The sequence below is a fragment of the Parasteatoda tepidariorum genome, chromosome 10, assembly GCF_043381705.1.
Source record: "Parasteatoda tepidariorum isolate YZ-2023 chromosome 10, CAS_Ptep_4.0, whole genome shotgun sequence".
NCBI lineage: Eukaryota > Metazoa > Arthropoda > Arachnida > Araneae > Theridiidae > Parasteatoda > Parasteatoda tepidariorum.
The window spans coordinates 8,568,512-8,640,600 of record NC_092213.1 but is presented as its reverse complement, the minus strand read 5'-3'; the positions used below and the strand labels follow the sequence as shown (position 1 = coordinate 8,640,600).

General features: G+C 29.3%; 2 protein-coding genes across 4 annotated transcripts; one reads left to right on the top strand and one right to left on the bottom strand.

Moving 5' to 3' along the window:
- The first annotated feature begins 13,762 nt into the window (after window positions 1–13,762).
- On the top strand, window positions 13,763–38,893 carry LOC107455216 (bestrophin-4). Of its 2 annotated transcripts, none has more exons than XM_043050077.2 (10): window positions 13,763–13,983; window positions 21,468–22,007; window positions 23,712–23,846; window positions 24,793–24,959; window positions 26,413–26,567; window positions 27,953–28,030; window positions 29,908–30,060; window positions 31,923–32,003; window positions 33,251–33,402; window positions 35,024–38,893. In XM_043050077.2, the coding sequence occupies exons 2-10, from the start codon at window positions 21,829–21,831 to the stop codon at window positions 35,922–35,924; spliced, it is 2,001 nt and encodes a 666-aa protein (XP_042906011.1). In that variant the 5' UTR covers window positions 13,763–13,983; window positions 21,468–21,828; the 3' UTR covers window positions 35,925–38,893. The 2 variants fall into 2 exon arrangements, with proteins under 2 accessions (XP_042906011.1, XP_042906012.1); XM_043050078.2 differs by lacking the exon at window positions 13,763–13,983 and adding an exon at window positions 20,042–20,242.
- A 5,490-nt stretch (window positions 38,894–44,383) lies between these two features.
- On the bottom strand, window positions 44,384–70,103 carry LOC122270890 (venom nerve growth factor 1-like). 2 transcript variants are annotated; one of them, XM_043050080.2, is made up of 5 exons: window positions 69,987–70,103; window positions 60,349–60,445; window positions 57,806–57,855; window positions 54,724–54,901; window positions 44,384–46,940 (listed from the first exon to the last, which is right to left on the bottom strand). In XM_043050080.2, the coding sequence occupies exons 2-5, from the start codon at window positions 60,434–60,436 to the stop codon at window positions 46,756–46,758; spliced, it is 501 nt and encodes a 166-aa protein (XP_042906014.1). In that variant the 5' UTR covers window positions 60,437–60,445; window positions 69,987–70,103; the 3' UTR covers window positions 44,384–46,755. The 2 variants fall into 2 exon arrangements, with proteins under 2 accessions (XP_042906014.1, XP_042906013.1); XM_043050079.2 differs by having other exon boundaries at window positions 69,975–70,097.
- Between the last annotated feature and the right edge of the window lie 1,986 nt (window positions 70,104–72,089).

Sequence of the window (72,089 nt, the reverse complement as noted above, 5' to 3'; positions counted from 1 at the left end):
TAATTATATGATATGCATCGTAAAAGATAGCACGAATTAAACTTCTGTCCAAAGAACTTCTGTCCCACTTTTAAAAGCTTTTACATTGTTTTGAAAGCATATTTATATAATTTGATAACTAAATAAAATGGAACTATATGCAGTCGCGTATGATTACTTAAATTCTAAACCTCAATGTTCTTTTCTTAACTTGTAACTAAGTTCTCGGTCTTGTCTCGTTAAGCATTTCAGATTTCAGTCGTCAATCCATACAGATTTTTTACTCACTTATTCATTAACCCTCTAGTTGGAAAACAGCTAATGAGTTGCAATCCCTCCCTTTTAAAGAAATGACCAAATCTAGAATAAGTAGTGAGTCGAAATATTTTAAGTTGCAATACACATTTGACAAATACTTTCCTCGAATAAAAATCAGTTTTTGTCTAATTAAAAAAATGTTATTCTTAGTATACTTTTTCCCAGTATTTATTTAATACTTATTTAAAAAGATAAATAATCAAAATCTAGTTACGCTTTATTACGTGTTATTAAATATTTTTTGGAACAGCAGAAACGTTACGCTAGTACCTAAATATCTTCCTATATCAATAATTTTTATTGGAACATTAAATAACAAAATATTCTTCAAACATTCAACAAAACATTATTAAACGGAATTGATGTTACCCTATAATAAATTTTTCAGACGATTATCTTTCCGATTTTTTAAAATTTTAGAATTTTAAATTGTAAATCTTTTTGATTTTTGTTATTTTTTGAACTTTTCAGACATTTTACTTCATTTTAAAGAATATTTCAGTTGTTCATCTTTCCAGCTTCCATCATTTTTGACATTTTTTCAGACGGTTATTTATTCGATTTACATTATTCGATTGTCATCGATTCGATTCGATCCATTTATTCGAATTGTCAGACATTTCTCTCTCCGATTTTCCTCATTGTTCTAATTTTTAGACGTTTATCTTTTATCCTTTGTCTTTTTCATTGTTTAGGAAATACGAGAGCTGAAATCTCTGTACAACCAATTTGTTTACACATATGTGTCAGTTTCTGGAACTACTCGCATTATTCATTCGAGCTATATTGCTTAACAATAGAATTTTATGTGAAGGGAAATTATTAATTTCAAATACTCCTTTATGATATGCATTACTTTATTCTTAATTAAAAGCTATAATTAAAACTCTTGAACTTATATCACCTAAAATTGTTCTTTAAAATTTACTTCCATAACAAAAATTCCTTATTTCTGTAAAATAAATTTTTTTTCTCTATAATAGATCTGTACTATAAAAATATCAATGTCGAATTAAATATCAATTATAGAACTATCAATTTCGTTACAGTGAAACTCCACAGAAGAAATAACCCCTGCCGGTCAGGACTGCGATACATCATGAAGCGATTTTTCCTTCACGTCTAGCGATATCATATTGAAACTAGCACTTCTGACTCCAGCTGCCCAGGATCAAACAGATGTGATCTTAATTAAGTACTCTCGAATAATTTGTATAAGTACTCTTTAGTGCATATGTTACTGTGAATGACCGAAATCAAGAGAATGTAGACTTTCACCGGTGAATGTCAACAATCACATAGTCGCTTCGGTGAATGTCTGAAATATAAGTTATATCCAATTTGATATTAATTTATTCGCTGATATTATTAAATTTAATCGATATTTCAATATCTGCTGAGGATAGATTAAGCGAAGCATTAGTGTTTGGAGTACAGGTTAAATGCCTACTGGGCAATGGCACTTGACCTTAAAAAAAAACATTGATGTAGGGCATACCGGGCAGTGGCACTTAACTAGATCTGGTATATATTTCGGACATTTACCAAAGCGACTATGTGATGGTCAACATTCACCGGTGAAAGTCAACAATCATCAATTTCTGTCTTTCACAGTAACACATATATACTCTCAGAGCGTGCAGCCCTTGGGAAGTACTGTGCTTTTTTTCGTGTTTCAGAATCCTGAACTGGTTAGAAATGTACGCTTCTTAAAAACTTAGCCCTCCCGAAAAGTCCTCTTAAAATCAATTTAAATTTTTTTAAAATAAATTAACTTTAAAACTTGTCAACTTTGTGTTTCGACCAGGGTTTAAGCTGAGTCTAAAAATTCATTAGCAAAAAAGCTAAAATCTGAAAAAAAGTTTTAGCAAAATGCTAAAATGCCATTAGGCTTATAAAATTACTTTATATCAAACAAGTACTGTAAGTTATCTGACAAAGAATAGCTTAATGTACAAGAATATCAAAAAGAATACCTATAACAAAAATCATTGTGCNTGAAAACATGCTTTAGAGCGATGGAAACGAAACTCCTCACTTTAACGCCACACAACAACTACCCTTCTAAGCTAATCGACTTTTTTTTGCACTCTACACATCGACAGCAGCCCCACCTCACAGCTCCCATATCTAATTTGCGCATGCCCGTCCTTCTGTGAGTTTAAAGGTTAAGTTGCCACTAATTAATTTACAACCCTCGTATAAGTTATATCCGATTTGATATTATTTTATTCGTTGATATTATTATATTTAATCGATATTTCAATATCTGCTGAGGATAGATTAAGAGAAGCATTAGTGTTTGGAGTACAGGTTAAATGCCTACTGGGCAGTGGCACTTGACCTTAAAAAAAACATTGATGTAGGGCATACCGGGCAGTGGCACTTAACTAGATCTGGTATATATTTCGGACATTTACCAAAGCGACTATGTGATTGTCAACATTCACCGGTGGAAGTCAACAACCACCTATTTCTGTCTTTCACATTAACACATATATACTCTCAGAGCGTGCAGTCCTTGGGAAGCACTGTGCTTTTTTTTTCTCGTTTCACCGTCCTGAACTGGTTAGAAATGTACACTTCTTAGAAACTTAGCCCTCCCGAAAAGTCCTCTTAAAATCAATTTTTTAAAAATAAATTAACTTTAAAACTTGTTAACTTCATGTTGAAAAAGTTGTTTGTTTATAGAACCATGTTTATTTTTGTGCCTTTATTTTTGCTTTATTCACACTCTATAATTATTGGTGAAAAAGTATTTTATCTTTAAAATGAAAGTGGTAGAAAAGAGAAGTGTTAGCAAAATTTTTTAAATAGCTGAAAATATTGTAGCGAGGAAATAAGTTCTCCGTAAAATGATTGTATCGGTGAGAATAAAATGACTGTATTTTTTAATTGAACGTTCCGACGTTCAATTAAGAAACAACGTAAGTTTTTCACGATGGTTTTCGGGATGAGAGCACGGTCTTAAAGGAGTTCAGTCCTTGTCAGCCAAAAATAATAAAAAATAATCAAAACACAACGATAAGGGAAGGCTTACTCCTCCCCCTTCCTTGTCATGGAATCGTAAGCCCTCCTGCTTTTAAGTGCTTACGCAATATTTGAATGATAAGTGGCAGTCTCATTTATTTATCTTTTAGATTAATTTTTAATGATAAAAAGTATATGTATAATTTCTCTCCAAAAATCCCCTTTACTAATGAACTGACAGAAATAATTACCAAGAAAAAAAAAATTTTTGCGGTGAAAGAAATTCAATCTAAAATATCTCCAATTACGAAGATTGCGCTAGAGCATATAAATAATCGTCTTGTAAAAAAAATATTAACGAATTTAATGCAAATTACCACCACGTGTTCGAACCGTGAAAACAATTCTGAAAATGTTCTATCGTCTTGTGTACATTTTAAGGCACAAAAAAATAGCGTTTTAAAAGGGTGACTCAATTCTGAGAAAATATTTTGTGTTTTGTAACCACGTGTCATGAACGTAGAAAAGCTGCCAAATCTGAAGACAGGGGAGGCTTTTTTCCTCCTTGGCTGATATTTGTTACTAAGTGCTTTAATTTCTGGCACATAATCAGCCATCTAAATGAATTAAAAGCGACTTAATTAGTTTATACGAAGATAAAAGTCCATTAAGGAGTTGATTTATAACGTTGAGACTCAAGAAGAAATAGTCAATTTCATTATCATATAGGCTAAATATCCGTTCGTTAAAAGGAGTGAAAAAAATTAAATATTAAATAAATAAGTACTAATTAAATAACACTACGTTCGTATCCATTCGTTAAAAGGAGTGAAAAAAATTAAATATTAAATAAATAAGTACTAATTAAATAACACTACGAAATCATACACAAAACTGAAAACAGGCACAATAAATAAAGCTAAAATCATCCCAATTTTTTTTTTATTTATTACTATTTGTTGCCCTTATCGGTGACTTTACGTTATTAGATTATGCAAAATACGATTTTGTTTGTTCGTCCAGTAAAAATAAAGTTTGACTGTATTCAGTATCATTTAGCATGATTCTGTTCTTCAAGATATCAAATCGGTCGAAAAGTTCCTGCGAAATTGAGCTTTAAACATTTGATTTTTTAAAATTCGATTTCTCAGGCAACAATTTGACCGATTACGCTCTAATTTTGTTTTTTGCCATATGAAACTACCTTATTGAAAATGATGTAAAAATCTGTACACCTCGCTTTTCAAATTTTTTCCCGACTATTATTAAAAAAATTGTAAATAATTATTAAAAATAATTTTTTGCAGTGAATTATTTTTGGATTAATGATTTTTACAATTGTGTGCAAAAAATTTCCAATTAGCTTAAATTGCGAAATGCACGAAAAGTAAAATTGACCGTTCTCCTGACCTAACTATTGGGACCATAATTCCCAGATTTTGCTACTTATTTTTACTGAGATAAACTTCGTTTTTGTGTTTGAATTTTTAGCTTAAAATACCGTTTGCAAATATAACTAGTATAATTGAAGTTAGGCCCACGAATCATTAAGAATAAATCTTAGTACTTGAAAATCTGATCGGAAAAATCATGAAAATCGGATCAAAAGGTATTCAGAATTTTTTTTATTCAGATTTTTTTTTTTTTTTTTTCAATGCTTATTTAGATACCTTTTGTACAATACGCAGAAGTTCTGCGTATTGTACAAAAGGTATCTAAATAAGCATTAAAAAAAAAGCGAATTTTCTTAAATGTTTCCTTCAGTTGTATGAAGTAATTTTTAATTCAGGAGTGTAGTCGAATTCGAAGAAAATTTTGTTCGATTCGCACCCCTTAAAAGTTATGTCCATTAAGTTAAAAGAAGTGTCCAGTCTCAAGAAATAATTTAGAAAAAAGTATTTATAGTTAGAATGTGAACAAAATCTTACTCAAATGAATATTGTGCCAAATATTTAAATTAAAACTTGCTCTAAATTTAATTTAGCCCATTTTATTGGATTTTTAATCTTATGTTTTTTAAAACTATTAAAAAAGTACATAAATTAAAAAAAAAACTTTATCTCAAGTGAAAAGTTAATTCAAAAGACTTGCAAATGAATTCTACGTATCACATTTGTAAAATTTTCTAAGTTCCAGAATATTCTTTTAAGAATCTTCATGTCATAAGTTATTTATAAAAGGGCGGATGCGATTGATTGATATCTAACTCTTTTTTTTTTCTTTGCGATGATTTTACAAAATATCAATATTTGTCCAATATTATTTTTTACGCTATTATTTTTTAATATAAAATGTATTTTTAAATAAAATATCTTTAACTCCAATCTTACAAAAAATAGAAATACATAATTTGATACTAATATTTATTTAATAACAATATTAATATTTTCAGACGATTCGATGAAAATTTTAATCCAAGATAAATCGGAATTGGAGTTGAGCTCTCACAAAAGTTATAAATCAACGATATTCTGCAATCCTGACTTTTGTTCTTTCAGCAAAATTGGCGCCATTAAGTCATCAAAATTTTGCATGACGACGCATCGTTTTAACCAATGTTGCGTAAACTGAACATTTTACCTGCGAATTCCAAACGTCACACAAATAAATTTCTAGTCATAATTCGAAACCTTTTTTTCTTTCATACTTGTATTATTGGGTCAATAACGTTGTCACGTCATTTGAATCAGTCATTCGTGATGTTTTTTTTCTTCCGATTCATGATATGATCACGTGATTAACATATTCCTCTATACTATTAATGAACTCAAAATTCGAATGTTACTTTGTTTTCAATCTAGTTTGAATAAAAAGGTAATAAATCTTCAAATTATTCGAGCATGTTTTTTATTCAAGGGAAACTTTTGGGGATATTTTTCTTTTTTCGAAGATTATTACACGAAACAAATGTAATGCAGCACTGGAGTAAGCTTTTAAATATTAAAAAGTCAGACCACAAACGTTTTACATTTTCACAAAACTGTGGCTTTTCTGCATATTGACGTTTTGCGCCATTTTCAAAATAAGCATTGACAGCACTGGCTTCACATAGGTTAAACTTGACCTAACAATCATGAGTAACAGCAAACTCACAGCAGTTTTAAAAATAGTATATTTTTCGCAAGAAAAGCATACTTTATTATTACAACGGAATCTTCGAAAAACAGCCTTAAATAATTAAGTGCTTATAGACTGTTTCATGCAAGTTGTATTCAACGTAATAAGCCTCTTTAGTAAGCGAACTTATGAAATTTCATTTTTGAAGTCAGGAAGTACATTATGAACATTTTGCAAGGAACAGAAGCTCTGCCTCTTATTCGGTTTAATTTTTACTCATTAAAATCTGAAATTAAATAAGAGAAACTAAATTTAAGGGTGAAGAGATACTTGCCCCAAAATTTTGGTGTCAACCGAGCCAGAAACTAAGAAAAAAAGATCGCAGGTGAGAGAACAGCTTGAAGGGTATATGCAAGAAACTTATACCAATTCTTTTTAGATTTTTAACTGGTACAAAAACCTTTTTGTGTCTTGACAATTGTAGTTGGCGCGAACATATACCAAAATCGAAATATTCCCATTTAATGCAATAAAAAGAAGAGGAAAAAAAATTTTTTTGATGTTTTTTATTTGGAAAATTTTTAATTTTCACGTAATGGTCTGTTTAAAGAAAAATTGATTGGGAGAAATCTTGGGGGTTAGAGACAGAAGCGTTTAGGGGGTTGCACTTCCAATTACTTGATAAGAATTGAAATAAATGTTTTAAATAAATTAATTTAATTTTAATAATAAATTGTATAGTAAGTTTTTTTTATGAAAAAAAAGAGAAAGAAATACTGTGATTTCTTATCAAAGCTTTGCTTTATTTTTTTCCTTTCCATTTTTATCCCAATTTAAAATAATAATATGACGCCGATATTGATATTAAACTCTTCACATATTACGTCAGCCCTATTCAGAATTGAAAACATTTCCTGTAAAAGGGAGTAGAGCTTTCGTCACAAATTTGACACCCACTTATTTTCCGGATCGGGCGTTACGTTAGAAATCTCCATTTACTATTACTTGACGTCATCATCGGTTCCTGATTAAATACAAGACAGCAAAGAACAACAAATACTCACTGCACGGCGACATTTAATTGACGTCAATTCATTACAGGTTTCAATGGAATTAAAATTAATTAATTTGTGTTTTTGGCAACAAATTTTAAAAAGAACTTTTGACTTTAATTCCTTTATAAAGACCTGAAATGAGAAAAGCACAGTGACATTTATCGTTAGACATTTCACTAAATATAAACTGTAAAAATTTTTCTTGTATTACAACGCTACTAATACTAACAGCTACTTTATTCCAACTATTAATTTTAGTTACAGAAAGATATGATACACAATTATTTTTACGAGACAATCTAAAGTAAGAATCATTTATTTAGAATGCATATGTATACACTAATTCTTAAAATGGATCTTAAAATGGACAAAATCTGAATCTGAAGCAGTTTTAAAATTGTTCGAAATTTGATCAATAACATGCATTTTACAGTGATATAATAACAATACACAAATAATACTTTTTCAACTAGTTATTTTTTTTCAACTTGCTGTATTAAATTAAACTTTATCCTTTTTGTTAATATTTTTAATTTATCTAATGATTAAGAGATTTTGTGATATTATTGTAAATTTATTTAATTTATACAATATCTATAATACTATTAAATTATAATAATACAATTAAATTAAACTTTATCATCTTTGTTAATTTTTTCAAATTTATATAAAGATTAAAATCCCGAGATATTATTGTTAATTGATTTAATTTATACAAAATTTATAATAATACTACTATGTATTACATCATTGTATTAAAAATATGAAGTATTAAAAATTCTTCAAATTAATATTCAACTTCAAATCATATTAATTAACCTTTTAAAAATATCTAATAACGTTCGAATAATTGTTAAGGGACATTAAATTCGGGTTTAATTACTGTGTGATTTAAATAGTAGCTAACGAGGGGCTTTTTTTCTGCGGTTCTTTCGAACACTCTTCCCTTTTCAGTTGAGTTTTGAGGGAAGAGGGTCTTTTAATGGAATGAGGATGAAGGAATAAGTTTTTGTCTGGTAACCCAAAAATTTTATCGGATATGGTACAAAGAGAAGCTTTTCGAAAGTATTCCCTCCAACGAAGAATTCATCTATAAATGTCAATACGCTATTGGTTGAAATAAAGGATTCGGCAGATGGAATGGGTAAAAGATGCAGAATTCAGCCGGTTTACTCCGGTTCGTTCTGGTTCCTACGTCCAAATTGATGGAATGTGTGCTGTTGGATTACTTCGGGGAGGTCAGGAAGTGACCAATACGAATAAATAAAAATTATTTGATGTGGAGTGAGTGTTTAATCCTAAGATTCGGAAGTTAGATGGAATATTTTCAATATTATAGTTCCAAAAATCCGACAAAATACGTATATTTTATGCATTTGAAATGAAAAAAAAAAATAAATAAACAAATGAAATATATAAAAAATCGGGAAGGGGTAAAAAGCAACTATTTAAAAATTGGGATTGTTTGTTTAATTTTCGTGTATTTATTTATTTGGCGAGTGGAATTTTGCTCCTTGATTTAGATGCTATTAAAAAAATAATTTTGGCTCTGTTAACATCATGAATAGAATAACTTAAAAAAAAAAAATTAGTTTGCAAATATCTTTTACTTTTTTTAAAGGTATTTATCGAAATTTTCTTCAATAATTTAGTTTAATTCCTATAAGTAGTCAGTTTTATTAATTTACTGAAATGTTTATACAGTGTATTAAATTTAATCTTAATTGTTGAAAAAGCGTAAAGTTTAAATCTATTATTCTCCCATCATTTGAGAACTGCTCATACCGGATAGATCAATACATCAGAAAATACTAATTTGATTACTTATTGATGTTTATTTATTATTTTTTTTTACATAAAATATTTTAAAATATCTAAAAATGTTTAATTCAAATGAAAAGCTCTTTTAGTTGGATATTGCTTGTGTTATACCGCATAAAATTTTTCCTTTTTTGGTTGTTTGTTTATCAAGATTTTATTGAATAGCTGAAATTTTGATTGAGAGTTTTCAAGATTTTGTTTTTGTTGAGTAAGGCTTTCCTTAAACAAATAATCCCAAGAAACTAAAGTGGTAAGACACTACTCGATTAAAAACTTCATTCTCTTAAAAAAAAAGCAGTCGAGCGATTAAAAACAAGCTCTCATTTTCAGAGCTCTCCAGAAGTGAATGAGATGAAGCAAATGTGATTTGAGAAAAAGGAAAATTTGGAAGCTGTTTGGCATAACAATATCCAACTAATCCGTGGTGGATAAGGGGATAGAGTGCTCGCATCCCAATGAGGTGAACCAGATTCGAATCCCAGTCATGACTGGGCGAAACGAATTCCGCACCCGGCTCGCACCGACCACTGTAGTCTTGCTGACTAAAAATAACTTCAGTGGTAGACGGATCATGGATTAGAGTCCTCTTGCCGTTAAGCTAACTGTGGGAGGTTTTCCTCTCGATTGCGTTCAAAATTACAAGGCTACGGAGTTGAAAATTGGGAGTCGTGAACCCTAAACTGGGTCGGCTCTTCAATGACGTTTATAATAAATAAATAAAACAATATCTAACTAAAAGAGCTTTTGAATTAAAATTTTTCCAGTACTTTAAAATATTTTATATCAAAAGCGTCAATAAATAATCAAATCAGTATTTTCTGAGGTATAGTTCTAAAAAGATGGAAGTATAACACAGATTTAAACTTTAATCGTCTTTGTTTCTTCTGATTCTCGTTTGATAAGTCTTGAAAACGGGCTCCTGTTTTAAAACGCTTGTAAGGCTTTTCTTTGTCTTTTTTTTTTTAATTTAATGTTTTTAATGTTCAATAAGGTAATCCAATACCAATTATCTTAATAACCAAAAATGTTTTTCAGAGCTGCTTTATAGGAATGAAAAATTAGATCCGTCCAATTTTCCCGGAACGCACAGGAAACAACAACTACAAGGAAATTATTTTCATTACGTAACTTCACAACGAAAATGCTCATTACTATTATGATTTGTTCATTCCATAATTAATTTTTGACATTTTTAATTTCCCACATAGCTGAAAAAAAAAGAACGTGTTATTGGTTAATTGATATTTATTGAAGGACGATGCAACATTAGTATAATGAAAGAAGAAGATTGTTACGTTAATGCAACAAAATACGTAAGCTGATATTAGTAGAAATAATTAAATTGAATGCAACAAAAATTTTGTAAAATACATTGTTAGAGAGGGGATGAAAAAGTTGTTGCGAATTGGAACACAAACTCCGAAATAAACTATTTAACCCTTTAACGAAGATGGGATACCGGTGTATCTTTCATATATATTTTTTTCTAACGTTCCAATTACATGCAAAAATATATTTTGGAATTTTTTAATTATAAAAAATAACAGTCTTATAGTTACCAAAAAAAAAAAAAAAACTGTTAGATTATCGGAATTATGTTTGTACTAAAAATATAAGATCCAAAAAAAGAAGTTTGAATTTTTTTAAATTCATATTCAAAAATTTAAGTCACAAAAATGTTAAAATCATTTAATTTTCTACATTAAAGAAATTTCAATGATGAATTGCTTTTAGATCTATATAACTGCAAATTTGATAAGTTATTGTTTGGAAGTAAGCCCTATTTAGAAGATTTTACCCTTAACACAGAAAAACTTGTTTCATGCTATATTTCATAACGTTAAATTATCAAAATGCTAAATATAATTTTTTTCTACTTATTTTGACTAAAAGTATTAAAAAAATGAAAAAAAAATATGAAAAGTATGCTTAGTGAAAATTCTGTGTCAAAGGGTAAAAGAGCCAGACATCATTACATTTACTGTACAAAGGAAGGGAAAGCGGAAGATCAAAACTTACTTTTATTCACTGTATGAAAAAGGACCTTAAAACAAGTAAAATAAAAAAATGGACCAACGACTAAACGGCGTGGAATGGGGTTCAGCGGAAGGCCAGGGCCCATCAGTGGCTGTCGTGCCAGTAAATAAATAAAGCAGAAAAAAATTGTTTTTAGCAGACTACACCATTCAGTAAACAATCTAGCACCATTCAGTAAACAATCATAATATGCCGGGAACATTCACAATATTTCAATTAGCGTACTACATATAAACTGAATTTTTAAAAATGTTTACAGTTAAAATTTCGCTGCTGAATTAATAGAAAAATTTAATTTATAACTCGAAACGAAAAATCGCTTAATAATGATTTCAATGGTATATTCATATACCCATATTTCGTTCGAATGCAAATTTGAAAAAAAATTTATTTATTTATAATTCGGAACAGTTGATTAAAGGGTAAATTTTTTTCTGTAACACTTATGTTCGTTTCTATTTAAAGGGAAAAAAATTGTGCAAAATTTTTCCAGAGGACTGATCATGATTCATAACCTCAATATAATTTTTTTTTGTGCGTTCTTAAAGTCAATTTTCTTCAATTTATAATACCTGACTTAAAAAAACCCACGTCAAGGCGGTTTCTTTCATTATTGTTCGAAAAGTCATTACTTTCAGTCTATCTGTTTCGGAGAGTAAGCGTGCGTTAGGATTCAGCATTTTATGAGTCTACAGAACGAAGCATTTGAGAATAAATTTCGAAAGTTGACAGCTCTTTTGGTTAAAATTACAATCATCATAAAAATATTTTTTTTAAAAAGAACAATCTAGAAGCACGTGAAATGACATGCTTCAAACCACGTTCGGGTAAAGAATGGAGAAAATGGAGGGGAGATACTTTATTCTTTGACTTAATATTGATTATAATTTATACGTTTGATTAATTCGTCAGAAAATTAATTTTCCAACATTTAAGGGTTTACAATTATCCAAAAGACTGCGTCATGAAAAAAACCTGCTAAATAAGCGGCAGACTACATACAAAGGAAAAATAATTGATTTTGTGAATTTTTATTTAAAACTTTTACTGACTTATCTAAATTATTTTATCCCTAACTTATTTTTAACTTATTTTATCTCTTGGTTAAGTGTATTATTCTAATGAATATTCTAAGGTATAATAATTGATGAGTGCTTCACGCCTTGGTAATTACTATTTTCTTAAAAGACAAAACAAAAATCATAATTTCTTTTACTTATGTTTTAAAAAATGTTACGTTTCTTAGAAAAAAAAAACGAAATATTCTTCTGCTATGACACTTAGCGAGTGGGAAACAAAAACATCACAATAAATCACTGCCGAGGAAGCCGAGACTAGAAACATCAAAACCAGTTTGCTAGCTGAAGCAAGCAAAAAGGTGTTAAAGTACGATAATTATAAAAATCTCTAGGTTACATCAAACAATCAAACTGGTTTTGGCATTTTTCGTCCTCGTCCTCGCGAGTGATTCGACATATTTATATAGCGTTTTCGTTACTCCTTATCTTAAATTTAAATTTACGATCTATAATGCTCATTTTTTTATTTTATTTTTAACGAGGATTCTTAAAATATGTATTAATATCCTTGATTAACGGAACACTCTGTATATAATGAATAAAATCCACTGATAACTACTAAAAATGAAAACGACAATGAATATCTTTGTTTTTACCGTGTTCAAGTTATTCCCTATTCAGTGGATTAATAAAATCTTTTAACTCTTAAATGCAGGAAAATTTTCTAAAAAATATTACGTAAAACATATCAACGTCATCAAAGGGGCAAAATATCCCGAAATTAAAACTTTTCTCAATAAATATTAACATTGATTTGTTAATAACTTTTAGAAAATTTTCTGTAGAACGTGTGTGCTAACGTGTATGGAATGTAAAACTACTCTAATTAAGAAATAATAATTGATGAGCGTCTTCAATACTGCGCATTAAATACCTATTTCTGAACGTTATCAGAAATAAATGCTTCGAACATTTTCAGAAAAAAATATTAAAATAATATATATATGAATATTTCTGAGTATTCTTTTTATTAAAAATTCACCGAGACAAATAAATTAGCTCTTAAGAATTTTCTGCTTGTCACCTTGATATCAATATTATTCTACTCTTGTCTATTTTTTATTCCTAGTTCCCCCCCCCCCTCTTCTTCTTAGGAAACTGTTTTGAGTTATAAAGTAGAAATCTTTCACGCATTTACATTTCATACAAAAAAAATAAATAAATAAATAAATAAAATACGATTAGTCTTGTGAAGTCGTCTAAAAAGCTTTGAATCCTTTGATTTAAACAGTTATTGGAATTAAATTGTTCTAAGAAATCGTTATATTATATTATATTACTTTTAACGTTTAGAAAGAGTAAAAATAAATGGGAGATGTTATGCATTTATTTATTTAAACTTTTGCTTTTCTTTTTTCACGTTACAACACAAAAGCATTTTAAGCAAACGACATTTAAAAAGTAAAAAAAAAGGGGGAAAAGAACATTTTGGGGTCTAGATTTGCCAGACACTTGGCGACAAGCTAGCTGGCTGCTGCAGATATTCAAATGCGCATGCGTGTCTCAATGGTGTTGCTGGGAATGCATCTGAATAATCTTTGATTCACAAAACCACAGACATTCTATTGCTACCTGCTGAGTCGGAAGTATCTTTCCGTGTTCTTGCTTTCTTCATATCCTCATCTGATTACTAACTTATCTCGATTCCTTTGCATAAAGTGATCTAAGTAAGTCATATTCTTTTGTAATGATATATTTTTAATTTTTTTATTTGTGCCAGTGATCGTTTGAAATTCATCATTATTAAGTATACGTGCTCTATGTAATTTAGAAGACATTTTATCATTCTTAGAATAAAAAAATTGTGATATTTAGTGTCAAAATTAAATTGACTGACTTAATATTAAAATTAATATTTTTAAGTATTTGTTATTATTTCAGTATAACGAGATAGAAGAAAATTTTTTTCAAAGTGATTTTCTTTATTCTAGGTTTTTAACTTGTCTTCGGATTTATTTTTTGCTTTATAACTATGGTTTTTTGGAAATATGTTTTGTATTCGCTATTTGAATTTTGAACACTTCTGTTGTCGTTTCATATATTGATATTGCCTGCTGTGAATATTTCATATTATATATTACACAATTTTAAGATTGAAGTGAAAAACTTAAGATTGACATTTTTTAAAAGCTGTTTTAAAATTATACTTAATTTGATTGGAATGACTATTTGATTCTACATTCTCAGTTTTTAATTCACTTGTGAAGATGCATTTTAAATTTTTTTTTGTTTCATTTTATTAATATATATATATATATGTATATTTTTTTAATTAGGCCTCGTGACCTTTTTAAATTTTTCTGAAAAACCAGTGTAATAGTTTCTTCTGGTACCCTGAGTAATTTTATTCAAATATTTAGTAATTTTATTCAAATGTTTAGTAATTTTACCTTTAGTTTGCTATTATGTTTTTCTCTCCCTTCATTTGAATGTAAAATAAGAATTTATAAACTCTTGTGGAAAATATATAAATATTTAGATTGTGTGTGTTTCTAATTTATATTTTTATAATATGGTGTCTTGTAGAAAAATGATATATTTAAAAAAATGCTACGAAAATAATCAGTGTTTAAGGCGACGTATTTTAATTATTATAAAATATGTGGCGTAAGTATTGCTCAAGAATTGTAGAACAGAAAAAATGGGAGTATTCACATAACCAATAGGAAGTTGAATAAATTGATATTATTCGCCGGCATAATTTTTTGACGTAAACTCATACACTATTCGCCATTTTGCAGTTAGTGATTTACGATGTTAAAAATTTAAAATACTAGCATTAAAATTATTTGACTTGTAAAAAAAATCTCGTGTTCCTCTTTTCTTTCATGCTGTGCATATGTAACACTGTAGATATGCCCTGATGTATTTGATTGTATGATTTTTTTTAAAAGTAAGTTAAAATATTAAGTAACGCATTTTTGTAATATAATTTCCAATTTTTTTCCTAAATTAGTAATAAAAATTTTTGTAATTAAATTTCCTGACTGCAACATTCCATCATTTTTATTTTCTTTATTAAAACTCTTTTATTTTAAATTTATAATTTTAGGCTTATTTTAGAAAGATCTTAATTCTCAGATCGGGTTTCTCTAACAGAAATGATATTTTATTTATTTATTAATTTATTTTTTAATCTGAGAGATAAAGCAGTGAGTTTTCGAATATCTTTTTTAGAAACTTTTCTAGGAGTTATTTTAGTTTTTCAGAAATTGCTAAACCTAATTATAATGTAATTAAGACCTTCCTAAATATAATTTGTAAAACCATTTGACTTAATATTAAACCAGTTTAGTTTTATTCATTATTAGAAGTATTCTGCAATATCTCGTGTTATGGAATGATCATGTCCGGTTTTCGTTTTTTTGTTCATCATAATCCGTTCTAAACGGGAAGTAGCAGAAACAGGTTTCCCACCATCTTAATTTAATAGAACAATCTTTTCTTTACTCCGCTCCACATATTTTAATGACGATTATTTTCATTGCAGCTACGTAAACGTTTCTAGGAAAGAATTGAAATATTCAAATAATTTAAAGTTTTCAAAATTCAATCATAAATTTTTTATTATGTTACTTTATACTTTACTATACCACTTTTTTATTTTATATTACTTCCAGTCTGTTTTGGTAAAAGGTTAATAAAAATGGGTTTGGTAACTGTAGTAATGAGAGAAAGGCGACATTACAGTGGAATCCGTACCGTAGTAGTGCTAGCAAATTTTTTTAGCGGAATGCAAATCTCCCAAGTGTGAAATAAAAAAATAGAGAAAAGGAAAAAAGCGCAACAATTATGAAATTTTAAAGTTATTATAGTTTTATTTAAGTTTCCTCTTTTTATTATCGAACGGCTTACTGCTTAAAGCAGTGAACTATCATTGTAAAGGACTGGGGCTCGATTCCCAGTGGTAGCTTGAAGTCCACCCAGCTTCAGATCAATGGGTAACAGCTTGTATGGTCAGTAAAGCCACAAATATGCCGTTTATCACTAAATTGTGGAACCTTAATTTCCATGAGGTTCCGCAGTGGATTGATCGTAAATACACGGTTCCCAGTAGAACACCGAAGTCAAGCATCATTGGTTGCCATCAGTAAGCGTGTGGGTGACCACTATGATCAGCCTGCCGTAGGGACCGAGGGTGCGCGGAATCGGCCTTCGTTAAACCTGTTCTACCTTAAAGTACTAGACTGCACATGCAGGTTGTCGGGCTACCAAGCAGGGGAGCCATCCCCTCTACAGAGGATCAAAACTGCGATTTCATGTCTTTGGATCATCCTCAGGGATGTTTCCCAGACAGTCTCAAATAGACCATTGTGCAGCTCTAGTGCGACGTAAATAAAGTACCTATCTATACCTATTTTAACTTCCGTGACCCCGCTGGCCCACAATGGTCTGTTGCAGGGACTGCTTTATTTAATTCTCTGATATTTGTAGACTGTTTCCAGTTGCGAAAAAAAAGCACTTCTAAATATTCTTATTTACAAATTCAAGTTTAATTCTCTCAAAAACTAATAGAAGCTTGCAGATTGAAGGATTTATGAATTAATGAACAATAAAACTAATATTTTGAACTGCTTGAAAAATATAAAATTTTTCACTGAAATGTTATTTATTTTATCAAATATTTCTCGATACAATTATTAGTAAATAAAATATTATGATCACTGTTATAAAATCGAAATATAGGGTTATATTAAAGCTGATTTCGTAAATGTGCTAATTGTTTTCGTCAGACACAATTGAGCTCTAACTTAGTACATTTGTAAAACAATTAGATACTATTGTGTGTATTACTTGACGATTTATTTGCATTAAGAATTTATTTTATAAAAACTTGTTCTTTTTTCCTTTAGTTAAAAAAATTATTCCAAGGTGAAACTTAACATTCTTTATAGTGCCGGAACGGCGGACCAGTTCATTGCACCCCCGATTTTAATAACGTAATAAATAAAATGCGTAAAATATCTCAATTTGGCAGGCCAATCGTTCTGTTGTTACCTTAAATTAAGGAACATATTTGAGGAATTTTCATTGTTATTTTTGATAGGTTTATAAACCTATGTTAATCTGCTAAAAGAAAATCTTTAGTTTTGAATTCATTAAATAGTGCGAGTAAATATTTCCCATTGCTATGATGATCGTTCATTTTTATCTGGTTTTTTAGTTATAATGTTAAATTCTGTGTGCAGATTATTTTAAAACGTGTTTATTAAGATTCTGTTGAATTTTTTATTTTTAAAGTAATTTTTTTTATTTTGGCGTTGAATTCACATTCAAATCTGATTTTACCTGTTAACCACAAAATATAGCCGTTGTATTATATGAGGAAAAATAGCAATTGATAGTTTTAAGAACTTCAATGGATCTTTTCTCAAAAATTTAATGCATTTTAATTAGTAATTTCTGTACATCTTTTGCCTGTTTTTTGATTTTACTTTTGTTTTCAGTGATTTTCTTTTATCAGCATTTTTTCTTTGGTTATCAGTGATTTTTCTTTTGTTATCAGTGATCTTTCTTTTATTGTTATCAGTAATTATTTGGAGATTATGGGTGCTTAGGACCAGGACTAAGGGATATGGATAATGCTGATGAATTTTTCCACTGCACAGTGAGCCACAAGGAAATTATAATAATAAAATAAATAAATAAATAAAACGGATTGCCCCGAATAACTTTTGATCGTATGATCCGATCTTCATGTTCTAGAACTCATTCTTAATGGTTTAAGGGGGTGACCCCTAATATGCTCATTAATTACAGCTGACGATATTTTAAGTTACAAAATCAGCTACAAAAAAGCGTACTTTCTCTAAAGAAACATACCTTTTTTCCCGACGGATTCGGATTTCTGACTCTTTAAATTTAGGGGGTAGCCGTAATCTGAGAAATATGGTCCCTTTAGTTTGATCTGGAGAGCCACCCAAAGTTAGGACCCTTTAATGTGAATTTCACTTTTTGCTTATTTCGTCGCATCTCGAGAACTTCTTAAGTGAATTGAAAAATTTTTGCACACAATTATAAAATTCGTTTATTCAAAGACATTTCCATACGAAAAATTTTTTTTAATAAATATTTATTGTTATTATTATTTTTTTTAAAAATTTTATTATAATAGTCAAAGAAATTTTGAATTGTATGGTATAAAATTTTTTTACGTCATTTTAAAATATGCAATTTTGCATGGCGAAATATAAAATTTGAGTAAAGTTGGTTGTATAGTTCTCGAGAAATCGAATTTTAAAGAATTCGAATGTTTAAAATTCGATTTCTCTGGAACTATTTAACCGATTTCGTTCAAGTTTCGTATTTTGCCTTGTAAAATTACATACTTTAAAATGACCTTAAAAAGTTGTATACTTTAATATTCAAAAATTTTCGTCTATATAATAATGAAAAATAATAAATATTTAAAATTTTTTTTTCCACATGGACGTTTATTTGGATAAACAAATTTTATAACTGTGTGCAAAATTTTTCAATTCGCTTAAAAAGTTCTCGAGATATGACGAAATACGCAAAAAGTAAAATTAACATTAAGGGATCCAAACTTTGGATCACTCTCCTGACTAAACTATAGGGATCACATTTCCCAAATTGCAGCTACACACTATATTTTGGGAATCCGTTGAAAAAAGGGTATGTTTATTCAGAGAAGGTATATTTTTTGTGTCTCATTCAGTAACTTAGCATATTGATTGCATGAACTAATTAGCATATTTAAAGTAACCCACTCAAATCTTTAAGAATGAGTTCTAGAACGTGAAGATCCGATCATTAGATGAAAAGTTATTCGAATTTTTTTTTTTTTTTTTTTAAGTACTACGTTACGTAAGAACAAATTTATCAAAAATCCAAAAACAGTTGAATAAAATGCTGCTTTTCAAGTTGATTCGATTTAAATTTGTTAAAAAAATCTATCAAAATTCTAAAATAGCGAATTTTATCTAATTGGGTTAGATTTTGTGTTTTACATGTTTCGAAAGATTCTGTTAAATAGACTGAAAATCCAGCTTAAGTTTATTTGAAAAAAATTAAAGATAATTATGTTTCCTTCTTTTAGATTTTCCTGTTTTTTTTTCTTCCTCCGACTTAGTTTGGAGCTTCGTTTGATCAGATTTTTTCCGTTGTTACTCTACTCTTTATATCCTCATTCATTTCAGTAGCCTCAAAATTCGTCATTTGTATATTATAATAAATAATTGATTATCGAAATATGGCGACATACTGTAACTGACGACGCAAATATTGCCTACTGGTTATGCGTTAAGGTTTAGACATTATTATTTGTTAAAAAAAATTCATTTTATTACAAAATGTCTATATATATTTTAACGAAGTGTTTGTATTTTCTTTAAAAAGTAATGCAAACTGCTTTTTTCAAATTTTAAAATGGAATTGGGAACCACGTATAAAGGCAGCGTTTACGGGACAAAGCAAATTAATTAATGTTCCCGTTTAAACATTTTTGAAATATTTTACGTTTGCATATAACTACCATAGCTTTTCTGTTTTTAACATTAAAACTAAAAACCTATAATTTCCTTCCTGCCTTCAGTCATGAATTTTACCATCCTGAACCTGCGAGTCCTCTTATTACCAATAAGCGAATAAGAACAGAAAAGTTTGGGGAAGAAAAAAAGTGTACTCGTGCTGCCATCTTGTGAGCTTTATCATCATGAAGTATCGATAGGGAAATAGTTATATTATAATCGAAAAGACAAATCTGGAATCTGCTCCTTCATCTTGCGTCATCTTTTACCTTCATCCGATGCGGTTCTCTTGTTCTCCTCATAACGAGGCATTCATTGTAATTTTACTGTGATAATTTACTTTAAAACCTTCCATTTAATCACTAAGCCGTAATAAACTTTATTTGGCAATAGTGTGAGAAAATATTAGAGCTGAAAATACGATTATAAATAATTGGTAAGTTGAACTACACATACTCTTGAGTAAATGGAGATTTTATAGTGCCATTTTTAGTCAAATGCTTATAACGTATTTAAATCTTATTTGCTTGAGTATTAAAACAAAGTAAAATTAGCTGTGAATTTTATGTGTTTTAGAGATGTAAACCAGGATTTAAATCGCGAATTTTCTTCATTCAATCATTTATTTAAGTATGAAAGATGAATTAAGACTTGCTCTGCTGAGACTAATTTAGAATAATTTTTTTCCTGATCTAAATAATTTTTCATTTGATGTTATCTAAGTGTTCAGAAAATTACAAAAGACTTTGTATTTATTTAAAAGCATAAATATTTTGAAAAATATTCTAGAAAATTCTTCGAAGTGTTTTTATTTTATTATCTGAGCAAAGATTCATTCTTTATAAATCGTCAGACATTTTTGGAAGGAAAAAAAAGATTATAAAAGTGTATGTATGAGAAATAATATAGCTTCTTGATAAAATATGTATTTAAATTTTAAAGAATTTCTTTTACAGATTTTTTTTTCCAGTTAAATAAGTAGAAATCAAATTTTTCTTTGTTGAGGAATTGCAGAAAATTATTTTCAAATTCAAAAAATTTTAGTATTTTTTTTTAAATTTGGGGTAGTAGGGTAAAAAATTATTGACCTATGTTTGACTTTTATTTTTATAGCTGTGATTTTTTTTTCTTTAAAATTATATGGCCTTAAACAATTTTTTTATAGAAATTTAATTTATTTTTTCCAAAAAAATATTTTTAACTCTTATAATTTTTAATTCCAGTTTATAATATTTAATAATAATCAAAAATATTTAAGCAGTTTTAATTTTAAGATTTACTTATTTTTATTTGTTTTGCTTTAGAGGACCATGTTTTTCAAGAACATGGAGCTGGAGTTTTAGTTTAAAATCTATTTTAACATTATTTTATAGTATGTAAACAATCCTAATATTGCAATTTTTTATAATACATAAATAGCCCCAACAAAATATTTAAGTTTAAAAAAAAAATACTGCTATATAAGTGTGCATTTCAGTTTAAGCTTCTTAACATTTTTGAAAAAATAGTTTTTATTTTTTGTTTTAGCTCTAATAATCTATAAACATTTGATGTCTGTAACTGTTGGAAAAAATGAAAATAAAAATAAATAAGTTATTTTCTTAAGTGAGATAATTATGTCTGATGAATAAAGTGTTAAATATTTTTCTTTTCTTTTCTAGGAGTGACGATCTCCCTCTTTACTTGCAATTTTAATACCTATTCTTGGATTGAAGACTAACTTACTCATGGAAGAATTTAATCTTTATCCCATTGTTCCATGTAACGGGAATATGCTTTCTGCAACCCAGGAATGGTCCAACGTGGTTGCCAGATACATAATGAATCAGCTTGATACTTAAATGTTGAAAAGAACTCTGTTTCCTTTAGCGGAGACTTTTGCCATTATTCATCAAAAAATAGAAAAAACTGTTTGTTTATTGCTGTACTCCATTGCAGAAAATTCCAGTGTTAGGTGTTGTTGTGAACTTCTCCTTTTTCTCCTCATTGTTCAGTACTCAGTGTTTTCATTCATAAAAAAGTATGACTGTCACATATTCTTTAAACGTGAGTAAAGCTCGACTTTGCGGCTTTGCAAAGTTGCTGGTGAGATGGCGAGGAAGCATCTACAAGCTGCTGTATCGTGAAATGGTGATCTTCTGTGGGCTGTATTATAGCCTCAGTTTACTATATCGTTATGTTTTTACTGAAAATCAGAGAACGTAAGTATATTATATCATTGCTGTAATTACAGTCTAACTTGTATCCATCTTTCCCACATCTTATGTTTATCTGTATGTTGCTTTAATGGTCTCACCAGAAATGGTAGTCTTTTAATGTTAATGATACCCCTTTAGATTGTTTTGAAAATTAACGAATTCCTGCGTCTATCATTCAGAAATTTTACTGACATTTTTTAAAAAGTTTTTTTTTTTTTCATTTTGAGAAGAAAAAAGTAACTCCTAATGCTTATGATTAAGAAAATAAGAATTTTTTTATAGTTTGGGTAAAATAGTGAGTCTGATGTTATAGTGTATTAGTTGATGAAAATGTTGGAACTTGAGGTGTTTAAGTTCAGAAACTGTTGCCAAAAGCCAAAAAAAGTGCAAGAGACGACGGAATGGAACCACAATTTAGACTCATTTATCATTTTCTCGTATGTCTTGTTCGTAAGGAATGGTCCCACGAGGAACGATCGATTGAGGTTCTACTGTATAATATTTGATTATGCTCTATTCCGTTTCTGGCTACCATAAAAACACTCTGACCACAATACCTGTATTTGGTATATTTGGTACTTTTTACCACAATTGAGCATTACTGATACCAATAATAGTTTGGTAATTTTTTTAATGGTCGCCAGTTACGGAATAGTCCTAATATTTACTTATTTGTTTAAATATTGAAAGGATGTATTGAAAGAAAATATTTTTTCATCCTGTTATTTTTATTGTATTGGTATCTAACTTAATTTTAGAAATAAAACTTAGTTTTAAAAATTACCTGATATATTTATTCTAGCTCTAAGTAAGTAATACATAAACTAGCAATTTATCTTTTTTCTTTTCTGGAACTGGTAATTAGGTGTAAAATTTTATGATCTTTTTACTGATTTCAGTCTTAAATTTAAAACTGAATGAGAGGGAACAAAATAAGATGTAGAAGAAAAATTTGGAACACTAGCTTTAACTAAGCACAGTGTGTGAATCAGGAACTGTTTTAATTTTATTTTGGAAATTGAGTAACTCAGAAAAAAACTTAAATAAGCGAAAAGCTCAGTAAAATTAGGTTTTATTTAAGTCATTGCCCGTTTAAATTGATTCATATCCGTGATTGATATTTTCATATCCGGGAACTTTCCGTTCATGTCTGCTTTGAATCGTCACAATTGGAGTAAGATGAGAAAAAACTTTATGGATTGTTTGCTTTGTAGAGCATGTGTCTTAGAACTCCAGAAAGTGTGCATCATAGCATATCTCTCCTTTATAGTTTAACTGTCTGGGAGTGGTAAATCCTGCTTTCTAAAACAAACAGTTTGAGTCTTAAAAAAAAGAAGAAAAAAAAAGAAAATGAGAATATTTTTATCTTTATTTCTTACGCAATTAAGTTTTCACTTTATCAATTTATAGTTTCTAATTATGACCAGATTTTGTTGATAAATTTTCATGGAAAAAGTGCTTCTGACTTTAGTTTTTTAAATTTCAGCTTTGTTAGGTTGTTTCCAACACAATTTTTTATTTTTTTGAAAAACATGTAACTGAATAAAGTCACTCTCTTAGATTTTTATTTAATGTATTCGTTTGTCAATCAGTAGAAATTATGATTGCTTTTTATAGTGGTAGCTTGTAATAGAATTTTTTGTATGTGAAAGTCTTAACATTTTCTTTTATGTAAATACTTACTGAACTTTTTTTTCTCTCTTACAGTGTTTTTGAAAAACTGACCATATATTGTGAAGCATTTACAAATCTTATTCCACTTTCATTTGTTCTGGGTTTTTATGTATCAATAGTTGTTGGGAGGTGGTGGCAACAGTACATGGCCATTCCTTGGCCAGATAAGTATGTTACTTCTTTATATATCTTTTATATTTAAATTTTTAATTGTTTAACAGTGCTCTAAGGGTGCACAAGCTGTTGGCTCAAGTGTTAATTGTTGCTCTTGAATTCATTGACCGAAACTACAAAACTTGTAAAAGAAATTTTATAAATAATTTTAAGAATTGGAAAAAAAACAAACATTGAAATTCTAAAACGAAAATTGTACAATTCAAGATGCTAAAAGTTATAAAGTTTAAAGATCTGACTTTCTTTCTTTTTCTTTTTTTTATAGTTCTTTGACATGTACAATTAGTGTGAGGATTTATTTAAAAATTCAAGATGCAAGTTTTAAATATTTATAAAAAAGACTAATAAAATCAATTTCAATGTACAGGGCTGATTGTGCTCCGGAAAAAATCCGGATTTCCGGAAGTTTTGATAACAGTGATCCGGAAGTTTCCGGAGATCGAAGGTTCAGACATTTCAAAAAATCATTGATCACAGAAGTTTCCGAAAATCAAATTTTCAAAGGTGGAACTTAAAAACGCAGTTTATTTTATTTGTTTGTAAGGGCGAGCCGGAAAGATACTTTATAAGCTTATATTCATGATTAATATTAATTTTTTATCAGTAAATAGTTGTTATAATCATAAACTCAAGAAAGAAAGACATATTTGTAAATTTTAATTACTTCTCCAGATCATCATAGGTATATGTAAATGGTATATGTATGTGTAAAATTTTAAATATATTTTAAGTAAATTAAGAAATATTGAGGAAAAGGAAAAAAACCTCGTTTAAATTTTTTTCTGATTTTTCAATTAAAACTGTTTATTTATTTATTTTTTTTTTTTTAATCTTAAGAAATTTTCCGGAATTTTGACTTGGGCTCACAATCACCCCTGAATGTAATAAAATAAATTTTTTTTCATAAAAATGTAACTAATGAAATGTTTATATTTTTAAGAGTGTCTATGTTGATTGCATCGTATGTTCATGGCTCTGATGAAAGGGGCAAAGTCATTCGCAGAACTCTAGTGAGGTACTTGATTCTTCTGAGCGCCTTAACATTCCAGGCAGTTAGTACTTCTGTAAAGAAAAGATTTCCTACATTGGACCATGTAGAAGAAGCAGGTAATTGATACATGTGCTTCAAATGAATATTACAATTATTTAAAATTGAACTTATTGAAGTTTATCATAATTGCATATTTTTTTGTCTATTTTTGACCTATTAACACACTTTAAATATGAGGATCATGTTTGGAAACAAATTTTTCTCAATTGCTTATGACTTTTATCAACTGAGTGAACTGAAATATTTTATAAATAATCTTATTATCATTGTTGAACAGTGGACCCAATTTTGGGTTTACGACGTCTAGTGTTCATCTCCATAGCCTTGTAATTTTGAACCCAATCCAGAAGACAATGGAATTCCTGGGTCGAGTAATGGGAGAAGTTTGCCTTCGTGGAGGACTTGTTGATGGAACTAGCCTGCATTTGCGTTGCATGGACAGGACGACCACAAGAACCTCCCACAGTTAGCCTGATAGCAAGGGAACTCTAATCCATGATCTATCTACCACTGAGGATATTTCACGTCAGCACTGTGGCCGGTGCAAGCTGGATGCGGAATTCGTATCGACTGGGATTTGAGAAGGATTTTATTACAATGGAAGGCGAACGCTCTATCCCCTGCGCCATCGTAGCTCAATTTTGAAATATTAAAAAAACTCGATGGAAAATTAGCTTTGCAACAAAGAAATGTTTAAAGCTCTTATGCAAAACTTAATTGGCCATAATTTCTAGCTCTTTCCTTTTAAAGGTTAAACACGAATTCAGTACTTTGTACAAATATATTTTTTGAAATTTATTTTTAACTTATTATTTATTTATTTTATTATATATTTTATTTTATTATTAGAAATTTAATTTATGTGATATAATCTTAAATATAGTATCTTTTTACTCTAATTAATTGTACATTATAAAATTAAAATATATGATATTAAATCTTATCTGGTTGTTAGTGGACATTTTGGAAAACGGGATTTTGAATCCAGCCGACCGAAAACTTTTTTTGTAGGAAATGGTGGATGTTAAATCCGTCAGGTTACAGACCCCCATGTTCCCATTACAAATTATAATTTCGGGGGGTACTGGATTGGAGATTGTTTTCTGGTTAAGATCAAAATTATGATTTTTGGATGAATGTGCGAATGAGTGTGCCTTATAAGCAGGTGTGAGATATGGATGTGGCTGAAGTCTAATTCTTGGCCATAAATGACACTATTGGAAAACAATGATACGCTTACTGGCCTATAACAACAACAAGATTGGAAATTTTAAGTATTAGGAGGAGTTGAGCTCTCAGGATTGAAAATCAAAGTTCAAAGTCATAACTATTTAATTTAGTAATTTTTCATGCTATTTAAGAAATTTATTTGCTACTTAAATGCTTTTTTTAGAAAATTATGTACATTTTCTATGCAAATACAGTATACCTTCTCCGTTTGGTTGTTGTATGTAATGAAGGTTTGTTTTTTATTACATCATCTGAAAATGTTCTTTTATTTTTCTTCAGGTTTGATGACCAAAGAAGAAAGGAGAGTATACGATGATATTCACGTAACTCATGGAAAGTGGTGGGTTCCTGCTCAATGGTTTAGCTCACTTGCTGCCAGAGCTAGAAAAGAAGGCCGAATTAAAGATGACATCTTGCTCCAAGATCTTTTACAAGTACGATGCCCCCTTTTTTATTCAGACTTTAAAAATTTAAATTTTGCCGAGTGAGTTTTCTATTACTATGGATATTTTAAAATTTTAGTCACAAGAGTCTTTAAAGAAATTGTGAGGCTACTTATTTACTAATATTGTTACTTTTTTTTGAAATTTTAATTTAAATTTTGAATTGATTATTGCAGAGTTCTCCCCAGGAATAAAAAAAAAAGCAGAGTGCTTCCTAACAGAAAAAGGCACTTATTTGAGTTTTGAAAGGGCACTCACTTACCACCATAAAAATTCATCAATGTGTAATAAATGTGTAATAACTTAGTTAATAACTGAATTTGATCCTCTACAATTTTAAATTACCCTCTTATATTATTTTAGGTGTGTTTTTAAAAAAGTAATTCTCACAATCAAGAAAGAAAATAATTTGTAGTTTTTCAAAAGACAATGCTAAAATGCATGCTGAAAGACAATCACTGTGCCCAAAATTATTTTTCTTCCATAACTGTGCCAAAAAAAGTAAACTAAAGAAAAATAATTAATTTCTAAACAACTGAAGATTTTTTCTCTAACTTAAACTGAAAATTATGAAAAAATAAATATTTAAAGATGCATTTAAAAAAAATTATTTCAAAGTGATATTAAAATTTAGTGTCTTAAAATTTTTTAAATCACTTAAAAAATTTATTAATATACTCCCTTTTGAAAAATAGAAACTTTAAAAAATTTAACAAATTGAGAATAATCGTGACAAAATAAGAATTTGTAATAATCAGAACTAAACCTATAAACACAGATAATTTTATCTGTGTGTTATTATTATTTAAACAGTTAAGTATTTTTTTTAAATGGAATATGAATAGATAGTCAGTGTTTTTAAGGGATGGCGGCTTATCTTTACAAAAAAGGCGCTCTAAAAAAGGCACATCAAAGGGCTGGCTGTTTTTCTAAAAACTGGTTTAATATAATGGTTTATTCGGTCTCAAAAAGCAATTGTGCTATGTTTTATTTATTTATTTTTATTTTAAGAGTTTTCGTAAAAGTACAAATATTTTTTTATTTAGTTAAAAAATATTTATACTTTTACAAAATTTAAAGCAATTTTTCTTACATTTATTTATTCTGATTGTTCAGCTTTATAGAATTAAAAATGTGTAACTTAGGGAAAAAGAATAAATTTCCTTTTTGTATTTAAATGCCTGTCAGTACATTAACATTAAAATTTTTTTGAATACTTTGTTCTGAACAAATAGTTCTCAGCAGTGTAGAGCATTTCTACAGGTTGGATCACTTGCTTTTTTTTCTTTTGCATAAATATCTGTCACAATGCACAACTTGTTTATTAACTCGAGAAATTTTTGATTTTATTTATAATGTAATGTTATTTTTGTTAGGAGATGCATGTATTTCGTGGAAACTGTGGTATGCTTTTCTCCTATGATTGGATTAGCATTCCCCTTGTGTATACACAGGTAATTATGTTTATTCATTTTTTTAATAAGTGCGATAAATATGTTCTCTGGTGTGTCTACCACTACAATTATTAAATTCCAATTCACTAGTTAGCTCCACTCTATGCTGGGGTATGATAAGGGTTAACATTACATACTCCCCTCACTGGTAACCCGAACGTAATCTGACCATGTCTACCTTGTCAGAAACTCAACCTTTGATTTGAACATGCCTACTTTGATAGATGGTCTACATTTTATTTTATAACTGTCGTTGAACAGCAGACCCTATCTTTAGGTTTACGACTGCTAATGTTCAACTCCGTGTCCTTGTAATTTTGAACCCAAACCAGAAGACAAGGGAACTCCTAGATCAAGTGTTGGGATATATTTGCCTTTGTGGAGGATTTCTTGATGGAACTAATCCACATTAGTGTTACATGGAACGGAGAACCACGAAAACCTCCTGCGGTTAGCTTGACAGCAAAGGGACTCTAACCCATGAACTGTCTACCACTGAGGGTATTTTACGTCAGCAGTGTGGGCTGTACGAGTCAGGTACTTATCAAAGTTGACTTGCTACGTGTGATTGTGGCATTGTCTACCTCCTCGCTGCATTGCTACTCAGTCTCGATCACACAACGTTCGTCTTTGTACTCTCAACTGCTAATGGCAACACAGGAGCGACCGTGAATTTAATACTGCTCTCACAATCAGCACTGAAAGTCTGGTGATCTTAATATAGCTCTCTCAGCTTCTCACAAAACAACAATGAATTAATGTCTGTTTATCGAATTCTATTACAGATAACATTCAGATGGGGAAGTAAGTACTGAGGTGTGTCTACCACTACAATTATTCAATTCCAATTCACTAATGTGTAAAATATGTTAACTTCACTCTATGTCGGGATCCCTTTTCATAGATGAAGGTTAACATTGCCAATAGCATACTTCCCACAGTTTATATGCTAAAAAAATTTATGCTTACTTCAATATTTTATTTTTGGGAATAAATATTTCATGATATACAGAAATTCTGAAAAGGAATCATAAAGTTGATGTTTGTATTATGTATCTAGCAATTTTAATTTTTATATTCATTAATTTCATAATTTTTTGCTGTTATAAAAAAGGTGGAATTAAATAAAGCACATTTTTTTTTTAAAAAAAAGAACTCTTCTTTATTTGCTTTCTAAAGGGGTATTTAAATCTTAAGGTCTGTGTATTTTTTAAAGTTTTAATATTGAGGAGTTTTGTTCTTAAATATAATGTATGAAATAATCTGCAAAAAAGTGACCTGATTTTTAAGTAGGTTCAACGATTTGAAAGTTGCTATTTTTATTCATTGTTTATAATATTTCATGTATCAGAGTTAGAGTTGTAGTAGGAAAGTAAAATCTAATGCAAAATTTGTAATTCTTTTATGATCAAATGTTTTTAATTTTGTAATAGAACATTTGTAACCTTTTATATTGATAAAATGATCTAATTTGCTGTTGATCTAATTGCTTGAAAAAAAAAAGAAAGAACAACTATACCAACTGTAATAAAAAAAAATTTAATTGCATATTTGTTAAAAACAGAAAAAATACAGCTGCAGGCTAATATATATATGTATGAGGAATTTGAATATCTGTAGAAAAAAGGCTTCATCTTATTAGTTAATTCTCCAATTCTTGTTATTTTTGGATTGTGCCAAATTTTTATTTTAAATGAATGTTTTACACACATTTAAAATTTTTCCCCTTTGTTTTATCACATCCCTTTGAAATACTGTTTAATGTTATGTGTTCAATATAAAAGATTTTGCAAAATATTTTGATATTATTGATAATATATAAATATCTGTGGTGCTCTAATATTTCAAATGTTATATGAATTTGTTTTCTTTCTTAGGTTGTTACTTTAGCCATCTATACTTACTTTTTGGCCACTGTTATGGGCCGTCAATATTTAGATCCTGAAAAAGGGTATCCAGGACATGAAGTGGATTTATACATACCCATATTTACTCTCCTGCAGTTTTTCTTTTACATGGGTTGGCTTAAGGTATGTATGGAATGGTGTTGAAATTACTTTTTTTTCCTTCTTATATTGGTCTTTTTTTTAACACAGGAAAAATGTATTGGCCCCTCTTTTTTTGTTGCTCTCTAATTCGGAATATATGTCACTGAAAGTGTAGAGTATTTCTGACTATTTATAATTTGATCCAATTTAGGTGCTTATTCATTTGTTAGCCTTTTATAATCTTATATTGAGAATGACAGGAGGCATCAGAGGTATCTCATAACCCTATGTAGATTTGGGTATAAGGTACCTTTAGTACATAACGTTCTCTTTAGTATGTATAAAGTCTTCATTTAAAATAACCAGTGGTTGTAAAAACTACATTTTTGTGGTTTACTACAACTACTTTGTTACAAATATAGTAAACTTGTTTTTTAAATGTAGTGACTACAAACTAGTTTGGTATTGTAGTGACTACTTCATTACTTTAAGGAACCCAACTTTGCTGGAGAAATTATTTTACACCTGTAAAATTTACTCTGCTGAAGAAATTAATTGACACATTATGCTCAAAGGAGTTTTCAATGAAAAGTTAGCTTATATTAAACATGTAGTATTATTTAGAAATATTTATTCATGTTTATAAGAGCAGTTTGTTATTCTNTTTTTTTCTTTCTAATTTGTTCATTTAGTGCCATTCTTGACAGCCAATTTAGGAGATGCTAGGAAATTATCAAATACTTGCATTTTTGTTAAGTGTTTAATGCTCTTTTATTTCCTCTAAGAAATTGAGTACATCAAATATCTTTCCTATCTTTGTAATATCGTCAATGTTTTACAAGTGTACGTTCACATGTGGAAGTGTGATCAAAGTGGTAAATTATCTATTATATGTATTGGCTGGCTTAAACATTTGTTATATGTGACTCTAAATATGCAATTCTTGTTAGCTCATAGTCACAGGGGCATTTAAAATTGCGTCTTTTGACAGACCGGCTAAGATTTGCATCTCTCAAATTCAAGACTAGTTTTGCTAGTATCCTTTTCATATACTAAAGTAACGTTAAAAATAGTTGCCATAAAGCGCTTCAAACTGTTTTTATATTTTATTTTTTAAAATCTTATTACTCACTACAAAACTTTTTTAAAAGAGTGGCACACTACTTTACAAACTATTAAAAAAGTAGTGAATACAGTATTTTCACTAATTGTAGTGCGCTATTTCTGAGCATTTAAAATAGTATTTCAAACTCAACTATCTAGGAAACTAATGAAAAGCCAGTGTTCCATTAAATAAATTATTTGTCTTAAATTTTTTTTCAGTAGAGAGCTTTTGTCCTAGAAAGACAAAAAGGCTTTGACAGACAGTAAAAACCCAGATTACCACAAATTAGGGAATTTTATTTGCTAAAATGAGAAATTCTGAGAATAAAAATAAAAGTTAAATGTGCTAATGAGGATATATGTTAGATATAGGGAAAAATTAATGAAAACAGAATGATTTATAATGTTGTAACACTAATTCATAAATGAAAATAATTTTAATTCTAGTTAAAATACATTGATTGAGGATGCATAATAATTCAATCTACTATTCTTTGCAATGTGTTAAATTCAGGCACAAGATTCTTCAGACTAACTGAAGAATTCTTAATATTTTTGCATTTTATTATTATTTTATTCTCTTTAATCTTGATTTATTTATCAAGCTTAACAGTTTTTGATTGTCAATGAACGCATACAGCAGAGAGTTTTTTTATTAGATAAGTATGTTAATAATTTAAATGCTTTTTTTCATACAAAATTATTTCACAAATTGAAATTTATTTATTTTTCAAAATGAGTTCGTTATTTTGTTAAATGCGAACAATGTGTAAATTAATTGTATAAATTTCTTGTTTCAGGTTGCGGAACAACTCATAAATCCATTTGGAGAAGACGATGACGATTTTGAATTAAATTGGTGTTTGGATAGAAATTTACAGGTACATTTTCTATGTTTTAAGATATAGTATGCAGTTTTTAACTCAATATTAATTGAAAATGTATATACACTCAGCCATTTGTCAGAAACACTTGAATTTGTGAAAACTATATTTTCAATGCATTTGCCTCTTACTTCATTATCATTATTTCATAGCTACGGTAAAATTTATACTTAGGAAGTTTTTACATGAGAAAATATTTTAGAAAGCACTAGGTTTTGCTAAATTCTTTAGAATGCATTTCTTTATTTTTGAATTCATAATCTATTTACTACCAACAGGAGGTTTAGCAAAACATTCCTGGAACAACTGATAGGGAGCCAGGGTGGTCATGGAGATTAATTCCCCCCATTTCATGACCAATGGTGGCAATGTGGTCACCATTGCGGACAGGCCGCCTTTACAAATCAAAAATTTAACCCCTTCTATGTCAGTGTCGCATCTCATACAGTGACGTTCCTATATCCGTATGGTCTCTTTGCATGCCATGTGAAAATTGCTAAGAGATGGCGTAACTAGTCCCACATTCTTCACAATTTTCGCAGTGAGATTTCCTGCCTTGAATTGAAATCAAAATCATTTTGAACTTTCTTTAATTTCGCTTTTACTAGTGTTACCATTGTATATTAAAATAGTTGAGATGCATTCAGAGAGTGAGTCCAAGAACAGTGAATTTATTATCTCTCAGGCAGAAGATAATAGTTCAGATTTATCAAGTGTAAGGTTAGGAGATTATTTACTGTTATTGATACGGGGTAAAGTGAAAAAAACTTATTGAAATTTTTAAGATAAAAGTAATTAGATATTAGGATAATTAGAATAGTGGCTGCCTAATAGTAATAGTGGCTGCCTATTCGTTACATCCCTATTACGTACTAAGCTTAAATTAACATAAGAGTTTGTTGGATCCAAAAGTTAGTTTGGAATATTAGGATGAATTGTTATCTGTAATATTTTTCACAATTACAAGTGTTAATTAAAAAAAAAATATATATATGATGTTTAACAATGGCTATATGATAATTTTTAAGGATTTCCTTTCTCTAACAACTTTTATTTATTCCTACTTGGATTTCTTAATTCAAATATTTATACACTTCCATTTAAAATAAACTTTTATGAGCGACTGTTTAATTTGTTCTGTTTTAACTGTTTATTATCTGAAGAATTTTCGGATAATTCAGTATTTTATAACTAAGAAATTTCTTACTTGCTTATACTAAATGTTTTATGCATTACCTGAATAGGTGTCGTTCATGATTGTGGATGAAATGCACCAGAGACATCCACGTCTCGTTAAAGACATGTATTGGGATGAACTTGAACCTCAACTTCCTTACACAAAATCATCCTTCATGATGAGAACGCAGCCACATCTTGGATCGGCTGTTAATTTGGAGTGAGTTTCTTTAATATCCTTTTTTCAGTCATTATTAATCAAACTTTTTTTAAAATATTAATTTTTAAATTCAAATTTTTAGATGTGTGTGTGTTTTTTTTTTATGTTTACAAAATTATTTTTTTGCATTGTTTAAGGATAATAATTTATATTTTTATTTAAAAAAATAAAGTAAATATTCTTATTAAGCATTTAAATTTTTTTTAAAAATTTGGCAAATGCTTCTAAACTTAAAAAGCTAAAGCTTTTTTTTTAAATTTTTAGGAATAAACAAAAAAAAAAATTTTTTTTTTTATATCACTGCTACGTTAGTGTCTAGGTATTCAGATGTACGATCTAAATTGAACCTTCTAGTTTTCAAAGTCCTTTTTTTGAAAAATACATTAAAAAATGGACAGATTTTTTTAATGAAATTTTATTAACAAATAAGTTAACAATATATAAAAAAATAAAAATAAGAGTAGCCTTATAAATTTTGTTAGTTTCAGAATTGTCAAAAATTTACATGAAACTGGAGGACCTTTCACAAGTTTTATAAAAGTGTATAAATTAAAACAAACATATACTCCTGCTGATTTCAGAATATTTAATAGTCTAAAATATTATGTAAAAAGAATAAAAATAAAAAGAATGTAATGAAATTTCCTGTTTTGAAATTTTATGTACGTGTACCAGTGGGTCTTTTATTTGTTTACTAGTAATTTTAGAAGACAGATCTTATATGATTAGTTATTTCAGAAATTAGAATGAATCTTTTTTTAAATTTTTATCAATTGATTTAAATGGTGAACTAAAAGGTTGTCCATAATTGTATATTTTTTAAAAATTGTTTTGCTGCATTTAAAATTCCTGAAACACCTCTTTAATTGAAAACATTAAGTTCTTATTAAGAAGTATTAACAAAATGTAGATTTTTAAAACTGTGTTTTGTAAAAATTTACTTTTGTTTTGAAGCAATTAATAGTAGCTCAAACTGAAATTACTGGAAATTTTTTTTAATGTATTGTTTATACTTATATAATTTCTATCAATTTTAAAATTTATGCTTGAATTTGTATTTCCCGCTATTTATTTTATAATAAAGAAAACCCATTTTTGACGTTGCAAAGCTCACTTAAAAAAAAAGAAGAAAAAATGTTGTTGCTTGCCTATTAAAAATAATAATTCACTATTCAGTTCTTAATACAAAAAGCATAATTTAAAAACATATTTAGAAAACCTCTAAATTTTAATAATCAAAGACTTGTCATGGTTAATTTACACTGCTAAGTCTCTAAATGAGGTAGCTTTTAATTAAAAAATGCATTTTCTGAACTGATTTTTGATGTTTCGATACATCAAATGTTGATATTTTCAGATTTAAGGCAGTATTTATGAACTGCTTTTGTACTTGTTTCTATTTTTTACCAACTTAAAGATAATTTTTTTCTCTCCGTAGCAAATTGTATGTCATGTTATATTGTATGAATAAAAGGGAAAAAAAATGCATGCTAATTTTCTCAAAAAATAAACATTTGATTTCAAGAAATTTAATCTAAATTTGATTAGAAAAAAAAAATTATCTTTAAAAATAATGCATGGTATTTCAGTCTTTTATAAATACATTTCTTTCTTTATTTAGCATTGACCCTGAAGAGGCAGAATTTGTTCCTATGGAAACAATTCTCGAAGAAGATAATGACAACAACAATTACAACAGTCCTCCTCAAAGTCCAACAAATGAACTGTCTCCAGGTTTCAGGTCATTTGCTGGAAGTAAAATTAATCTTAATGGGGAAGATAATGTCTCACAGTCAGGGTTGAGGTTTCTGGAGCACTTTCCAGGTGCCAAACTTCTCAACATGATAATTGGTTCCAGTAATGAGAACTTGACTGGTACGCCCAAGACACCCAAAAAGGAAGGTAGCATCTTCTCAGGCTTTACTCTCAAGACGCCTAACCGACGATCCATATCTAGTTCCATTGCCGAAAGCTTGCACGATCAGATGCTCGATGGTAGACGTGACGTCGGAGAGCCTCTCATACCCACACGTGCCGGCACACCCATTCAATCAGAGCGCGAAGACCTGCGCCACATCATCTTAGACATCCCTCCTGAATCCAACTCAATTGATTCTGGACAGAGCACCCCAGCTACTGTCATTGAAGATTACAATCGTTGCCACGATCTCGCCTCTCCGGCTACGATCATTGAAGATTACAACCGCCGCCACGATCTTGCCCCTCCAGCCACATTAATTGAGGATTACAACCGTCGTCACGACCTTGCCTCTTCAGCTGCAATTATCGAGGATTACAATCGCCGGCATGATCTTGGTCATCATGCCACTATAGTCCATAAAGAAGTTGATCCTAATCCTGATGAAAATCCTGTCATTGACCAATCACCACCTTCATCCCCAAATGAAGGGGAGCCCTCCCCATTTGAGCCCAATTCTTCCCAAGAAAGTTTGGTGCCATATGTTGATAGTAATCAGAGCACAGTTAGCAGCTATGCTGAGCTTCTGAAGCATCCCAAATAAAAATGCAGGGTGGTCTAGATGCTCACCGTAAAATGCTGGTGATAAGATTTTTTAAAAGATTTTTTTTTTAAAATTTGATTTACAGTTAGAACTAACTTGGTGACATTGAAAGGGAATTCTTCTTATACTATTTTATTAACATTTTTATAAAAAAAGAATTAAAAAAATTAAAAAAAAATTTTTTTGCTTTTGAATTATGTTTTTAATTTTAAATGTATTTTTTACTCAACCATAATTTTTACTTTAAAGTTTTTTACGTAAAGAATTTTTACTTTAAAGTTTAATTAAAATTTTATCTTCCAAATTTCATTTAGGTAAGTAAAAATTAATGTATTTTAAGAAAATTCTGAATTGCATTGTTTCTTCCTTCCCAATAATTGTAAATTCTTGCCTCTGTTAAAAAAAACTTAAATAATTAAGAATTAGCTTTGAATTTTATAAAATTTTAAATTTTATACTTTTGATTAATTACACACAGGGTATGCTTTTTGTATTGAAACAACATTAATAAAAACTAAATATATATTTTTTGTTTACATTAATATATATATATTTACTTTTACTATTTCCAAAATCTGATAAAATCATGAATACAGTTTAAAACCAGATTCTTTAAATGTACTTATAGTTAACTAGCATGTTTTGATTTTTTAATGCTTAATGAAATGGAAAACCCCTTTTTAATGTTCACCTAGTTAGTTTATTTTTGCTTATTTTTTTAGTGTAGCTCTTTAATGGTGATATTTTTTTTTCCACCTTGCTTTTCAAGATCTATTTTATGAGCATTATATACAATACTAGACAGTAGTTAGCATTTATTTATCTTTTTTATTATTTTTATTGTAATCTTAACCTTGTTTTACTTCTGATTAGGTAATTTATTCACGGAGATATGAGTGTATTATTTATATTACTAATTTATCTCTTGTATTATCCAGCCATTCTGTTTCATTTTATTTACTTGAAAGCAGTGTTGTCTGGTTTATGTGTGTTTTAACTTCACTTCATTCTTGAAATAAATAGTATTGCTATAGATCTATTAGCGATAGGGAGTACGACAGTAATATGTAATTTTTTTTGTGCACTTATCTATTACCAGCATCGAGCATTAGTGTTAAATTCACTTCCCCTACCCTGCAATTTAAAAAAGTAAAATTTTTAAAGATTTTCAAACCACCTCTTGCTTTTTTACAAAGCATCCTGCCATTTATTTTAGATATTAGAATCTCTCTAACTTTCACTGAGTGCTGTATCGAGAAAAATTATTCATTGTTTTATCAAAAATTTAAGATTTACTGTTTTGGAATGATATAAAATTTTTTTGATGAGGTTTTTCAAAATTTTTTTGTATAATCTATTGATTTCAAGATTTTTAACTGCATAAATATTGCATTTTCTTTCTCAGCGTGTGTTATTTTTTTTTAAAATCCTAAATATTAACTGTATCTGTGAAAACATGAAATATTTTCTTATCTAACAAAGTCGAAAAGTTTAACTTCCATCATTAATTCAAAATGCTATATTTCTAATCCCAACGACTAGAATTATATTTGCTTTGAAAATATCTATTCTAGTTAAAAGATAAGAATAATATAAACTAGATTATTCTAGATCTATTATTAGTTTTTTGAGATGCTAAAAATTTATTGTTTAAGTCTTTTTTTACTATAAATTTCTATTTATAAGGACAGTTTTTTTTATTGTAATGTTAACTAAGGTTTAAATTAATAGTAATCTATACTCAAAATTCTGAATTTTCAAAACATAATTTTTTTAAAATATTTATGTTGAAATTTGAATGTAAAATTATGCAGTTTTTGCTATCATGTTTAAAATGCTATTTATATTATAAATGTAGATTTAAAAGAAATCAGTTTTACAATTTTAGCATGACCATCATCATTGCTTTATGTTGAATAGATACATTGTTTTTTAATGAATCTCTCTTAATCATTGTTGTGTGTGTGTATGTATGTGAAAGTGTCATTGTTTACCTATCACTGGTATTTTCTCCATGGTGTATTTCCACTTATTTTTATATATTTTGCAGTATAACAGTTTTTCGGTCTATACGTAATGCAATGTCCAATTATTTGCTTACAAACATATTGCATTCAATTTAACAAAGTTTTTGTTACAAGTTTTTGTTATTTGAATGCTAAACCAAAAGTATCTTTAACTGTGGGTTAAAAACCACAACATTTTCAAAGTATTTTGTTTTAAAATATGTTTTATATTGCTACCCAGAATGCAATATTTTTTTATTGTATTTCTTTATAAGGGAAAGTCAGAATAACGAACAGGTCCAACTCCATTCTTACAAATCATGAATATTATTGATTTTCAATCTTCCTTAACTTTTTATTGTAAATTGAAGATGTAAATTTTAAAAAAAACATGAAATATCTGATTAGTTATGTGCGATTCACAGTATTATTTTTAAGAATGATTGTTTCTTTATCATAATTTTTTAAGAGTAGAGGCTTGTGATACATGATTTGTATTATTGTAAAAGTCAGTTGTATGTTTATGAAGTTGAAAATGAAACTAAGGGTGTGGAATTTAAAATTTTCTAAAATTTCCAATATGCATTTTTTAAAAATAAAAACTTCAACTAATAAACAATTCTGAATATTTGTTTTTTTTTAAAAAAAATAAAACATAAAGATGTGGATTAATCTGTGATAAAATCAAGTGATATTAATAGAATTCCAATTTGTTGTTTCTGAGTGTCGATGGCTTTTAATGGGTGTATATATTTGTTTCTTTCATCCACACCCTATGTTAAGTGGAAGCTTTAAAAAAAAAAAAAGAGTACATTTTTGATAGCATTGAAAAGATATATTTTTCTTCAGTATTTAACTTTTGTAACAGTTTTCAACCATTACTATTTGTGTAAATGTTCTTGTCATTTTTATGTGTATTGAAATTATGCTTCATTAGGTGTAATGAATTTTTGTGTTTAATAATTGGCTGTGTCATTTTATTTCACAATTCCAGTCACCTTTCCCAATAACTAGTCACTTGCGACAGCCAGTTTGTCGGCTAGCATGTATTCATCTAATTTAGTAAAAATGTGTTAGTTAGCATTACAGTATAGTAAGCTCATCACCTTATCTAAATAAGTTCACTGTTTTCAAATCCCAGCAATGGCTGGTCTATACAGTTTCTGTACTCAGCTTTCATTGACCACAGTACCACACAGTAAACATTACGTTGATATAGCTAGTATATTGCCCGTATCCTCAGTGGTTGAGGGATCACTGGTTAGTCCTCTTGTCAGGCTAACCTTGGGAGGCGATTTTATTCTCCGTGTAACTCAAATGTGGGTTAGTTCAATCAAAAGTTAGTCTTCCAAGAAGGTAAATTTCTCCTAATGCTTAATACAGGAGTTCCCTTGTCGTCTTGATTGGGTTTAAAATTACTGGGCTATGGAGTTGAGCATTGGTAGTCGTCAACTCAAAGTTGTGTCGCTTATTCAGCGACTGTTATAAAGCATCGAAATAAATCTTTTAAAATTTTTTCTCATTATCCTATCAGGAACATTTGAACCAAATTTGAAACTTCTATTTTGGGGAAAAAAATGTGGGTTAGTTATAGGGTCCATTAGGCTACTACCCCGACAATTACGCAATATTGGAGTGAAACTTTTTTAGTTTTTTAATATTTGATAAGGAACACATGGTCAAGTTATGAGATTCCTTTCTCGGTAAAAGCGTGTTATAGCATTATTGATATTTATTTTTAGCGTTTTGATTAATTTTGTAACGAACACATGATTTAAAATTGACACTTTAACCTTAGTTAAAACTTTGTATTTAGCATTACTGTAAATTATAGCTTATTGCCCTCATAATTGCAAAATTTTGACAGTTTTTCTCTTTATCTCATTTAGAACTCGTGGTTCTAAAAATTTAAAAACATGTTACATATTTTTACTGTTAATTAGACTAATTACTCTTAGTTATCCAGATAATTATAAAAGATCCAAATGACTTTGAACCTATATAAGAGTATATTTGTTGCTTATTAAAACTGCACCAATTACTGAAATTAAGCATCATTGGTGTCAATAATAAAAGGAGACTATTTACGGTTCCGCATAACGAATAAATAAATTTTCTTCATTAATTTTACTACAACCATATTTTTTTAAATTTCAAGTAATTTTTCCAAATTTCAATTAGTCTTTACGGGGCTGCATAGCTCGGGGTATCGCATAGCATTCGTCTCTCAACTAGGCCAACCGCGTCCGAATCCTAACTGTGGTTGGGTTATGCGAGTTCTGCCCCCGGTTCGCACCGACCATAGTATTGACGTTAAAATTTTCTCAGTGATAGAGGGATCATGGGTTGGAATCCTTCCACCGTTAGGCTAACGTGAGTGGGTTTCGTGTTTTTCTTCTCTATGTAACGCGAATAGGGTTTAGTTCCATAAAAAGCTCCAGCACGAAGGCTTGTTTATCCCAATGCTTGATTCAGGACTTCTTTAATTTTCTGGGTTTGCTTCCTAACTACAGGAATATGGAGTTTAATATTGATAGTCTTAAATTTAGAATTTAGTCGACAATTCAATGCCGGTTACCGTTGTTGAACAGCCGACCCAATTTAGGGTTTACGATTACTAATGTTTAACTTCGTAGCCATATAATCCAATCCAGACCTTCGTAGCCATATAACCCAATCCAGAAGACAAGAGAACTCTTGGATCAAATGTTGGGAGAAATTTGCCTTCGTGGATGACAAATTAAAGATCATTGACGTCCCTAATGGTTTGGCGATTTTTTATGCTTTAGTAGACGATTTGTTTTGTACATAGCTTATTCTTTTACTTCAATTAGTAACTATTACCAAAATTAACTATCATTGGCTCCAATAATAATGGTATATTTTTTTTGAAGTTTTTCCTCAACGAATTAGTAAAATTTCTTCATAAATTTTGCTTTTCAGTGCAAAAAAATTTTTTTTTTCATTTCTGTCACCGTTTATTTTAAATTGTTTAGTTTTATAGTAGTAAGTTTTAAAATCCTAACTATAATCTAATAAAATAATATATATATATATAATTACAGTAAAGACCACAAAAGGATAAAACGAAAAAAAAATTGAAAAAAATAAGTTAAATTTACNTGTGATAATAAAAAAAATAGCAATAGCTTTTTTATTTTGACCTTTCAGCTGCCCAAAACTATGTAACTATTTGCTTTATTCAAACAAAGCTAAACCTTTAAAAGAATACTCTAATTTTTAATTGCAGATCATGCCCTTAAACTTGTTAAAAAAAATGCAACCATTGCTTTAGTTAGTATTATAAATTAGTAAGTAATAAGTTTTAAAGATATTTAAAGTTAAAGCAATATGTCTATATTATTGGCATATAAATTATTAGCAATAGCAATATATCTATATGATTATACAATATTTCTAATTAATACAATCTAAAAAAATGGAATTACATTTGATAAAATATATTTCATTTATTTGTTTTTTTAACGTTGAGAGGCCCAGTTTTAACCCTTTAACGCACAGATTTTTTGAAAAATATCGGCCAAAGAAAAAAAAAATTAAATTTTTCTTTCTATGTAAAAGAAAAACTAACTTTAAATTAAAAAACTCATTATATTAAAAAGCACATCGATTATATTCGAGTGTGAAGAATTATAGCTGCATAAAGTACAACGCCGCTCGAATTATCTCGAGTGTGCACAGTGTGGCCTGTTTAGCGTGCTCGAATTAACTCGAGGGCACAAGTTAAGGGGGTTAATTAGAAAGGTGAAAGAAGCTCTGAGTGAAAGAAAGATGCTTGCTCATGTGGAAGTTGGCTATAATAAATTCAAAAAATTACTAATTTTTAAACTTAAGTTTGGGTAGAAATTTTTTTCTATTTGCAATAAGTGCATAGTAATTACCTTTAGAGTAATAATAGTACCAGTTTTGAAATTAGATTTTGGACGCTGAATACTTCACACCATGTTCAAAGCCAGTTTAGGGTGAAGGGAAGTTCAACCGGGTTGAACAGCGGATTCGTTGATATAGTTCAATAACTCATTTTTCTTTTGTTAGTTTTGGTGGTACGTTATAAGTAGTTTACGAATTTGTATCTCTGAAAAAAAATGTTAAGAGAATGAATAAATTTTTTTTTTAAAAAATTCAAATCCAAATTGAACGTTTCGTCACGTATTTATCTCATTTACGCTATTTAACTTTCATAAAATTAACTTTAAAAGGATTTTTTTTTAGTAATGGATATGAAATTAGAAAGTAATATTACAGTGCGCAAGAAAAAGAAATAAAGAAAAAGCAATTCGACCACCCAGTGTAACTATTGAGCTAATGATTGTCTCTTCACGTTCTTCAGTCTAATAGTTCGAGGGGGTGACCTCAGATATGCTTATTAATTAATGCAGACGATATTAAAATAAAAATTAATATCAGATTATAAATCAGGCACAAGAACGTACATTCTGACTTTCAACTAGTTTTTGGCTTCAATGTTGCTTACAAAAGATAAACCAATACAGTTTATAATGGATAAAACAAATGATCATAATTGTAACGGAAGATAATAAATGACTCTAGTTAGTAAATTGGAGCTTGTATAATATTGAATTGAGTCCGCTTAAGTCCGTAACCTTATATCAGCAAATAAAAAGTATCAAAATGTAAAAGTCAAGTAGTTCTAATTTATTACAGCAGCTACTAAGCTAAGCGTATAAATAGATGTAATTTTATGATCACGATGATTTATTTTGTAAAGAGTAAATTTTTGCACGCATTCATAATGCTTATCTTATATATTAGTACCATTGTATCCCACAAGATGGCAGCACTAAAGTATAAGATGCTTTATTTTTTTCAATCTTCATTCTAAGAACATTTTTATGAAAGGAAAATAATGCTCATATTTATTAAAAAAGAACTTTGTGTCGTACAATTATGACTTCAAATTAATTTAATGAGTGTCTTATTTTGAAATAAAATCTCATTGGTTCCATGTTCAGTCTAGCTGTCGGGAATTTACGTTTTATTGTGTTCTTTTATATCTTATTCATGAGATGGCAGCACCAAAGCATTCTTAATTGTTAAAAAAGTATTTGTTAAAATATTATGAAATAATCGACTCTCAAAAATTTTAATGATTGCGAAAAAAATGAAGGCATACAAAATCAGAGTTTAAATTTGTTTAAACCTTTAATTAATGGTTTAAAAATTCTTTTTAATTCTTCAAAGAGAATATATTTTTTCTTTGATAATTCGTAAGAAAACTAATGAAGCTCAAATTTGTTAGAACTCTACTCTTTATATCACATTAATATTTACTACTCACCTTTCCACTAGTAGAATATCTAAGTTTACATTCATCAATACTCAAACTGCTCACGATCGTCCATTTCCTGAAGTTTGGGTATTATATCGCTTCTTGTAATTATTCCAATTCAAAAAGTTTTAAATAGCTTGTAATATTTTAATTCAATAGAAAATGAGAAATATTGAAATTTCTCGATTTAAAAACATTATTAAATTTTCAAAGTATTGTTTTATGTTTTATTCACTTAAGTCTTCCAATACGATTTTCAAGGAAAATATGATTAATTTGCTTTCTGTTGTCTCTATACATACATTTCCATAAATTAACTAAAAGGTCCTTCACTATAAGCTCTACAAACATAAATTTTTAAAAGTATCGTCCCAATTCCATTATATTTTCACTCAGAGGAAAAAGTATATGTTGGAACTTCGAAAATCTGCCACTGTAACCGTAACCTTGAGAGCTGGGCAATTATTCATAACACTATCATTGAACTCGTAGCTTATAAATCGATATTTAAAACGTAGTTTAGCAAAGTTCTTAAAGAAAGGGAAATAAAAACAGTAACAGTTTAAGTGCCTTTTACATTTGAAGCAACGCTATACTTTTATATTCTCTTACCGCTAAGAATTATCTGGGCTTTAAGAACGGACAAATAACTTAAAATGTAATTTATTTATTATTTTTTTAAATTGTTTTTTTTTTTTTAAATGGCCATTTTGGCGACAGTTGTTTTCCACCAAGAAGAAAATGATTAAAATTACTGTTTTATTCTCTGCTTTTGCAACTTTTTATGAGCCCAGATAATGTAGCATTAGAGTAAGTTTTTGAATATTAAAAAATTAGACCACAAACGCTCTTCATTTTCACGAAATCATGACTTCATTCCATATTGACGTTTTGCGCCATTTTCAGAAAAAACCTAGACATCGATAGGGTAAACAGTCATGAGTTCAAACTCACAGCAGTTATGAAAATAGCATATTATTCGCAAAAAAGCATTATTTCAAAAGGCGACGGAGCTTTTGAAAAACAAAGTTTCGTTCTCTGGAACGGTAAGGTCACTAGAAGGTCGGCAATGTTATTTTATAATCACTCTGTACATAAGCTTAGGAAAATAAATAACCACATCAATAAACAAATGAAGACAGTTATAACAGCTACTCATACATTTATTGGACACAAATAAACATTCTATACATCAGGAATGCAATATGGAAACAACGTTTTTACACGCGACACAACACTTTGTCTAAACAAAACATGATTGTCTAATAAAACACATTTATGAAATGAATAACGGACACTCGGAATAGTTACATCTGACAATCACCACAATAATAGTTAATAAAAAGGGAATAGTTAAAAAGTTTAAGTTGTGTCCTTCCTGTTATTGGTTGCGAAGGGAATTGTTTTTGTTTAACAGAATTGAAGGGAAAAAGAAAACATTTCGAAAAATGATAAACTCTCGCATACACTGTGTTGCGTAATCACCGTATGTTGCGTAATCACTGTTTCAAATACTTTTTCAAAAATTAAGTAAAAAACATATATCTACATGGAAAATTCGGTTGTTTGTAAACTGCCGAAGTCATTTTGCAATGCGCCTATAAGACTCGCAACAATATGCATGACGACGGCAGTCTGCAAAGTGCCGAATTTTCCAACCAGCTTATGACATATACATAATAAGGGTCGAATATTAGAACAAAAGCAAAATACCATCGAAATTTGAAGAATCAAAATTATCAGAATGGGATATTCGAGAAGAAAAAGACCGCTGATCCACAACCACCTGACCTATAACCTCAGCGCCATCTGATTGTTTATAAACAAAATGGCGTGTTAACTGTTACAGCTGTTAGGCTTGTTTTATTGTAAACTTTTTTTGGTTAATAAAGAAAAATTAATGGCTCATTTCTTTTGTTTTGTCAAATATTAATTAGATTAATAATTTCTTTAATTTAAAATAATTCCTTAGTTATGAGATTTAGGTACGATAAATGATTACGAAACCCATATATCGAACTCAAATTTGGCGAGCTAGGCTTACTTGAAATAGAATGGAACGAACAATTGCTAACATAAACATATGCGACGTTTAAAGAGCCAATCAGAATCGATATCCGCGATGAAGTCACTTGCAGGTATCCAATTATTAATTACAATCGGCAAGTGCAAGCTCTTACTCTAAAACGATGTTATAAACATTTATATTAATTATTTCACATTAGGTGAACGTTTTTAATGCATATAAACATAACTAGAGGTATAAAATAATAAGCTAACTTTTTTTAAAAAAAATTCTTGTTTACAGAATTAAATTCACTAATATTATGTTATATCAAATCAGATCGGTTTTCATTTTTATTTCCCCACCAATTCCGATTATTCGCTCCATTCTGCATTTTGGTGATTTTCATCAAAATATGACGGGCAGTTAATCAGCATTTAACGGTATCGTATCCCTATTTAAATATTCACACTCCCATCCGGGCATGTAGAAGTAAAAAATACAACCCCGATGGGAATCTTTACATGCTTTCGGCTTGTCGGATAATATAATTTTCAAGCTCTGTTATGAGGTCATAATGGAATTTGTTCTAAATTTACTTAGATTGCTTTTCAATGATGATTTAAAGTAAATTTTGCTGTATGTAAGATTTTTTGAGTGTAACTGACATGGATAATGATTCGTCAGAATTTTATAATGGTTTTTTCCCTATACATTAAATTTTCACAAATGGGTGGGTTTTTATGATTTCAGTTTTGGCAAGGATTCTAAGAAATATACATATCAAGATTAATGATTATAGAACACTCCAATAATATTTATTTCAGCTATCTGAAAACTGATTAGAAGAATCGGCCAAAAACAAATGAGCAGAATAAATCCAACTGAATCTTTATTTAACAGACTTGAAACATAAAACGAATAAATGAATCTAGAGGTTCGATGTAGTATATCTAATTCAAATTTATTGGCTTGATTCATAAACTCGAATTTAATATAATTTGAATATATTGATTTCAGCCATCGGGAAATCCTTTGGGTTTGAGCCTTTGATTTTATTTCATTCATTTTAATATATTTTCTGGACTAAAAGGACAGACACTCATCTACAATTTAAAATTCATGTTTTGAATCAGCCATAGCAAGATTCAACCGACTTTTTCGATTTAGACGCATTGTGCTGAATTATTTTAAAACAATTGAAATAAATCAATGGATGAACGCCTTTTGAGTCGAAATATGTTCGAGAATTTTACTCGAAATCATCAGATTATAACCAAATGAAACTAAACTGAATAAAAAAATATTTAATTAAAATAAGTGATAAAATGATAGGAATATCTGATTCAGTAGTACAAAAAAAAAAAGCAAAAAAAAAAAACGNAAAAAAAAAAAAAAACACTGAATCAGTAATAATAATAACAATTAAATTATGTTTTTTGAAATGTGTGTTTTGTTTTTAAGTGTACTCCCTTTAAGTGAAATTGCTTAAAATGTTTGATTTTCTTGTTAAGGAAGGAAATTTTTTCCTGTTAAAGGAATCCTGGATGTTGATTCTAGGAATCTTCTTCTCCGAATTGAGCATACACAGGCTGTGTCCACGGCAACCCAGTGAGGCCTCCATGTGTCACCAGATGTCCTTCCGTACACTTGAACCCATGACTTCTTCGGTCTGCATATGGATTGTATATTCTCTGCATAAACGAACAATTCATTAGAAATTTAAAAATACGGTAAAACTTCGTTAAGGCAAAGGGTACCAAAACTCTTTTTGTATCAACCGTTAAAACAGTAAAATGCTTTTAGGATCATTTATAAAAAATAACTCAAATAACGAACATATTATATATCTTTAGAGAAATGTTCAATAGTCATTTTTAATTAACCCACTGATGGTTCTGCACGTAAAAAGTCATATTTTAACCTTAAAAGTCGTATTTTCTCCTCAAAGCAAAACTGCTTTTCCAATGTACTTCGATAGGGAAATAAGTGTATAGGGGAGAATGATTCTCCCACTTTTGCTCGTTCGCTAAAAAGCCAGAGGGTTAATTAGTATTTCCTTTCACAACTAGAGCTCCAATATAATTTTAGTTTGTCTATGGTAAGAACTCCCCCAGCCACACAGTCTAAGGCCATCTATCGCTATGGAAACAAGAATAGGGCATTTCAGGAAGGGTAGCTTCTCCTCACTCTAGGGCTAACACAATAGATCGAAGGAAAAGATTCCCTTTCTCTTGCCGACCCAAGTCAACACCTGTCCTAAACAATGATCCCACATCCCTCCTTGAAATAGTTATACCTCGTTACCATAGTCACCACCACGGGTCCAGACAAATGGCTAGGGGAGTTCTTACTTCAGTCAAACTATAGAATCAACAACGTGCTAACAACTAAATGATCACAACGTCATACAAGAATACCTCGATAAGCAGGGAAAGAAAACAATTAGATTTTCTTCCCCCAGGGTTACCACCTAGGTCGACCCCCCTCACCCCTTCGTCAAAGCCCCCTCATGTGGTCAGTTAGGGCAGATTGATGTGAACTAATGGTGATCCTTCAACCTTAATTCTAGGAACAAATTCATTATTCTAACAGTTCAAGAAAAGCGATGAGCATCTATGAAAGATCACTGAAAAGGTCACAATGAGGTCGAAAGATTAATTTTTACTATCGGCTTTCATTATGTATAATCACTTCGTCTTAAACGGGTGATGTATATACTTTTTATGTCCGTATTAAATAATCCGATTATTATTGTTTTGAAAGATGAAGCATTAGAGAAACTATTTTCTTTAATCTTAAAAATTTGAGTTAAGCGTTTTCGTCTTAACGAGGTTTGGCAGTAAGTAAATGAATTAGCAAAAACGAACAAACAATTTTTTTATGATTTATTAAGTTAAAAAGTGGTTACACGTTCTATTGTTTGAAAAATAAATCTTTTTAAATTTGTTTCATGTTTTAGTATTATGTTCAGGAATAAGAAAAATTTAAAAAAGTATGAAAAGCTTGTTTATAAATAAGTGATAATTTAATTGAAAATGAAATTTTTATATAAAACTTTTCCTTAGATCTGTATCTAGATAGTTTTTTTTAACAATTGCCGGTATGTTCACTAGATGGCAGCTCAGTTATTAAATGCATCTTGTTGCGCTCATGGAAATCGTGGTGCTCTTCCCCGAGATCGCGCTTTAAAAACAAAAACATTTTCCTGAACAACTTGTAAAATGTGGTTAATCACAACATTGCCTCAGGCATTTCCTACGATGAAATAAGTATTCCATTTTTACAAAAACTACGAACTATTGCAGAAATATAAGTAGTTTATTATCCCAAGTGACTTGTGTCACATCGGCATTTAATCAACGCAAAATTTTAAGTTTGTTTTTTTATTCCATAATTGATATTTTTAGAATCGTTTGCTTTGAAATTAATGTTTTTTTTCTTTAAACTTTTAATTGGGTATAATATGAAAAAAACACAACTACTTCGATTTAGTAGGAACAACATATGACGCAATGCTAAACGAATGGAATTTAGTTGTTGTTTATTTAGTTATTGTTATTAGTAGTTGTTGTTATTTGTTTTAGTTGTTGTTGTTTATTTAGTTGTATTTAGCTTCAATAACTTTTCTTTATAATGCAATAAAATCTGGCGAGCAGCTATTTAAACGATCGAACACTTCGTTTGTTTATTTGTGGCTTGAAGTTAGACTCGCAGAAAATGCCGTTCATGGGTTAAATTTAGTAGGAACAACACAACCTGTGACGTAGGCTATATTATACCCAATTGTTTTATTCGTATGATATAAACTAAATAAAAAACGCTTTATCGTAAATTGGTTTTAAGCAACGAATTGGTAACTGAACAAAATAATTTGAAAGAGAAACTAATTCAATCTTTTTAAAATATTATTTCCTTTTTTTTCCTTAAGTAGACAAGAATCGTTTGAGAAAGCTTACCCTATAACTGCGAGACATAGTTTTTAAAAAGAACGGTATTTAAAACAAGCATTTTTATTATTTCAGTTAAAAGTGGATAAACCCTTTTTATTATATAATTCTTATTAATCTCATCACAAAAGATGCCACTCACAATTATTAATTTGAAAATTATTGTTAATCTTATTATTAAACTCAGTGAAGCGTCATAAGACTGCAATAGTAATGTTATAGTAGTTATTAAGATAATGATTAAAAAGAATCTAAATATTTATAGCATCTTTATGTTGTATAAATGTAATTTAATTTTATTGAATAAGGTTCTGAAATATCTATTTCAATTATTTAAGAAAATCTTTTAAATTATAATGATATTGATACATTTTGATTTATAACATAATCGCCGCACTAAAATTTATCAAATATGTATTTCTTTTCGTTGTATTCTTTAAATGGTTATTTTTGGTAAAATGTCTTTCTTACACTGATTTCCCGAATTTGGAATTCGTGCACATTTGTAAGTAATTATATAATTGAAAATAATTTTGTAATTGTAAATAATTATAAAATTGTAAATAATTATGTACTTAGAAGTAATTATGTAATTTGTAAATTAAGAAAAAAAAAAGAACGATAAAAATTTTTTTTTGTTCAAAACAGAAATTTTTCATAGAAATGAGAAGTCATCAGATAATGTTTGGCGCTTTCATCTCATTTTTGACCAGCCTGATTTAAAAGAACTTTATTCAGTAGTTAAGAGCATGAACATGTTTAGTTAAATTAAAATAATTTTCAGACATAAAAATCTTAAACTAATACCGCCGAATTAACACTTTTTACCTGCGTCCGTACAACGACCCTATCAGCCGTCTAGTTTCGTAACTCTGGATGCTGCTGCCTGACCGTTAACTATTATATGCTTGAGACGAAACTAGTTATTCGTTCATTCGACAATTTATAGATAAAAATAGGTATTTTGGATGCAAGGTAAACTACTGCTTGCTTATTTTCTTTTGTATTGAGAATTTTAAAAAGCATTTAATTATACTATACATTTTAAAATGCATAGTTTAAGTTGAGTTATTAATTTTTAAGATCTTCTCCATAATCTTTTAAAATGGCTGAATTTTGAAACTGTTCTTTTCAATCTTGGAGGTTTTTTACGCAGTTTAACCCTATTACTGTGATTTCGGCACATAGTCGACACTTGGTTATAGAGAACGTTTTTAGTTGTCTACTGTTATTTAACTAATGTTACTTCATTCGCTTATAATGAACAGTTAAAAAATGGGTAGTTCGCTTATAGTGGTCTCGCTTTTCTTTTTTGCAGACATTTAAATAAATGTTGCGCAGTTTTTAGTCTATGACTCAATGTAAGTTAAAAAGTGTATAACGATGACTTTTAATGAAAAATGAAGTAATACACGTTGAACTAGGCACACGCGAGAGTGAATATGTTGCCCAGATATTTCCTCATAAAAATGCAACTTTCTTTCAAAAATGACGAAAATCAAAAGGAAAAATAGCTGAAATATTAAAAAAAAGACAAAAATTGTGAAGATATATAGTTAAAATACTCCCTCGAAGGATACAACACTTCGTTATATGGAAAATATTTTGATTGCTCTTTATTGTTTAGATTGAAATTTTCATTATAGGACTAACTACTATATCGAAAATTTCAGCGAAAGTAAACATACTGAAAATTACTTTTTGTTTACTTTCTTTTACATTGAGAATTTTCGAAAACTAATTTAAAATGCATAATTGAATTTGAGTTCATCATTTTTGCATAGTGTTCTTTTTAAAATTTAATCTCGTTTCCATTATCTTAAAAACGCGTTTAGTTGTCCGAACTGAACTGTTATGAAAGTAATATTACGTCATTAGCTTCTAGTGAACAGTTAAGGAATTGGTAGTTCGCTTATAGTGGTCTCAATTTTCCTTTTTATCGACGTTGAAATGAATGTATGCAGATTTGTTAGTTTATGACTCAATCTTGTAAGTTTAAAAATGCTTAACGATAACTTTAATTAAAAAAATGAAGTAATACACTTTGAATTAAGCACACGGGAGAGTCAATTATTTGATCAGAGATTCCATCTTGAAAATACAACTTTCTTAAAAAATGTCGAAAATAAAAATAATTAACTGCTAAAAAATTGAAAAAATAAATATTTAAAAATTATTTATAAGGAAATACATTTACTTCGTTATTTGGAAAATGTTTTGAATGTTATTTAAATTTCTCATTAAAGCCGCGGTGGTTCAAGGGACAAAGCCGTTTGGCGCAAAATATCCTCAGAGGTAGACGGGTCATGGGTTATAATCCCTTTGCGAAGTCCTTCACGAAGGCTACTTTGTCCCAATGCTTGATCCAAGAGTTCCCTTGTCTTCGGAGTTGAGTTCAAACTTAAAGGCTACGGAGTTGAACATTGATAGCCGAAAACTCAGAATTGGGTCTGCTGTTCAACGCCGGTTATAAAATAAAATAAAATGCTTCGATTGAAATTTTCGTTACAGTAAGTGAAACGCTGCTAAGAAACTTTGTTGAAGAGGATTCAACAGTTAGTTATTACTTTATAAAGCAAATTATGAAATATTGCAATCAATAGTTCGATACAGGGTTATTCATAATTCCCTCCCCCTGTAAACGCCATTTTTCTTTACTACAACTGGCTTCAGTGGTACATGTTACTGCCATCTACCGGCAACTGCTTAAATTGAAACTTGAATACTTTCGTAATAATTTCATATGTTCTTTTTTGCCATATTCGTCTTCTTTTTTTGACTATAACGCTTCGAAACCCTGGAGGGAATTATGAATAACCCTGTACTAGTGCAATATGCTAAAAAATATTTTTTCAAAGATTTCGGATATAGTGATCCTTAATTTATAATGGATTTATTGCTGGGTTCCACAGGCAGTTCAGTAAAGTGGGGTTTAACTGTATTTCAGGATGATTTTTTTTATTAATATCGAATTTTCACATACTAAGTTTAAGTAAGCATGGAATCCCATTTGAATTCTAAATGCTAAATATCAATAAACTTACGTACTCATACACGAGAACGCACTTTTCTCAGCGATTTAAATAACATTTAATTCCAGTAAGATTAAGTTCCATTATATTTAATTGCCATGACATTCTGCTCCACGATATTTTGTTTTGCTAGTGATTATAAACGAATTTATTATTTTTTCTGAGCAAAAATTTGTTATTCTATTTGTGAACTTTTTTGTCCACCACTGTAGGAGCACTGTAATTTTTGTCCAAATGTAGGAACTATGACAGATTCTGGTTTACTACAGGTCACCAGCAACTGATGATACAAAACGGTTTATCAAATACTACTCTACCGCAATCATTGATGATTATAATTATGTATTTAATCCGAAAACATCGCAATCATTATTGATAAATAATATATCGCGATTACTACATAACATATTAAAAATGTAACATCGCGAACATTATGCATATCGACAGTAATTGGGTACTTGCACTTCAAGAAAAATACAACAGATACCTACACACGTGACTTATGACGTCAGCGCCAGCGGCTCGTTTTTAAGCAAAATGGTGTGTTAAAGTGGAACTAAGTTTTTCCACTTAAGTTAGAAAGTTAATCAGCATGAAGTTAATTAAATGCACAGCCGTATCGAACATCGGATTTGTTGAAATATAATTCTTTTTCGTCTACATCTTTTACTTAACTTAGATTTATTATTTGATTACGTATTTTATCGTAACCGTGATATATTTTTGTTTTGTGTAACCTGGCAACTTCGATGCATAATTAGTTTGTTTATGTTCTACATGGCTTCGTGCTGTCTTTGTGTTAAGGGAAAAAATGTATAGTGAAAGAATTGAAATCTTAGTGATGGAATATAGAATGTGTCACTCAGGAGAATTGATACTTGGCAGGTTTGGCTTCTTCGAAATAGAATGGAAAGAACAGTTGCTAATGTAAGCAAATGCTACTTTTAACAACCAATCAGGATCGAGATACCCACAGAGCGACACTTGCAGGTATCCCATTAAATACGATATCATTGTGAGTAGGGTAATGAAAATATTGATTTGGGAAAATATTTATTTGGGTGAGGAAAATATTGATCGGTGTAAAATTAAAGGAGAGAAATTTCGAAACATATTGAAATTATATCAATCGACTTATTGGCATCATATTGAAGCGAATATCAGTGTTTTCTTATGATATTAAAATCCAGCTCTTATCTTTTATGGGAAACAATGTTCGTGTTGGCGACAACGCAGAAAAGCAGTCGCCAATACATGGTCCCTGAAACTGATTAGAATCAGATGTCTATTCTTTTCACTTCTTGTAGATAATCCGTGATGGGTGTGCCACACATAGTTTGTCTATGGAAGGAATTCCCCTCCCCACAAAGTTTAAAGCCCTCTGCAGCTATGTATAGTGTTTTCAATATAAATGTAAACAACAACAATCTCGAGTGCTTGACCTGATCTACTTCCGGTTAGAAAACTTACAGCTGCTTACTACAGCTTATTCTGTGAAGCAATATTTCCAAACAGATAATTTTGCTTTTAATTAAAGAAATAAACTAGGTAATTTCTGAGCTCAAATCTTCTGTATTTTTATAAGATATTAATGATATTATGTAATTCTGGTGATAACAATTCTTTTTTTAAAACGCAAACATTAAATCGGGTAAAAAATACACGCATATAAGATATACTACTTAAGAGAGACTCAAAACACAATGATCACGTTGTGAGCCAAATGTCTTCAAAATACACCGGAAACAGTAACCCGGAAGTATTAGTTAAGAGCTTGCAGTGCCCCCTAGTGTAGAAAAAACACCATTGAAACAAAAAATATCGCATTTCATAGAGGGTTCTCTCTTCTTTGAGATCATTAAACTGGCAAACCGTAAACCCGAGACAAAAACCTGTTTTAAATATTGATCCAATGACCTTACTTGAAATAGTTAAATCTCGTAACCACGGTTACCGATACTGTTCCAGAGAAATGGCGAGGGGAGTTCTTTACATAGACAGACCATAAATTAGTGAATAATGCTTTTTTTTGTTTTATCTTATTTTACAACCGTCGTTGAACAGAACAGCAGACCCAATTTCAGGTTTACGACTACTGATCCTCAATTCCTTAGCTTTGTCATTTTGAACGCAATTCAGAAGACAATGGAACTCCTAGATCAAGTATTGGGTGAAGTAATGCCTTCGTGGAGGAATTTTTGATGGAAATCCGCATTTGCGTAATATGGATAGGAAAACTACGAAAACTTCCCATGCTTAGCTTGACGGCAAAGAGACTCTGACCCGTGATCCGTCTACCACTGATGATATTTCACGTCAGCACTGCTGTCGATGCGAGCCGGGGGCTGGATTCGTGTCAACTAGTCATCGTTGGGATTCGAATCCGGTTCATCTCATTGGAAGGCGAAGGTTCTATTCCCTGAGCCACGGCTGAGTGTACTGTACTTACGCAATCTTTCCTTACTGTTTTCAAAAAAAAAAAAAANAAAAACTACCGTCGATGCCTCTGCATGATTTTCCTGGTACTCTGCACCTTGTGACGAATACCCATGCATCTGGGTGTATTTCTACAGTCAGCAAGTCAACATTGATAGCTGTATCAAGCTGTTCAAAACTCTGCACTGATGAACACACTTCTACGAGTTCAATGTCATCGCTTACGAGGCTCCTTTTCTGAAAACAAACAAATTTTTTTCTTTAAAATATGAGTGTAATAATTACATCGGGATGTTCTAAATAAAGTTACCCTGTTTAAATAAAAATGGAATTCGTTCTGGTTGATAGATGTCGATGAAAATTAATACCAATGTAATTATAAAAGCCCGAAGTTTGGTAAATTTTAGGTTTAATCATTAAAACCTAGGATTTACCAAATTGGTTTGGTGACTTGTGTTGCTAAAAGACCGAAATAGAATCATATTAAATCATACTTCGAACTTTTCGCCATGCCACCTTAATAGAAACTACGTCTTACCTGTGAAATCTAGGATTTACTAGATTTTGGTGCTGAACGTAATATTTTTAAAAGCCCGAAGGAAAATTTTAGGTTTTATTTACTGGTTTAACTTAGGATTACCGCAAAAATTAGGATTTGGCTTAGGTTTTATCGCATAGGCTTGGTAAGAGGTCGAAGTAGAATCCTATTAAAGCAAATTTTAGACTTTTACCAAACTAGGTTTTACCGGTAAAACCTAGGATTTATCAGACTTCGGGATTTTATCGCAGCATATGGGGCATGGGAAAAGTAAATCTATAATAAAACTAGTTCTTATTTCGACAAATAGATGGCGCTTATCTGTCGAGACAGGATGCTGGTGCAATTTGAAGTGGTTTAAAAATTCAGTGGCAATTGGAGCAAAATATTTTTTCCTACATTAATAATGCAGAGGAACTGAAAAAGATGATTAACAAATTCGAAGAGATTAGGGAGTTCGAGATGTACTGAAAGTACCGATATAAGATGTAATGCAGGCAAATCACGTCTTGGTGCTGAAATGGTGCCTAACCATGGCACCAAGAGAACCAATCTATACCAAGAGAACCACCCTAGACAATAATTCCATTGACACGTATAGGATGGGTGTCCAAACAATTATTGGTGTATTTACAATATTGGTATATAATTTACTTTCCAAGTATCATTTACTTTCCATTTATACTTTCCAAGAAAATTGGAAATAGAGAAAATATGAGGAAACAACAAATAATGGTTTGTAATCAATTGCGAAGATTTAACGATTATAAAAGCAATATTTACCTTAGAAAAATTGAAACAAAATTATTTACGTTTCTGTTTTTGATTTTTAATGGTTACCGTATGGAATATAAACAACATTAAAAAGAATAACTAAAATAGATTGGAGTGCAGGAATTAGGATTAAAATATGTAACCGTGATTCGATAAAGTTTTACGTTGTTTAAACTTAAGGAAGTTGAATTCAGTTTGCTATGGCTTGTTTAAGCTTGCAGTGGATCTTGGTAGTTTGAAAGTGAACTTTGTAATTTCACTAATTTATTATGTGTTTAGATGAGAGAAATCTATTTATTTTTATGTGAACTATTTATGAAAAAAGCTACGCTATGTGCTAGTTTTATAAAAAATATCGAAAATTTAGTCAGGTATTAATTAACTGCAAGTATTTTTAATTAAAATAAGTTTAGCTTTTAAATTATTTGGTCACAGATAATGAATTGTCATGATTTGTGACATTTTGGTAACTAAAAAAACCTAAATAAATCTTTGAGATAAGTATTACAAGAAATTATTTCTTGACTTATAAATTAAAATGTGAGTTTTACGAAATAAACGCATTTTTTGCAAAATTTTTTGAAAATTTTAAATATTTTTTCTTATGTAATTAAATATATATTTCTGAAATTATATCAAGAAAAATTTGTTCCAAATGAAACAAAGTTTTAGGAAATTAAGATTAGCTTTCAAAACTAGAGGCTCGAAGGAAATTTTTTTTAAAATTAGGTGCATTTAAAATGTATTTATAAATGAATATGTGAACAAAGTTCCAGAAAGTTAAGATTAGCTTTGAAAATTAGAGTAAATGACTTTTTTTCTCAATCAGGTGTATTTGAAATGTATTTAAAAATGATTTTACGAACAAAGTTTTAAAAAATTAAGATTAGCTTTCAAATTTTTTTTTAAAATTAGGCTTATATAAAAATGTATTTTAATTAATTTTCCGATTTTTTTGTTTACAATTTGGTGTGCTAAATATAATTTTTATGTAATATTAATTTAATGTATGCGAAGAAAAAAAATCAGGTTTCAGGCATCAAAAATATTTTTAATATATATATATATAGTTAAAAATCTAGTGACAACATGGAAAATAATGAAGAAAAATGAAAGGAGAAGAAGAAAAATTATTAAAATAAAATATTTTTAAAAATTATTAAAAAAAATTGCTAGTGATTGTTGACATTCACCGATGAAAGTCGACATTCTCTTGATTTAGGTCATCTACGGTAACATATACACCAAAAACAAAATCATAACTAGAGTCTAGACTAGATATAGCACAAGTAATGCAAATTTGAATGATAAAATCGTCATTTCTCTAATTAAATATTTAAAAATGGTTTTTATTCAGGCTATAACGTTCACAATTACCTAATTTAACTTTATTTATATAATCGNTTCAAAATTAAAGTTTTTGTTTCCATGCATTTGCCTAATTAAAAAATATAAATTAAGAGATATTAAAATATTTTTTTTTGTGAAATAAGATGACTGGCGTCAAATATTTAGTCAATTTGGTTTGCAATAAAAATATGAAAAGATTTATAATTTATTTGAAGCTCCATTATAACACACTGTTCCTTAATTTTGCCTTAATTAATTTAATTTCTATAATAGATAATGCGATATATCTATAATAGAATGCGAAAATGTTTTTTCCTTATCAACTGTTCGTTAAATTGTTGGAAAATGCATTGCATTTTTTGTAAAAATCAAAAAAAAAATTATATATTAATTACAATTTGCTGCTTTTCTCGAAACTTTAGTTGGCAAATTAATAATCATTCTTTAGAAAAATATTAAATTTAGATGATTTTTATTACCTGTATATTCCTTTGGGCATCTAGAATTTCGTTTACTTCTAAGGAATAAGCTGAAAGAAGAGTAAAAAAAAAAGCATTTAGAAAACTACTTAATTAATTTTTAATCTCAGTTTTGAAACATATTAAGTTAAAAATATAGAATAAGTTAATAAATACACATAAGTTAAAAATATAGAAGATATGGAAAAAGATATAAAGATTTTTTAAAGGAGAAGAAAAAAATATGGTATAAATGTAAAATGATATAATATTTTGTTATGATCTCTGAAAGATATTTTGTTTGGTGAAATAAATTTTATATCAAGCACAATTAAAAGAGTTCTTTATAGTATGCCCCAGGAAGATATATTTTGAGCTTTGCAATTGCCTAAAGACAGTTGCATAGCAAAATCTTTGATGTCATTAATTTTTCATTTGGCAAACTCAACATCAATATAAATTTTTTTAATGATATTTGATTATTTCCTGTGACGTAGCTTAAAAAATTTCAAACTGAAATCTTATATTTGATGCTATTTTAAAATCAAAAACTGATCATAAAATGAAAATTGATGATACGCAAGGTGTGAAATTTTTTTGTCAAACAATTGCTTTAACAATTGCTTTAACGAAGTTCTTCACAATTGTCAGCATTGAAGAAGTAGTGCTTGTCTTACCATGAATAACATTCGCCGACTTTTGTTAGACCAAATGTCCACTTAAGGATTGCGGAACAATGCGCGCCAATTCATTTAAAAATCAACGCAAGCTTTTATGCATCGATATAAATGAACAAGTTTGCTATATTGTGGATAGCTGCCCACGCCACAATTTAGCAGTAATATTTTGTCTATAAATGCAGAGCAGAACCCCGTTTATCAGAATCTTTCTGGTAACAAAAATTCATTCAAATTTTTTAACACATGCCTTCATATCTTTTCGCAATTTAGATAATATGCTGTCGTAATTAATGCATACAAGAGGTGTTTAACCCGTTTATATATGCTAAATTTTATTTTTTTGTATGGAATTATCTTTAGATAAACGAATTTTATGATCAAACTTGCAAGTTTTTGAATTCCCTTAAAAAGTTCTCGACCTATGGCGAAATAGGCAAAAAATGAAATTAACTTTAAGGGGTCCAAAGTTTGGATCACTTTCCTAACCAAATTGGGAATCAGAAATCCGAATCCATCGAAAAAAAGGTATGTTTATTTAAAGAAAGCATGTTTTTGTATCTGATTTCGTCTGTACTTATTAGCATATTTAAGGTTATCCCCTTCAACCTATAAGATTGAGTTCTAGAACGTGACGATCTGTTTATTAGATCAAAAGGTATTCAGAGTGGACGGTTTTTTTTGGCGCACTGTACATTACTGAACTTGGATGTAAGGAACTACTTAACCAAAAAAATGAACAACTTGTAAAAATTGATACTTTTGATACGATTGGTCTTAAATTGTTTGTACCGGTTGTTATATTACATTAAATAATAATGCATAAAATCGCTACCCATAATGATAAAATTCTTTCTTCTGTTTCTTTTTACTGATGAGGATTTCAAGGAAGACATAAATTAATGTTTAGCTGGAAATAATAGAGGATACTTTGTGTTATGTTGACTAAAGCAAAGCACAAATGAAAGCACAGAAGTCAATCAGTTCTATGAACAAAAATCTTCTTTAGTGTCAAAACAACAAATAATATTAGGGAAGTAAAGAGACAAACACGTGCAATGTAGTTAAACCAATGATTAAAGACGAACAAGTTTGAACAAGGAAATAAAAGGAAAAAAAAGAAAGATGAGAAGCAGGTGTGATGTTGTTTGGCCGAAATCCCAGGATGCAAAAGATAAAATTAGGATAGATTTCCAAACATTAGATAAAGGTGGTACACCAGAAATATCATGAACTAAATTGTTAAAATTTTTCAAAATTCGGAATGATTCCCAGAAATCAAGTTCGGTAGATAATGAGCAGTGTTGAATGATTTTAACAGAAGAAAACTCAAACCTGTGATTAGAATTCTAAATATGTAGACCGCTGGACGATAAGTAAATGTTCTGATTTTTTTACATATTTAATGTGTCTTGGAGGGTACTTTTAGTTTGTCTAATTAACGTAAGACCACATGGACATGAAATTTGATAAATACTCCAATTATAAGTCTGAGCAATAGGATCTTTAAAGTTGGTGAAATTTAGTTTATTTTAGAGTAGAACTAAAGTTTAGAACTGAAATTTATTTTAAATCTTTGCAATTTAGATTCTAATTTTTGGATAAGTCAAAACAATCAATTAGTTAAAAGTTCGAATTAGAGTTTGGTGGATTTCGAGAATATTCTATAAATAGAATTAATGAGATCAAAAGGAAAACCGGCGTTTACAGCGATTGCTTTATGGTAAAGGAGCTTTTCACTGGGGAGGATAAATTGTAAAAGCACGGTAAACAAGTGAGTATAAGGCAACTTTGGTTAAGGGAATGGAATGGATGGTTCTGAGGGGGAGGGAGTAAAACGGTTTTCGACAAACAGTAGTAATAAATTCAGTGAATGTTTATACTTACAACTAACTGAAGATACAAATACAACTGCCAAAGATAGACTAAATGTTACTCTTTGATTTAGAAATCTTGCTCTTGAGCTCTGGGCCATGTAGTCAGTCTGAAAAAAATTCTTTAATTACACAAATTTTTTTGAACTGAACTTGTTCTAAATTATGGCAAAAGAAATAAAAGCATTACTCCTCCTTATGGGGGTGGATATCTAAACTATTAACCAAACAAAAAAAAAATTCAAAAATTAGTATTTTATTTGTATACAAATATACATTTGTATGTATATTTGCATGTTAGATATAGATACACATTTTAAAATTAAAATAAACATTTAATAATATTCGAGCAAATTTCGAATTACAAGGTACACAAATTTTTACATAATTTAAGAAAAAAAAATGCAAATTAAATGAAAAAATACAAAATTTGAGCGAAATCGGTCGACGATTTTTCAAGATACGAAATTGTGTGTAATTATTGAATAAAATAACCAAAATAATTGTTAATAGTTACAAATTTATTCCTCCTTTTTTATCATAGGATGTTCAAAAACACTATTTTTCGTTTGTATTTTACTGTCGGCCCCTAAAACCTCTAAAAGCTTTAAACTTCATTGTTAAAAAATCGCATGATCTAAGCACTTCTGAAGTTATAAAATGATTCTTTAATTATTTCTACAGAAACATGAAAAAATGCTCTAGTATAGAAGTGTTTNTTAATAAAAGAAATCGTTCACCTGTAAGTTACTAATCTCTCATTTAATAGCCATTTTTACACTGTTTCACTGTTTTATTTATTTATTTTTCATTCTGTTCGCTGTGATATTTGAAACCAAGAATTTTCCCATCGGTCAGCAGTGGGGGCGTGTATTTCCTGTACGAAGGGACGAATACGGGATGATTTGGTAGAAGTTTTCACCATGGAAATGTTAAAGTTCACTTGAAATAGAAAATTTTTTTGGTGGAATTTAGACACAGAACAATTATCTATTTAATGAATTGAAAATTTAATTACTCAAACATTAATTGAAAAATTGTAATCTTAGAAAGGGCCCTTCATTTACAAAATGTGAGGGGACTAAAGCTTTTTCTGCCCCCTCCCCCGGGTTCCTGGTAAGAAGTATTTAATTTACTAATATAGATATTAGGGTGATAGGTTTTTTTACAACTCCCCAAAATTGCAAGCAGAAAATTCTGGTAAAATTACCGTGCTATATGATATTCATATTTCTGGTGAAATGCTGGTCATAAAAATCAAAATGTGCGGTATTTAAACCATTTATTTGGTGATTTTTCCGTTCTTATACTAACGGTTTTCCAGAAATTCTGAATTTCAAAATTATAGTTTTTGTTTCCATGCATTTAGAAAAAAAATACAAAACGGAAAAGTACATTTAACAGAATAAATGGTTTTTAGGCCATGCTCTAAGTTGTCATGATAAAATCACCAAATCTTACCATGCGTACCAAATTTTATCACACACTATAAACTACATTTTATCGTTAATTTTACCAAAATCAATACCATATCATGTGATTTTTCTGTCCAATGAGAATGCATGAAACGCCAAGGCGATATATATGTATTTTTTAATAAATCGAGATTTTTTTTATCTTGAAATTAAACGAAAAAAAATTCTTATTCATTTGATATTTGAATCTAGTTGAAGTGAATGTAAAATTTTAGGTCCTGCCTTGCATATTTAAATATACTTTGAAAGATTCTTATTTTAGAACAAAACTTGCCGGGCGATAATTTTAGAAGTAGTTAATTAAAACGATTTATCCTGTTAAGAAGTCGTTTGGCTAACAATACTCTTAATTTGGAATGATGACAGTTAACAATTGGGCAAATAGTATCGCATTACGCATAAAATGGTGTTTTCTCACGTATACAAGCAATTAAATACTCAAGAAATGTCAAAGAAATTTACCAATATAATCTTTTAAAACTTCTTAAAAAGAACTGGCTTTCATTTTTGTAGCTACTAATTGTCGCCAGCACGCCAACCGAGTTATTAACATGTAATGGATGTAATCCGTGCCAGCTTATTTTCGCTTATTTCCTGCTAAATATATCGAATAGGTTTTAGCTTCTGAATAATAATAGGTACGATAATAATACATTTTAATGCCTTGAGGGATATTTTAAAAAAAAACGAAACAAAAAGCATATAATATTTACAGAGTTTGCAATTTGTACTTTGATATGTTACTTACTTGTAACAAAAATGACTTCAGTCATTAATGTCTAGTGTCCCTTTATAAAATACTTAAGCGTTAACTTGCCGTCATACAATTCACAAATTACTTTTTAATATTCATCTCGATTAAATTTTATCACTAGCAAGTGATAAAATTTAACATCGTAACATCGGTTCAGAGAATAGAGTACTCGCCTTCCAATGAGAAAGCCCGGGTTTGAATCCCAGTGATGGCTGAAAGATAGAAATTCTGCACCCGGCTCGCATTGACCACAGTGTTGACGTAAGTATATCCTCAATGGTAGACGGATCACGGGTTAGAGTCTCCTTGCCGTCAGGCTAACCGAGGTTTTCCTCATCATGTAATGCAAATGCTGGTTAGTTCCATGAAAAAGTCCTACACTAAGGGAAATTTCTTCCAATACTTGACCCAGGAGTTTCCTTGTCTTCTGGACTGGGTTCAAAATGACAAAGCTACGGAGTTGAACAGTGGTAGTCGTAAATTCAAAATTGGGTCGATTGTTCAACGAAGGTTATAAAGTAAAATAAAATGAAATATAATTGCATGCTGAGCCATGGTGGTTCAGCGGATAGACCGTTCGCCTCCCAGTGAGATGTTCCAGGTGCGAAACCTAGCGGTGTTTGGTTGATACGACATCGACTTACGTCTCGCACCGAACACAGTGCTGAAGTAAAACATCCTCAGTGGTAGATGGACCATGGGTTAGAATCTCTTTCCCGTCGGACTAACCGTGGAAGGTTTTTCTCTCTATGTAACTCAAATGAGGGTTAGTTTCATAAAAAAGCCCTCAATGAAGGCTGGTTTGTCCAAATACTTGATCCAAGAGATTCCTTGTCTTCTGGTATGGGTTTAAAAGTTCAAGTCCACGGAATTAAACATTGATACCTGTAAACTCAGAATCAACTTGGCCATTCAATGCTGATTATAAAATAAAATAAAATAAAATATTATTGAATGCAATAGATTTGAAAAACTCAAGTGATGATTGTTTCAGGTTGATGTAGAAGTAAATCAATATGTTTTTTTTTTAAAATTAACTTTTTTTATTATTTTGTTCCAATTTTTTTCTATTAACTATATTTATTTTTCATCAGGTTTCAATCATTAAAGAGGAAAATTCAAAAGGGTTCGAGAAAATTTCTTACTCGGAAACTAATAAACTCAACAGGCAGAGTAAAAGGAGATAGTTAGATGATGTACCAAAAAAACATGAATATAATTATAACTGGAACCATGGCTATCGCGACAGACCTTTAATTAGACCGTGGTTAACAAACAGACTCTTAGCTAAACTTATGGTTAACGAACAGATAGAACCTACTGAGGACTTGAAACGCTATAAAATGAGAAATTTTTAATTTTTTCTTCTTTTAGATCGCTTTAAGTTTATAAGAATTATAAATCTGCTATCCTAGCATAAATTTTAAATAAATTGAGAAAAAATATGGTAAAAACTGCCAGATTATGGTAAAATATTCCGTGTTTCTGGCCCTATGGAACAACAAAAAGATTTTAATAAAATTAGGAATAAAATTTATGGTTTGTATTATGTGATAAAATGTGGTAAAATTTGGTAATTTTAACATGATATCTTAGAGCATGACATAAAAACCATTTATTCGGTAAAATTTACTTTACAGTTTTGTATTTCCTACCAAATGCGAGGTAATTATGAACTATGGTTTGAGGTAACTATGAACTAACTGAGGTAACTAAGAACTATGGTTTCGTAAAACCTTAATTTTAATCAAACCTTTACCATGCGAACATAAAAGCGCATACGAGTGAAAAAGCTTAAAATAAATGGTTTAAATTAAATAACGTATAACGTTTTATTACCAGAATTCTGTTTTTCGTCTTCTTTTTGTACTATGAGAGCGGAATAACTACTGCGGAAATTTTTCCATAATTTTCTTCTTCCTGCATCAGCTTTAAATGAATGAAAATAATAACGGTACAGTATTTAGATTGGTAGGGCGTTGAACTCGTGTTCGTGAGAATAGGAGTTTGAATCCCGCCGGCCGATGCCATCTCATGTTTTAAATAGTGGCTGGTGGACTCTAAATCTGTCGGTGTCACAAAGTCCTCCAAGTTTCCATAACAAATCGATACCTCTGGGGGAACTAAGTTAGAGATTGGTAGCTCTCTGATTCAGGTAAAAATTACTATTCCTGGATGAATGAAATGATGTATGAAATAGGCTGTGATGTGAGTGTGTGGCTGAAATCATATTCTTGCCCATAGATGGAGCCACTGTAAAACAAGAAACACACCCACTGCCTTAAATTAGCTTTATAACTCCAGCAGGTTTCCTGGTATGGCAAGTAGGTAACAGAAGTAACAACAAACAGTAAATTAAATTTTTTTATTTATTTATTTGTATTTTTCCTGTTATAATTTAAATACAGAAAAGTTTAATTTACATTTCTTGAGTATGCTCAGCTATTTCTAACTATTATGCCGTTTATTTTCGACTCAGTTTGTCATTTTAGCTATTTTTGAAACGGTAAATTAACTATATTTCCACTTTTAATAAGTTATATTTACTTTTAAATACTTTATATTTTGGTTTTTATTACTAGAATTAAGGTATTTTTCTCTTTATCAGAATTGTCGTTACAATATAGTAGGGCTATTTAAACAGAATTTTTTCTCCGTGTAGTTATTTTATGACGGTAGATAGGTTAACTTACTTTTAGAAAAAATGTTCATTATGAAATAATTTTGCTTTTATTTTTTGAATTTTGGAAATATGAAGGATAATACTTTAAAGTACCATCTATGAATTAAAAAAATCACACATGTTTCCTCACTTTGATGAAAGTGTATCTCAATGTTTGTGAGTTATTAATTATTATATATACAAACGAAGCTGAAAAGATGTTTCTACATGATAAAAAAAATATGAAATCCAAAACAAAATTATAATTCCTTATTACATAAATAGGAGGAAGAACTATGTAAATCAGTTTAAAATTATAATGAATTGTTATCTAAGTAGGATGAAGAAATATGCTTTCCAATTCAAAATTATAAGTAATTGCTATGTAAATAGATTAAGAAATATGTAACTCAGTTTAAAATTATAGTTAATTGTTATGTAAATATGAGGAAGTTTAACTCAGTTTAAAATGATAATTCATTGTTGTATAATACATTGGATGAAGAAATTTGCATAGGATCAAAAATATGAAGAAAAAATATGAGAAATAATGAGATGTAAATATGATGAAAAAATATGTATTTTTCATCCTATGTACAGTAATTTATTAATATAATTAGGTGTTATGTAAATAGGCATTTACTATACATATTTTGTTAAAATTTCCTTTCAAATTTTAAAAAAAATAATCTTTAGCAAAATGTATCATAAAAAAATGTTTTGCACAGAAATCACATTATTAAATAAATTTTATTTTTTGTAATACAATATAAATTCTTCTAAAGTTCTGATTGATGCTAGTAGATTTTAAGTATTGCAGTTTATGAATTAATAACTAATTGAAAGCGTTTAGTTAAACCATATAAGTTATATCTGTACAAAATGTCAGATTCTTTAAATGTTCAGAAGTGCCACAAAATATGAAAGTTTTCCTGGGATTTTAGTGGGGAGGGACTTTAGGTGAAAATTATTAAAAAAACATGACAGATTAAATGTGTCTTATAATTATTATTGTTGGTTATCATTAAATAGCCTAAATTTTATACCTAAACATAAATTTTAACTAGCTTAATATTTGTTCAAAAATGAATATATTTTTAGTTAAGTAAAATTATAATTCCTGCGTTTTCCGTTTCATTTTCCGACAGCTTTCTCTTCAACTAAAGCATCGGCTGTAAATGTGCTTTTGATTAATTATTTTTAGATTACGAAGTTGCAAACAATACAAATTAAATATAAGTGACTGGTAGTATATCTCACACTAAAAAAGAGAATTTTAAAAAAAATCTCTCTCCACCTCAAAATTAAATAATTAGTCAAAATTAATTAATTAATTATTATTAATTATGTAAAAAAGTTTCGTCGAAACTTGTCCAAGGGGAGTAAATGCGTTTTTAATTTTTTTTGTTTTTGTTTTTTGTTTTGTTTGTGTGGTTGAGATTTGAATATAAAAGAATTTCATTAAAACATATTATAAAAGAATTTCTCAGAGCAAGAATTTTTAAAATTTTCTATATATCAAATTTATTCATTCGCATATTAAGAAGACCCTAAATTATTTTTCACTTTTAAAAGTTTTAAAAGTATTTAACGTTTGAAAAATGCTCCTTGCCCCTCCCCTAAGTAACTTCTCCGTGAGATCTCTCGTCTGCTTGCAAGCATATCGATATTTATTAGTAATATCATTTTTAAAATTTATCGAATGATAATTTTAAACTAGTTATAAACAATAACATATTTACATATTACAACAATATATTTACTTATTTTAATTTTTTAATTACTAAATAATAATTGACTGTTGATATGACTTGATAATTATCAACACTTTTTTCAAGTATGAACTTTTCAAAAACATTTAGAGTAAGGCTCCTATACTATCAGTGGCTCTAATTAGGGGTCTAATTCAGGGGCTCTAATTTAGAGTACATTAAATCAACTTACGTCATTTAAAAACCAAATTTGTTTAGTATCTGTTTGAAGTTTCGAAATGCATTAATGTTTATATTTTCATTCAAAAAATTAAAATTATTAATTATAGTCTTTGAAGCTAGTAAAATGTAATAAGAAAGTTTTCACAATTTACACAATTTAAAAATGAAATATTGTACTTATTAGAATATCGAGGGGCCTTATTTTCTACTTAAAATTTATCAGTATATTGATGTCTGTGTATGCTGTTGGAATTTTCTCGAAATAAATGGTTAAATAGCAATTTATGTAATCGTTGTTTTACCATGTTTAACCAAAACGGTTAAATACCCGTAAAAAGGATGGTATTCAAATTGTTAACTGTTAGAAAACCCGTTTAATGACTGTTTTCGCATACTACGGTTAAACAACCAGAATTGTATCCATACCAACCAGGATCCCCTTATGAAGGCATCACCTAGGCACTACCTTGTTTCTTGCAGATGGGTACATACTAAAGTTAAAAGTGATAAGTTGCCAATCCCCTGACGCTTGAATGGGGCTTCGAATCCCAACTTTGAAACCACAATATTTTTCCATTCCTTCAAACTGAAGAGTTTCTAGTGTCCTGAACTTCCCAATTAGTGACACTGGACTTTTAGAATACACGTACAAATCATCACGTACAAATCTCATTAACGTACAAATTTCAGCACTATTGAGCTTTCTAATATAGAAAAGTCTAGAATTTCCCAATTCTCGAGAAATATGTGATCAGCAAATAAACCAATTAAATCTCATTCCACAGTTGACAAAACACATCTCAGCCCCAACCTAACTCCAATGTCAATTACCTACCGAAACATCTAATTCTAATGTTCACTTAAATTTCTTTTTTATGGTTTTGTAAATTGTCACTAAACCACATAAATCTGTTTTATTGTTTTTTTTTCTTACCGTACCAAATAGACACGGTTTCAAAACCGTAAATAAATGTTCTCAATTGTAAACGTACGGTTACGTGGATGGACAGACTGCTGTCGCCTGTATTACCGTAATTTTAGAATGAAAATTCTAACAGCGTATTTCATAAAAATTTAACGTTTTAAAATCGTTTAGTTCGTTTAATCGTTTAGTTAAAATCAAAGGATTTTGCTTTGAATTTACAGAGAAGGTCCAAATTTCTTTAATTGTCATCAATGTAAATATTACAATGGTATTTCATTACCCTATGTAGTATTAAAACAATTGCTTGTGGCAAAGCTTCATAGCTTATTTAACGTCATTTAACTATATATATTTTCTACCTCTTTTAATATTATTCTCTGCTATTATAACATTTTAAATTTATTACATTTAAAAAAAATTAGATTTTATTGAATCATTCTATGTCTGTGAAAAAACAAATTAGATACTTTTTTCTATTTGAAGCTTTTTAGTATATTGATGTTTACATTTTCAATTCAGAAAAAAAAATACATTCTTTGAGCTAGTAAATTTGATAAACATTTTTTCACAATTTTGTAACTAGATATCATTTACATTGTACAAGTGATGCATGTTTATCAATTTTCTCTAAAAATATATCAATAAACTGATATCACTATATTATATAAAACTTTAATGTCCGAATACCGTTTCGTATTGTTATCAGCGTATTTTTATTGACCACGAAATCGCTAATAAAACAAATTAATTAGCAAAGAACGTCCAGATTTCTTTGATTATTATCAGCTAAAATAAATAAATTTTATGAAGGTATTTCTTTCAAATAAGACACTTATTTATCCCTTATTTAGTGGCATTTATCTGTAAGTTTCATTTATCATCCCTTTTGTCGGCTATTATTACGTTTTTTTGTTTGATTATTATTCAAAATTACGGGTACAAAACGAAAAGTTGTGCTCCTATATTATAAAGTAATCGTAATTATTGCCTTTTTAAGCAACATTTTATGATGAACATATTTAAAAAAGAAACTAACTTATTGACCTCTTAGAAATATTTTAAAGTAAATCAATAATGGTTAATTTTTTAACAAGTTTTGCGTAAAACTGTCCCCCTTCAAATAATGCACTGAAAATAAAGATAACAAAATAATAAAGCATAGTTAGGAATTAACTTTTCGCACTATTACTAAATAATTTCTTGTGCGGGAATTATCTTACGATCTTTCTTAAAAGTAACCAAAATTTTAATAGGAATTTAAAAAATAAAATTGTAGATGAAGTTGCTTTGGTAACCAAGCAAAATAATTAGGTTTCAATTTTGACCAAATAGAATCGAGAGTAATATCTGTGTTTATACAACAAAATATTTTGGGTGTAATTTTGGGGATTAGGGAGTTAAACGAGCAGGGGACAAGCCCCTAGCTCATAAATAAATATCTTTGTGATTTTCTCCATCAGTCAAAAACTTTTATTTTAAAATATTGTAATAATATTAATTATGTTCTAAATTATATTGCTATATTAATAAAACAGTTATTAAAAGAATAATTATCTGAACAAGATTTGTTTCCGAAAAAACGTTTTGTAAACAACGTAAAACCATTGATGTAAACATATATTGCATACGAAATTATTATTAATCAAATATTATTTCAGTAAAAGGTATTTTAAATGCGTGGGAACTATTTAGATAATACAGAAATTGTATCATTTCTTTCAAACTGTTTATCAAATATTTAATAACTTTTAATATTTTAGAAATATAAAATATTTAGAACAATATTGTTTAAAAACTGGAGAGTTTATTTAAGAAACAAACAAAAATGTGTATTTTTAATTATTTTATGTAAAATAAAAAAAAGTTATTTAATTAAAACCCATACATACATAAAAGCTCACCTGTTAGCGCAATCCTTAACTTAGGGGATGATTTGTTTTAACGGAGAAGGTGTGTTGGCTAGTTTTACGAAAGAAGGAGATTTTATTAATAGCGCCAAAAAGAGCGCTGTTGGCTGANCAAAAAATTGTATTTTTAATTATTTTATGTAAAATAAAAAAAAAGTTATTTAATTAAAATCCATACATACATAAAAGCTCACCTGTTAGCGCAATCCTTAACTTAGGGGATGATTTGTTTTAACGGAGAAGGTGTGTTGGCTAGTTTTACGAAAGAAGGAGATTTTATTAATAGCGCCAAAAAGAGCGCTGTTGGCTGATATCGTTCCCGCCCACGCGTTGGATGCTCGAGAAGTAGGGAATTGATGAATTTTGGCGATGTTTATTGAAAAATCGAGCGTATTTTTAATGTATTTTTTTCTCCAAAACCGTCGCTCCTTTATTTTTTTTTCATTCGGTGTTGTGGATAGAAAAATAGCGACAGAAGAATGACTTAAAGTATACTAGTAAGAGAATAAAAAGTTACGTTGTTTGAGATTCATTTGTAAAGCCATTTTATGAGAATTCTTTTCAAAGACTAGATTAAAGGTTGTTGGAATTTTAATTTAAAGTCAATTAGATCCTTAAACGAAATGAAAACATTTCTTAGAATTTATTTATATTTCAATTTCCACGTCATTTTTATTTTTCATTTCATATTCATGTATACGTTTTATTTTGAAATAACAATAAAAAAAAAACCATGCATATTTTTCAAGCATTTGCCACGTTTTATTGTCAATATGTAATCTATCCTATACAAAGAACTCATTTTAGAGAATTCTAAAAATGTTGCTACAAATGACTTGTTTTGGGCCACGTAAATTGGTGCCTTTTTATCATAACTTTGTAAAAAAAAAGTTCAATGTTACTAATTTAAATTTTTTATATTCTGAGAATATGGATTGTCTCTAAATTCGGTTTTAAGTGCCATCCTAGCTCAGGGGATAGATAATGGCTCAGCGAACTTTATAATTGAGTGTGAACATTTTTCAATTTGCATATTCGTTCTCGAGATTGCGGAGAAATACGCAAAAATTGAAACTAACATTATGGGGTTCAAACTTTGGATCACTCTCTTGACCAAATTATGGGATTCATATTTCTTAGACTGCGGCTACCCTCCATATTTTGGGGGTCCAAAATCCAAGTCTGACAAAAAAACAGGTATGTTTATTCAGAGAAAATACGCTTTTGTGTCTGATTCCGCAACTTAAAATATCGTTTGCAATAATTAATTAGCAAATTTAGAGGACACACCCTTGAGCAATTAAGATTGAGTCCTAGAAAGTGAAGATCCGATAGTTAGATCAAAAGTTGTTCCGGGTGTCCTTTTTTTGTAACTCACTGTACGTCAATCATATCGTTAAAGCAACCCCAAAATGAGGGAGAACAGTGTCCTAATAAAAGGAACGTTCTGAAAAGCTCAATGTCTAATGACCAAAGACTACAAACCAAACGATTATGATTAAAGTGTGCCTGATTTTGTAAATGAAAATATCATCTGCACAAATTAATTGACATATTTGAGCCCTCTAACCATTCATTCTTTGACGCAGAACTTTTACTGATACATATTTTTCATGCTTTTTTTATTATGTTGTATTAATTGTCAAGATACGTGAAATATATTATATTTAGCCTGTTTGTAATTTATAGTTATGAAATACTTCATCAGACACCGGTGTTCTTTTTTTTTCTTTCTTTTTTTCTTTTTTTTTTGAGTTCGTAAAATTTTTCAAACATGCTTCTCTTCCGAACAATAGTTTTTCAAATTTGTTCTTATTTGCAGATGTAAGAGAAACAGTTATTCATAATTTACAATATCAATTATGGATAAATTTTTGCACAGGAAAAAATATTAAACTTCGTATTGTAATTTTATATTTTAGCATAATTTGATAATCTAACAAGTTTTTTTAGTAGCTATTAGACTCTTTTTTTAATAATTAACTAGTGGGCTGCGCCCCCTGCTCGCTAACGTTCGCCAACCCCCGATAAATTCTAAGAATTCAAAACAATCATTCAAATCCATATAAAAACTTTTTTTTTCTTTTTAAAAAAACT

Excerpts from the sequence above, each read along its gene's own strand:
- LOC107455216 (XM_043050077.2), top strand. The coding sequence starts at position 21,829 with ATGACTGTCACATATTCTTTAAACGTGAGTAAAGCTCGACTTTGCGGC. Across the intron at positions 26,568-27,952 it reads TGCTCCAAGATCTTTTACAA|GAGATGCATGTATTTCGTGG; the intron begins GTACGATGCCCC and ends TATTTTTGTTAG. Across the intron at positions 30,061-31,922 it reads TTTACATGGGTTGGCTTAAG|GTTGCGGAACAACTCATAAA; the intron begins GTATGTATGGAA and ends TTCTTGTTTCAG.
- LOC122270890 (XM_043050080.2), bottom strand. The coding sequence starts at position 60,436 with ATGGCCCAGAGCTCAAGAGCAAGATTTCTAAATCAAAGAGTAACATTT. Across the intron at positions 57,856-60,348 it reads ATTTGTATCTTCAGTTAGTT|CTTATTCCTTAGAAGTAAAC; the intron begins GTAAGTATAAAC and ends CTCTTCTTTCAG. Across the intron at positions 54,902-57,805 it reads ATGCCCAAAGGAATATACAG|AAAAGGAGCCTCGTAAGCGA; the intron begins GTAATAAAAATC and ends GTTTGTTTTCAG.